Below are 60,531 nucleotides of genomic sequence, written 5' to 3' on the forward strand. Positions count from 1 at the left end.
AGGATCCTGGTTCGAGCCCCCGACTCCCCACCTGCAGGGGGGTCGCTTCACAGGTGGTGAAGCTGGTCTGCAGGTGTCTTATCTTTCTCTCCGTCTTCCCCTCTATTTCTCTCTGTCCTATCCAACAACAACGACATCAACAACAATAAAAAGGGCAACCAAAAAAAATAATTAAAAAAAAAAAAAGAAAGCCTAAGGCAGTCGCAGCAGTGAGATGCCAAAACACTTGCCTATGGGGCTGGTGAGGTAACTCCGCACGCTCCAAAGCACTGTGCCTTTGCAAATTGCTCAGATGTGTGCATGCTCCCCCCCCCCATCTGAGCCACCCTCCCCATAACGCCAAAGCCTCTTGGGGGCTTCTGCTCTGCCCTCCAAGTGTAGCTATCCCTGTGGACTCACTACTCCCTCCTCCATGTCCCACCAGTGCCCTTCCTGGCCTGTGGCCCTGAATTCCTCCTGATCTGTTAGCCACACCTGAACTTCATGGGGGCAGACATGGTGTCTGGTTTATCTGGGGTCTGAAACCGTGAGGCAGTAATATTTGTGGATGAATATATGCTGTGTGAAGCCTTATGATGCCCCCCACACACACACACATACACTCGCCTGCTTCAGCTCACTGCTGTTGAGGAAGAGGTGCTGCAGCGAGTTGCTCACGGGTCGGAAGGCCCCAGCTTGCAGGGCCCCCAGCGGGTTTCCTGAGAGTTGCAGTTCCAGGAGGACAGACAGCCCCTCCAGGGCCCGTGTGGGCACCTCTCGGAGCTGGTTCCTGTCAAGGTGCAGCTTCTCCAGCTCCCAAGCTGGGCCCCATGCCCGGGGGGACACATGAGTGATGCGATTCCCGCTCAGGTAGAGCCAGCGCAACGCCTTCACCCCCACTAGATCGCCAGGGGCCAGGCGCTCCACTGCATTGTCCTGCAGGTGCAGGGAAAAGAGGCCCGGCAGGGCGCACAGCGCTGCCCCTGGCACCTGCATGAAACGGTTGCGCTCCAGGTACAGGTAGGCCAGACGGGGAGCTCCTTCCAGGGCAGCAGCACTGAGGCCCGAGAGCTGATTGTCAGAGAGGTAGAGATAGAGCAAGCTGCCCAACCCGGCCAGCGCCCCAGCCTCCAGCTCGCCGATGGCGCAGTGCTGCAGGTGCAGCGACACCAGGCCACTCAGGCCTGGGAAGGCCTCCCGGGACACGGAGGGGAAGTGGTTCCTGCGCAGATCCAGGAGCTGGGTGCCATTGGGGAAGCCGCGGGGCACGGCCTGCAGGCTGCGGTTCTCACAGCTGCTGTGCTGGGACTCGGAGACGCACAGGCAGGCGCGCGGGCAGGGCCGGTTCGCCCCGTCTGGGGCTCTGGGGATGGCCGGGGCGCGGGGCCGCGCCGCAGCGACTTCCTCCTGCTCCTCTTCGGCCTCCGGGCAGCGCAGGTCTGCCGGCCGCAGGGCGTCCAGGGCCTCGCCCCGCAGGCGCCGGGGCCCCCAGCACGCGCCGTCGGAACGCACGCGCGCCCGCGCCAACCACTGCAGCAGAGGCCGGGCCCCGCAGCCGCACCACAGCGGGTTCCCGCGCAGGCTCAGGCGCCGCAGGCGGCTCAGGCCGTGCAGGGGCGGCGGGCCGCGCAGTTGGTTCCCGCGCAGGTCCAGCGTGTGCAGGCGCGGGCAGCCGGCGAAGGCGCGGGCGCCCAGGGCCTGTAGGGCGCCACGCTCCAGCCGCAGCTCCCGCAGGCTGGGCAGCGCCAGCCCATCCTCCTCGCCCGCGGAGGTGAAGGGGTTGTAGCCCAGCTCCAGGAGGCTCAGGCCCCGCGCCTGGGACAGGGCCAGGCCGGGCAGGGCCTGCAGCTCGTTGTGCTGGAGGCTGAGGCGGCGCAGGGCGGGCAGGCCGGCCAGGGCCTCGGGCGCCAGCACGCTGAGCGCGTTGTGGGACAGCCGCAGCCAGTGCGCACGCAGCAGCCCCTGGAAGGCCATGGCGGGCAGGTAGACCAGGGCGTTGTGCGCCAGGTTCAGCGTGGCCAGTGCCCCCAGCGCCGCGAACGCGCCGGGCCGCAGCTCCTCCAGCTGGTTGCCCTCCAGCTCCAGCCGCTGCAGCGAGCCCAGCCCGTCCAGGGCCTCCTGTGGCAGCACACGCAGGCGGTTGTTGGCCAGGTTGAGAAGGAGCAGGCGGCCCAGGCCGCGGAAGGCGCCCTCGGCCACCAGCTCCACCTGGCAGTGGCGCAGGTCCAGGTGCGTCAGGTAGGGCAGGTCCTGGAAGGCTGCTCGAGGGATCACCTTCAGCGCGTTGCCCTGGAGGTCCAGCCGCTGGGTTAGCTGGGGGTGGGGTGAGGGTGAGCTGCACGGGTCTCAGCCTGTGCGCCTTGCTAACACTGGCCTTCGCACATGCGATACCCTTACTTGGAACACACTCCTCCCACTCATCTTTCCCTCCTTTTCATCCTGCTCCCTGACACCTCCTCCGGGAAGCCTTCTTCCCCAGCCACCTGGGCTGTCTTCATTGAATTATCACTTGCCTACTCACATTTCTTTTCTTCCTTTTTTTTTTTTTTTTAAATATTTTATTTACTTACTGGATAGAGAAGAAAAGAGAAATTGAGAAGGAAGGGGAGAGAAGGAGGGAGGGAGAGTGAGAGAGAGAGACAGACAGAGATCAGCAACACTGCTTTATTATTTGTGAAGTTTTCCCCTGCAGGTGGGAGCTGGGGTTCCTTGCATGCTGTAACGTGCACTCAGCCATGTGTCGATGCCTGCCCTGATTTTATTTATTTATTTATTTAGCCTTTTTTTTTTTTTACCGCCATTGTTGCTACTGGATAGGACAGAGAGAAATCAAGAAGGAAGAGAGGGGAAGAGAAAGATAAGACCCCTGCAGACCTGCTTCACCTCCCATGAGGCGACCCCTCTGCAGGTGGAGAGCTGGTGGCTCAACCAGGGATTTTTACACTAGTCCTTGCTGCACTTCCTGCCACGTGTGCTTAACCCACTATGCTACCATCCACTCACCCACTTTTTTTTTTTTTTACCAGAGCACTCCTCAGATCTGGCTTGTGATGGTGTCAGGAGTTGGAACCTGGGACTTTGGAGTCTCAGGCACAAAAGTTTTTGTTTTTGTTTTGTTTTTTTGTTTTGTTTTCATAACCACTATGCTATCCTCTAGACCCCTGCCCACTCACTTTCTCTGCCTTCTTCACCAGTTCTTACTACTTAGGACAAAAACCACATCTTTTTAATGTTGTCTTCAGGACTTCAAAGCTGCAGGCTGATTTTTTTTTCAGAGACAGAGAAACAAAGGGAAAGACCCCACAACACCAAAAACTTCCCCAAATACCAACAGGGCTGGGCTGGAACTTGAGTCAAGCACATAGCAAATGAGGCAACCTACTAGGTGAGCTACCTTGCCAACCCCAAAATTCACATTTTATACAGGGATCTCTCCAGTTCTTTGCCACAGGGCCTATAGTTAGTTCATAAGGTACTGACTAGATTGTCTCCCTGATGGTGGTTATTATTTTTTTAAATTTTTTATATTTATTTTCCCTTTCGTTCCTCTTGTTTTTGTTGTTGTAATTGTTATTGTTGTTATTGATGTCGTCATTGTTAGATAGGACAGAGAGAAATAGAGAGAGGAGGTCAAGACAGAGAGGGGAAGAGAAAGACACCTGCAAACCTGCTTCACCACCTGTGAAGCAACTCCCCTGCAGGTGGGAAGCCAGGGGCTCGAACTGGGATCCTTACTCTGGTCCTTGCGCTTTGCACCATGTGTGCTTAACCCGTTATACTACCGCCCGACTCCCGATGGTGGTTATTATTATCCCCGTGTTACAAATGTGAAGACTGAGGCTCAGAGGGAAGAGATTTCCCTACTGTACCACCCCACTCACCTCAGGAACGGCATTTGGCACCTCCGTGAGGTTCTGGTGCCGGCAGGCAGCGTGCTGCTGGGAGCTGTCGCAGATGCAGACCTTTGGGCATCGCCGGGCAGTTGTATGCCAGGCTGGGCCCAGCAGCAGCAGCAACAGTAGTGGAAGAAACAGCTGCACAAAGATGGGAGTGGGGCTTTGAGACCTGGGAGAAGGAAACAGCGACAGTCAGGGTGGCAAGCGCCCTATGCTGTCCACTTCTGGAGCCCCAGCCAGTGCAGCAACTGGCACCAGAGACCCTCAGGGGAGGAGTCAGGGCCCTGAGCCTCACAGCCCTCCCCCACTCCCTCCGTGCTACTAGGACTCTGTTGGTAGCCGTCTTACACTGGAGGAAACAGGCGGAGAGAAGCAGCCCTTTGGGCCTCTTCCACTGCCTCCCTTATGCTAAATTCCAGTGACTCCAGGATCCAGGTGGTGGTGAGAATCCAGGTCTTGGGGGGGGGGGTTGGACAGCTCACTGTGAGGTGGGTAGAGAGCTGCTGGGTGTCCTCACAGAGTGGTGGCAGCGATCTGAAGACAGCTTGACAGATGGAGGGGAGGACCCGCCAGGTTATTGTGAAGCAAGACTAGGGGGAGAGCCTGGTATAGTGGAGTCTGGGAGCCTTGAGGGGCCTTCATGCCTGGTCAGAGGCCACACCAGCCATGGGCTGGTGGCCTAGACCTCTTCTCTGGTTATTCCCAGCTGTCCTTTCATCTTAATCTCTTAGTGCTATACTGCATGGGTGCGGGGGGTGGGGGGGGGAAGCCGAGGACTTGGACTGGGCTGTGCTTCCAGCAAGGTCTGTCCACTCCCCCACTGCCCATCCCTGGCCCCCACTTCTCCCTCCACCTGCTACCCAGTCAACCCCTTTACCCCACAGCCCCTGCCTGTGGCTTCTTAAGGTGACTGCAGCCATGGTGGCTCTCCTCCAGACTTTCCCATAGCCCTGCTTCACCAAAGGGGACTCCACAAAATACAGATGGACCTCACCCAAACCGCCTCCACCACCTTTGGTGGAAGCCCCACCTCTCCAGCCGGACCTGCTCCAGCTCTCCACCACCACCCTGTGCTCCCCGCCATTACACTCCGGGCAGAGCTCCTTCCCACCACCCTGACAGCTCGGTACCCCACTCTCCCTTCTGTCCTCTGCTTAGGCCTCAGCCTCTGAATCCCTGTGCTGCCCACCCCCGCCCATCTGTCTCTTTTCCAGTTTCCTTTAGGGGTCCAGCCTTAGAGCTCTGGTCTCTGGGGCCTGCAATGATGCCGAGGCTCAGGGTGAGCCAAAGAGGAGGCCCCTTGTGGACAGACCCCTGGAGGGACAAGTCCGGCTCAGAGGCTGCTGAGGCCTGAAGCAAGCCTCCAAAGGATTAGCTCACAGACCGCAACCGGTCTTCACCACCTTCCCAGAAACTGCCTCTGTAGAAACCTGGAGTGTCTCAGGCCTAGGCAGAGTCCAGTGCCCCCACCCCCAAATTCTCAAAGGCCCAGAGGGCCAGGGGTTTTCTTGTGGCCACTGAACTTCAGTGATCCCCACTTACATTACCAGAGACCCAAAGACTCACCCCTTCATGCCTCCTCGCACTCCCAGTCCAGCCTGGAGCCTCCGCACAAGGGAAGGACTGGTCTCTGCATAGATGCCTGTGGGAGCTCCCCTCCCCAGAGAAGCGGGGCAGGGCTGAATGGGAGGCATTGTAGGAAGCCCAGCCTGAGATGAGGTGAGGGGGGGCTGGGCAGACATGGGAGCAGTGGCTGGAGTTACAGGGCCTCCTGCTAGGCAGAGGTTCAGGATTGTAGCTCAGGCCTCACAGCCTGGCTGAGACGGTGGAATTCAGGGGCTGCCAGGCAGGAAGAGGCTGTGGTGACTGGCCTGTGGACCCCACATCTGGGCTTCTTCCTGGCATTTGGACCCTGAGAGGGAGGCCCCCACTGAGCCTTAGTTTCCTTCATAGGGTACCTAGTTCATAGGGTTGCTGTGGGGCTATTTTGTGATTGTATTTAAAGTTTAATACTGCACATAAATATTCTATAAATTTGTTCTTCACACACATCAGATGACTGGAAGCTATCCAACACTAACTTTTCTTTGTTATGTTGATTCATTGTGGCTGTTGCACTCTGGGTTCAAACCTCTGCTCTCCACCTGCAGGGAGAAGCTTCAGGAGAGGTGAAGCAGGTCTGCAGGAGTCTACACCGCAGATTCATGCATGAGAGTTGGAGGTTCTAGGTTCAGTCACTGGAATCACATAAGCCAGAGCTGAACACTGCTGTGATTAAAAAAGAAACTAAACTGACCAGGGGAGGGCCAGGCAGTTGTGCACCCAGCAGAACACATATTACCATGCACAAGGACCCAGGTTAAAGCCCCTCCCTGGTCTCCACCTGCAGGGGCTGGAGGATAGGTGGCAGCTTCATGAACAGTGGAGCAATGGCGAAGCTGTCTCTCCTCTACCACCTCTCCCTCGATCTTCTTCCGTCTCACCCTCTAGCAATAGAAAAATTAAAGGGAAAAAAAATAAAAGGCTGCCAGGAGCATTCATCTTGAAAACAGAGTTCCAGTGATAATTCTGGTGGACAACAGAAGTAAACAAACCAGGGGAAATGGCTCAACTGGTAGACCATCAGACTTGCATGCATGGGGCCTCCCAGTTCTATCCCCAGGGCCAGATGTACTGTAGCTTTGCTCTAGCTTCTTATATGGACTCTTTTTTTAAAAAAAAATATTTTTGTTTATTCCTTTTGTCGCCCTTTTTTTATTGCTATAGTTATTATTGATATCATTGTTGTTGTATAGGACAGAGAGAAATGGAGAGAGGAGGGGAAGGCAGAGTGGGGGAGAGACAGACATCTGCAGACCTGCTTCACCGCTTGTGAAGCGACTCCCCTGCAAGTGGGGATCCAGGGCTTGAACCGGGACCTTCCACCGGTCCTTACACTTTGCACCACGTGCACTTAACCCACTGCGCTACCTCCCGACTCCCCAATATACATTTTATAATTCTAATTTTTTTTTTAAAATAAATTTATTTCTTTATTGGGGAATTAATGCTTTACATTCAAGAGTAAATACAATAGTTTGTACATGCATAACATTCCCCAGATTCCCATTTAACAATACAACCCCCACTATTTCATACATCATTTTTCATGGACCTGTATTCTCCCCACCCACCCACCCACCCCAGAGTCTTTTACTTTGGTGTAATACTCCAATTCCATTTCAGGTTCGACTTGTGTTTTCTTTTCTAATCTTGTTTTTCAACTTTGGCCTGAGAGTGAGATCATCCCATATTCATCCTTCACTTTCTGACTTATTTCACTCAACATGATTTTTTCAAGGTCCATCCAAGATTGGCTGAAAACGGTGAAGTCACCATTTTTTACAGCTGAGTAGTATTCCATTGTGTATATATACCACAACTTGCTCAGCCACTCATCTGTTGTTGGACACCTGGGTTGCTTCCAGGTTTTGGCTATTACAAATTGTGCTGCCAAGAACATATGTGTATACAGATCTTTTTGGATGGATGTGTTGGGTTCCTTAGGATATATCCCCAGGAGGGGAATTGCAGGGTCATAGGGTAGGTCCATTTAATATATTGCTGTAGCTCTTTCAGTAGAAGTTTGATGTATTTAGATGGCTTCTCATTGGGTGCATAGATATTAATAATTGTTAAGTCCTCTTGATTGACTGATCCTCTGAGCATTAAGTAGTGTCCATTCCTATCTTTTTTAATCTTATCTATTTTAAAGTCTATCATGTCAGATATGAGAATAGCTGTTCCTGCCCTTTTTTGTGGGCCATTGGCTTGTATGATAGTTTTCCATCCTTTCACTTTAAGTCTGTGTTTGTCTTGTTGAGTTAGGTGAGTTTCCTGTAGACAACATATTGTTGGGTTGTGTTTTCTGATCTATCTTCCTACTCTGTGTCTTTTAATAGGTGAATTCAGGCCATTGACATTTATTGATATCAAAGATTGAAGATATTTTAACGCCATTCTTGTAGAGTTTTAGAGTGTTTTGATATATGTCCTATTTGTGGTGGTCTGGTTGTTTATAGAAGACCTTTCAGAACTTCTTTCAGGGCAGACTTGGTGATGGTTGCTTCCTTCAACTGTTGCTTGTCTGAGAAGGTTTTGATGCTTCCATCTAGTCTGAATGACAGTCTAGCAGGATATAGTATTCTTGGCTGAAAGCCTTTCTCATTGAGCACTCGATAGATATCTTGCCATTCTCTTCTGGCCCTGTAGTGTTTGTATGGAGAAGTCTGCTGCTAATCTTATGGGTTTTCCTTTGTAGGTGAGTCTTCGTTTTTCTCTTGCAGCCTTGAGGATCCTTTCTTTATCCTTATTCCTTTCCAATCTAAGTATGACATGTCTTGGTGTCTTTAGGTCTGGGTTAATTCTGTTTGGGACTCTCTGGGCTTCTTGAATCTTTATGTCTTTTGGTGTTGTCTAGACTAGAGAAATTTTCAGCTATTATGGCCTGGAGAATGCTTTCTTCCTCCCCTTCTCTTTCTTCCTCTGGTAAGCCAATAATGCGTATATTGTTTCTTTTGAAGTCATCCCATAGGATTCTGTTGTTTTCAGCATCTCTTAATCTCTTTTTGAGATCTCTTACTTCTTTTTTAGTTGTCTCTAATTCATCCTCAATCTTGCTAATTCTGTTTTCAGCCTCATAGATTCTATTCTCTCTGCCCTCTACTGCTTTCTGGAGTTCATCTATTTTGTTGCCTTGCTCTGATACTGTTTTAGCTTGTTCAGCTAGTTGCCTTCTTAGCTCAGCAATTTCAGCTTTCAGCTCTCTAATAACCATGATAATTAGAATTTTCTTCCATTTTCTCATTTGTTGTTCCTGCATTTCTGATTACAATTTTTTCAAATTCTTTACTCACTCCTATTATTATTTCCTTAGCTAATGTTTGGATGTTGAACTCGTTGTTTTGTGCTTCACCCTCTGGAGGAGTTTTAGCTGGACTCTTGTCCTGGTTCGAGTCTCCAATATTTTTTCTTGTTGTTTTAACCATTTTATATATGTTAACAGTTTTTTCAATCCCTGAGTTGGAGCTCAGTGGTGTAAAAGCCTCTTTTTTTTTCTTCCCTGTAGGCTATGGGAGCCTGAGGGCTTTTAAACTATCAATAGGCTTCTTAGCTTAATCACTCACTCCTGACCAAGAGATAAAGCAGGGTGTGGCAGAGATAATCTAGTGGTTATGCAAAGAGACTTTCACAGACCCTCAGCTATGCCACTGAGGTATAGGTCTTCTCCTGAGTTTCCCGGTTAGATCTCTGTCCCCTGGTGTCCCTCCCTGTTGCTGCTCCAGATTCTGAGGGCAGTAGCAATGGAGACTCAGAGTTGCACTTAGTGAGTCTCTGGGGAGTCCTTTCCTCCCTTCAGCTGTCCCCTTGTTGTGGAGCAGACTGGAGGTGGTGTCTCCACTGATAAACTGTTGAACTGTTAGGAGCCACTTAATCTCTCCTTAGGCCCCTCTCTCCTCTCTGTCACCAGTTTGTACTCACGGGTGATTTACTGGGTTCCTGTGGTCATTCTAGTCCTGTCTTGTTTCGGTCTGGGTGGTCTCCTTTGGTATTCCTAGTTGATCCGGGAGAGGAGAGGAGAGGAGAGGAGAGGAGAGGAGAGGAGAGGAGAGGAGAGGAAAGGAGAGGAGAGAAAGCGATCTGCTGCTCGTAGCTCCGCCTCAGGAAGTCTAATCCTAATTTTTTTTTTTTTTAAACCAGAGCACTGCTCAGCTTTGGTTTATGGTGGTGCAGGGGATTGGAGCCTCAGGCATGGGAGTCTGTTTGCATAACCATTGATATCTACCCCTGCCCAACTTTTTTTTTTTTTTTTTTTTACCAGAGCACTGATCAGCTCTGGCTTATGGTGGTGCTGGGGATTGAACCTGAGACTACTCAGCAAGTCTTTCCTATGTGGGATCCCAGGATATCCATCAAGATATCTACAATTTTCTAGAACCCAAATCTTGGTGCTCAGGTGCCCCAGAGACCTGTACAATCTCAGAACTGAAATATATATATATGCATATATAAGAAGTTGGGTGAGGGGCAGAGGGAGACAGCATAATGGTTATGCAAACAGACTCTCAAGCCTGAGGCTCCTAAGTCCCAGGTTCAATCCCCCGCACCACCATAAGCCTGAGCTGAGCAGTGCTGTGGTGTTTCTCTCTCTCTCTCTCTCTGCATCTCTCTCAAAAATAAAATTAATAAAAAAAAATTAAAAAAAAAAAAAAGAAGTTGGGTGAGGAGCCGGGGGGCTCGAACCAGGATCCTTGTGCCAGTCCTTGCACGTCACACTCTGTGTGCTTAGCACAGTAAGTTACCGCCTGGCCACTTAAAAATTTTTTTAAATTTATTTCCTCTTGTTGCCCTTGTTGTTTTACTGTTGTAGTTATTGTTGTTTTTCTTGATTTTGTCATTGTTGGATAGGACAGAGAGAAATGGAGAGAGTAGGGGAGACAGATATGGGGAGAGATAGACACCTGCAGACCTGCTTCACCTCCTGTGAAGCAACTCCCCTGCAGGTGGGGAGCCGGGGGCTTGAACCAGAATACTTCGCCAGTCCTTGCACTTTGTGCCATGTGTGCTTAACCCGCTGTGCTACCACCCGATTCCCTAATTTTTTTTTAAACTGAAAACTTTTTTTAATCTTGTGTTTATTTATTGGATAGACACAGTCAGAAATTGACAGGGAAGGGGGTGATAGATAGAGAGAGAGAGACTGAGAGACACCTGCAGCACTGCTTCACCACTTGTGAAGCTTTCCCCCTGTAGGTGGGGACCAAGGACTTGAACCTGGGTCCTTGCGCATTGTAACATGTATGCTTAACCAGGTACGCCATCACCCAGCCCCAATTCCCTAATTAAAAAAAAAAAATTTAAATACTTATTTATATATCCCCTTTAGTTGCCCTTGTCTTGTTGTAGTTACTGATGTCGTTGTTGTTGGATAGGATAGAAATGGAAAGAGGAGGGGAAGACAGAGAGGGGGAGGGAAAGATAGACAACTGCAGACCTGCTTCACCTCCTGTGAATCGATCACCTGCAGGTCGAGATGGCTGGGGAGATAGATAGCATAATGGTTATGCAGTATTCTGCAGTGGAATAGCATAATGCCAGAGATGATGATCGTAGTGTGGAAGCGCTCGCACCCCATGAGGAGCTGGCCAGTCTTGCAATGATGTTATTCCTCGCGCCCACCTTTGCTGCAGTTTTTATGAGATGTTCATGAAATGACAGAGTGCGATCGAGAGTAACGCCAAAATAGACTGGCTGGGCTTCATGCCGGATTCTCGTATCGCCAAGCTGCACATTAAGCTCACAGGAGGCCGAGGCATGGTGTAGATGGAAAACAGATGATACCATTTTTGCAGTGCTAGGGATTAGTCGCCATTTTTTACAGTAATCAGATATCAGAGACATGTCTTTCGTGAGTGTTTCCTCCAGGATGTCGAACTTGGATGCCTGAGTTGCACAGCAGATGTCATTGGCGTAGATGAACTTCCTTGAAGAAGTTTCTGGGAGGTCATTGATGTAAATATTAAATAGTGTAGGAGCCAGAACAGAGCCCTGGGGGAGGCCACTTGAGACAAGTCTCCATCTGCTAGACTTGTCACCCAGATGCACCCGGAATCTTCTGTTTTGGAGAAGAAACGATATAGTGTTGGCCACCCATGGAGGCAGGCATCTTGAGATCTTGACTAGGAGTCCACGGTGCCAGACCGTGTCATAGGCTGCTGTGAGATCAACAAAGACAGCACCCGTCTTTAAATTCTTCTGGAATCCATTTTCAATGTAAGTTGAGAGGGCCAGGGCTTGTTCGCAGGTAGAATCTTCCTGGGCGGAAACCAGCTTGGGCGGGTGATAGGAATTTCTCTGTAAGAGGAGAAATACGTGACAGAAGCAGCCTCTCAAGGAGTTTGTAACACACGGAGAGGAGAGAAATTGGTCTATAGCTGGCGGCCAGTGTTGGGTCTTCCTTTGGTTTCAAAACTACTATCTTCGCACGACGCCAAATTTTGGGCATAGATTCAGATTCCAAGATGTGGGACAGGAATGTAGTGAGCCACTTCTTTGCCGCAGGGCCCAAGTTAAGAATGAGTTCTGGGGTGATGTTATCATAGCCAGCAGCCGTTCCCGGTTTAACCCTCTTCAAAGTGTCTTCCAGTTCAGACAGTGTAAAGGGAGAGAGTTTTGGAGATGGACAAGATAAACGGAAGTGGGATGACGACTCATGGGAAATTTCTCTTTTCCAGACTGGGTCGATCTTAGCACGTCCAACTTGAGTTAGGTGACTGGCCACTGAGTTTGGAGATACGGGAGGATGGGAGACGGGAGAGGGTTGGCTACTGGCACCCAGACTATGAAGAAGCTTCCAGGCCTTCCTACTTGAGTGGGTGAAGTTCAACTTTGAGTTGTTGCCAGTGGGCTTGGCGTGCTGCATCCAGGGAGGCAATGAGATGGTCAGCCACATCTGGGTCGCCCGACTCATCATACTGCTTTAGTAGTTGCTCGCATTCAGCATCAAGACAAGGCGTATAGTTAGCACGTCTCCCACGAGGAATGGCTTGGGAAGCTGCTTTGAAGATGGCTTGGCGGAAGCGCCTGTAGGAATATTCAGAGGGGATAGAGTTAATTGGAATTGCAGGAATAGATTTGTTGGTAAGATCACTGAACAGACGCCAGTTTGCTTTCCAAAAGTTCCATCTTAGTTTCTCCAAGCACAGAATCAGTGGGAGCTGGAGACCAATGTGGATGATAGCTGGGCGGTGATGACTGTGCGGGAAGATCTTGAGAACTTGTAGTGGGAAAGGCTTGGCCGTTGATTGTGCTAATCCAGCACAGGTTGGGTTGATGAGTCTTTATTCCATCTAGCACTGTGAAAAGAGCCTGGTTGTTTGGGATCGTATAATAGGGAGAGGTCATTCGCTGAAGCCCAGTCGGCTAAGATAGAGCCATCAGCACGAGTGGAGGAATATCCCCAGTCTCGGTGATGACTATTAAAGTCTCCAAAGTAAATGGCTGGGTGATTCGGGCTAGGCAGGACCTCATTATCCCATGAGGCACTGGGAGGCTTATATATGTTGACGAGCTGAATAGTTCCAATAGTAATGGAGTCGTAGAAGGTCGAAGAGGCCGTATGGTAAACGTCCGCAAGACACGATTTGGCGTAGATGGCTCGGCTATGTTTAGGATGGAGATTATAGCATATTAAATCGAATCCACTGATGGTGAATCGAGCAGCTTCATCGACTGCTATATGTGTTTCTTGTAGGCAGATAACATCTGCCTGATGCTGTATCGCCAGTTGACCAATAAGAACGCGTTTGGCAAAGGACAGCCCCTCAACATTAAGTTGGAGGACTCGAAGAGCAGGACCAACAGCTTGAAAGCTGTCAGGAGCTGCTTGTTGCTGGCTTTGAAAGTGACTGGGATCCATGTGGATTCAGTCGGCTAGGAAGGATCATCAGTTTCCCCAATGAATGGGTACTCATGAGATGCACCACAGGAAGGTCGATCCAATGCATCCCAGTATGGTTCCGTAGCCCCCATGTCCACTTGGTCGATTCCAAATTATATTCCTCCATGAGGATAATTTCTGGAACCATCCGTTCCACCCCGGTTCCATGGCTGCCAGTTCTTAGCAACATCGCCCCACCAGATATTAGTCGGGATGCGGCATCATCTAAGTTCATTTCCCACATCTACGCTTGAGCAGACCTGCCAATATACGCGATACGCGATATCTTCGCCCACCCTGTCCAACGCTTGACGTCTCATCACCCAATCTGGTCCCCTACGCCTACACTGAACTTCTCTGTTCCAGTCTCTTGGAAACAGAGTTGGCAGTCAGCTGAGGTAAAGAACAAACACCTCATCACAAACCCCTGCAAGCGTCAACCCGGCTTTGACCTAGCACGTTATGATTGGGCCCTCCTCAATCGCTATCGAACAGGCCATGGCCGGTGCGCCGCTATGTTCCATCGCTGGGGAGCCAGAGACGACCCGAACTGCCCCTGCGGCTCCAGACAGACTATGACCCACATAGTCAACAACTGCCACCTCTCCAGATTCAAAGGAGGTCTCGAAACTTTACATCAGGCTCAACCTGACTCTGTTGACTGGCTACGGAAGAAGGGCAAACGCTAGAAGAAGAATGGTTATGCAAAAAAGACTCTCATGCCTGAGGCTCCAAGGTCCCAGGTTCAATCCCCAGCACCACCATAAGCCAGAGCCTAGTAGTTCTCTGGTAAAACAAAAACAAACATTATTGATTAGAAAGTCAGAAACTGTCAGGAAGGGGAGATGGAGATAGGAAGAGAGAACAACAATAACTACATAACAATAAAATAACAATAAAAAACAAGGGCAACAAAAGGGAAAATTAATTTTTAAAAAAAGGAAGAGTCGGGTGGTAGCGCAGCAGGGTTAAGCGCATATCCTTTTCTCCCTGTCTTCCCCTCCTTTCTCCATTTCTCTCTTTCCTATCTAACAACGATATCAATGAAAACAATAACCACAACAATGAGAAAACAAGGGCAACAAAAGGGGGAAAATAGCCTCCAGGAGCAATGGATTTGTGGTGCAGGCACCAAGCCCCAGCACTAACCCTGGAGACAAAAAAAAAAAAAGTAAAAAGGTAAGACATCTGAAGCACTGTTTCATCACTCACAAAGCTTTCCCCATGCAGGTAGACTGGGGGCTCGAACCTGGATCCTTCTGTATTGTATAACGTGCACTCAACCAGGTGTATATATATATAATTTTGCCTCCAGGTTTATTGCTGGGGCTTGGTGCCTGTACTGTGAATCCACTGCTCCTGGTGGACAGTTTTCTATTTTATTGGATAGAACAGGGAAGGGGGAGATAAGAGAGGGAGGGGAAGACAGAGGGGGAGAGAAAGATAGACCTGCAGACCTCCTTTTCCGCTTGTGAAGCTACTCCCCTGCAGGTGGGGAGCTGGAGGCTTGAACCGATTTTTTTTTGCCTCCAGGGTTATTTCTGGGGCTCAGTTTCTGCACCACGAATCCACTGCTCCACTGCTCGTGGAGGCTATTTTTCATTTTTATTGGGTAGGACAGAAAGGGATGGGGGAGAGAAAGAAGCACTGCTTTACCATCACAAAGCTCTCCTCCTGTAGTAACTGGAGCTTTGCACCTGGGTCCCTGTGCATGGTAGCATGTGCGCTCAACCAGATGAGCCACCACAGCCCCCACACAGAACTTTAATTTATTGTATTATCTTTATTTATTGGATAGCCAGCCAGAAATCAAGAGGGAAAGGGGGGGACAGAAAGAGACACCTGCAGCACTGCTTCACCACTTGTGAACAATGACATCAATAACAACAATAAAAAACAAGGGCAACAAAAGGGAAAATAAATATTTAAAAAAGTTATCAAATGAGTGTGTCTGTGTGTGTGCGTGTATGTGTGTGTGTGCGTGCATATGGTGGTGGGGGTTCAGGTACAGGCACATGATGGTGGAAGAAGCCCTAGGTAGGGGATTAGTGTTTTGCAGAAAACAGAAATTTTATACATGTACCGACAACTATACTTTCATTATCTTTATTTATTAGAGACAGCCAAAAATTGAGAGGGAAGGGGGTGGTAGGGAGAGAGAGAGACATCTGCAATGCTGCTTCACCATTTGTAAAGCTTTCTTCCTGCAGGTGGGGACTCAGGGCTCAAACCCGTTCCTTGTGCATTGTAACGTGTTCTCAACCAGGTGTGCCATCAGCCAGCCCAATAACTGTATTTACTGTTGACTATAAACCATTAATCTCCCCAATAAAAAATAAGTTCTATTTGAACTCCAAAACTCATTTCTTGCCTGATTTCCTGAAGGTTTTCCTGACTTGGTATCCACAAGTCTACACTGGATCACTCTGGTTCCTTGCACCAGACTGATAGTACCCGTAGCTCAGAACAGAGCCTGGCCAGGGGATGTGGAGTCAGTGGACCTCCACCTGCTTCCCTTCACATCACCTCATAGAGGAAGGCAAGACATCTCTGCCACCTGGCCATGAAAGAAGCCACCTGGGTGGTCCACAGCCAATGAGAACCAGTGCCTGAAGAGATCCCAACCCTGAACCCCCACAAGTTGCTGCCCCCTTCCGGACATTATCCACTCAGATGTTAGAGGGGAAGTGGCATGCCAGGTCTGGGGACAAGGCCTACCCCAGGTGATAACACAAGGTTGGCACATGGGGCTCTTCTGCAGATAGATAACCCGTCAGATAAGCGAGGCCACTCCACTGTGCCTGCATGTGGCAGGCCCCAAGAAAGAAGCACATTAGGCAAAAGGTTTGTTGGTCTCACTACTGCCACATAGGACTTTTATTTATGAAGCCTTGGGCACAGCCCAGACACAGAGAGAACACAAAGGGAAAGCACAGGGCATTTCAGGGCTGCTAAGGTCGTCCCAGGGCAACTCCAGCCCAGTCCAGTCCCCACCCCACCCCTTTCCCAGGTCCTTTAAATGTGCCTGAAATGCAGCTCAGGCATGCGTGGGCTCTGCCCCTGACCCCAAGGCTGGAGGACAGGTTTGGCCCTGCCAAGGTGCCTCCTCCAGCTCAGCCCCCAAGCCTGTCAGGCATCTCAGCAGCCAGGAGAGGCCCCACTGGGCCTAAAGTCAGCACAGTTCAGCCAACTCCAGCTTCAAGACTCTTCAGTGTCCACGGGCTTCCTGTCTGCACAGGCCGGGCACCAGGATCTCACCCTCTGCTGACCATCCCGCTGAGCCCACCTGTGACAGTCTCTGTTCCTCAGGCAAGAGGTCGGTAGAGAAGGGATGGACAGCAGAGGCCACAGTGGCTGCAGGACAAGGGCTTGGCAACAGGAAAACAGAGGCTCAGGCAGAACATGAAAACACAAGTCAGCCACAACGTGGAGGGAGCGCAGTGCATGTGGACACAAGTCCCCAGACTTTGGTGCAGCCCAGGAGGGTAAGGAAGGCCAGGTGGGCGGGGAGAGCCATGTCGTCAAGCCTGAGGCACAGATGAGGAGCGCCCTTAGATGGTGTTATGTTTAATGGCAGAGCAGCTCACAGCCCTTTGGCCTGGGGCCAGGCTCCCTTCCTGGGCTAGTCTGACAGGGAGACATTAAAAACCCAAATCCAAGAGGAAGTACACACCTGCACACGCACCACACGGACACACACTCGGGACCAACTCGACACATTTGACACAGACCCTCCCTGCCTCTGACCAGTCTTTCCCCTGGGTCCCTTCCCAAGTCACTGGTCCAGGCAGAGGGGTGGGTACAGGCTGCTTCCAGTCTAGACCTTGTAAAGTGTCTGCAGCAGGTTGTGGCGGGCAAAAGAGCAGGACTCCAGGGCACCGTTGGGCCTGTGGGAAAGATGGTCCAGGGAAGCGTCAGCACACACTGGTGTACAAGTAAAGGCGGGGCCACTGGAGCCCTACCCGGGTCCTCAGAGACTGGATGGGTATCCACTACCACCAAGCAGGGACTGCCTCTGCCTGCCACACTTCATCTGAAGACACCAGAAGTGTATCTAGTCAGAAGCCAACCAGGGCACTACACAGGGTGTCAGTGAGGACATGCCCCATGACATTCCTGAAGGGACCTACAGGACAAAGCTCAGGTTTCTGGATCTCTGGGTATGACACCTCCAGGCGAGGGCCCGTGGCTATGGAAGACCACTGTGATCATAGACAAAGAATTGGTTTCAGATCACCAAGCACAGGGCTTTCTTTGGTTAGCACGGCAAGCAACCTCCTTAACTGATGCCAGTGCTCATTTCTTCTTCCAGAAAATGGGCTGCTATATTCCCTCTACCTCTCTCAGGGGAAGACACAGTCCTACAGTACTGTCCCTGGCTGAGCACAGAGGGAAAGGCCTCACAGGGACAGTGAAACTCAAACACTGATGCTAAGGGCTCTCGAATACTCACTTGGTCACAAATGCCAGTAGCAGTGGTGCAAGAGCCTTGGGGAAGTAGTCCTGCTGTACCATGTGGTTCAGCGCCATCAGGGGTCCATACAGGCTGGTAATCGCCTTGATCTTATCTTCACTCTGCCAAGGAGAACACAGTGGAAGGCAGGGTGAGTATCAAGGTCACCAGTGAGGCCCTTGGATGTCAAGGTCAATCCCATCATGTAGACCAGGCTTCTTAAGCAGATTCAGGCTTGAGGGCAGATAAGGACTTGGGGTGCACTCTGGTGCACTGCCTCTCCACTCCTCCTGGGCCCCCCACACCTTCCAGCCGCACCTTAAGCAGACCCATGTGGATGAGAAGCCTGGTGAGGAAAGCGTTGGAGTTGAAGGAAGAGGAGCTGAAGGCCTTCTTCATCAAGGCATCTGCAAGACACAAGCAGCAGTGGGGTAAGGTGCTTGTTGTGGAAAGAGCTGGCCACAGGCAAAGGGATACATTCCGCCCTCAACCCTGAAAAACATACACACGAGCTGAATCTTGCTTCCCTGTCCTAATCAGGAAGTGGGCACTGGAGGTAGGATGTGGACAGCAGTTCCAGACCGAGGAGAAAGGTAGCACTGAAGGAAGGATTTTTGACATCCGTACTCTTCCCTGTCTTGACCTCTCAGTAAAGCAGACTTAGGGACCATAGGAGAATCATCTGAGGAGGTTTTACTCACATATTTTTTTATTGCTACTGGGGTTATTGATGGAGGTCGGTGCTGGCACTAAAAACCCATAACTCCCGGTGGACATTTTTTCCTTTCTATTTTTTTTTATTTGATAGGACAGATAAAAATTGAGAAGGGAGGAGGAAATAGAAAAGACAGAGAGAGACCTGTAGACTTGATTCACCACTCATGACCTGCAGGTGGGTAACAGGGGCTCAAACCTGGGTCCTTGTACATAGTAACGAGCATTTAAGCAGATGCACCACTGCCTGGCCCTTGGTTTTAGTCATGTTACAGAGATGAGGGGGAATGGACAAGAAAAGGGAGAGGAATGGCTGGGGTCTTGTGGGCTCCGCACCTAAGGTACTGGCTTCTGTGCTAGGCTGTTTCAGGAAACAAATCAAGTAACTGGTTACTAAAAATGTCCAAAGAGTTGGGCTCTTAGGAAGCAGACTTAAGAGATTGCCATTGGCCTGTGCATTCTCACTTCCCACTGATTCTCAATGCTGTCCAGAGAGCACTGATTTTAAAGAAAGTATCAGGCTTCCAGTCTTTTCTACCCCTTTAAAATTTTTTTTTTCTATATTTGTTTTTCCTTTTTGTTGCCCTGGTTGCTTTTCATTGTTGTAATTATTGTTGTTATTGATGTCATCGTTAGATAGAACAGAGAGAAACGGAGAGAGGAGGGGAAGTAGAAAGACACCTGCAGACCTGTTTCACCACTTGTGAAGAAGTGACTTCCCTGCAGGTGGGGAGCTGGGACTCGAACTGGGATTCTTATGCTGGTCCTTGTGCTTTGCGCAACCTGTGTCTTAACCTGCTGTGCTACCGCCCAGTTTCCCTTTTTACCCCTTCCTATGTGCTGTACCTCCCCTTGTAGGGCCTTTCCTCCCTTCTTTACTTAGCTTGGAGGCTCAGACAGCTGTGGACAAGGTGGAAGGTCATGGTACTATTGACAGATCTGAGAAACTAGGGGCCAGGCAGTGGCACACCTGGCTGAGCACATGACAGTGCACAAGGATTGGGGTTCAAGCCCCTGGCTCCTACCTGCAGGAGGAAAGCTTCATAAGTGGTGGAGTAGGGCTGCAGGTGTCTCTCTCAATCTCTATCTCCTCCTTCTCAATTTCTCTGTCTCTATCTAATAAAAGAGAGAGTGAGAGAGAGAGTGTGTGTGAGAGAGAGAGAAGAGAGACTTGAGAAACTGAGGGCTGGGCAGTGGCACAGTTGGATGAGTGCACACATTACAATGTGCAAAAACCCAGGTTCAAGCTGCCATCCTTACCTGCAGGGAGGAAGCTTCACTAGTGGTGAAGCAGTGCTGCAGGCCTCTTTCTCCCTGTCTCTCCACCCCCAATATCTCTGTTTTATCAAATAAATAAATGTAATAAAGAGAGAGAGAATTGAGGAAAACTGATAGGTCAGGGTGGGGGCAGCAATATATATATATATCATACATACATACATACATAAATGTAAAAGAAGAGAGAGAGAAAGATTAGGTGGGGACAGCGGACCAGAGATCCAAGGCAGGTTCATGAAGGATGTGGGGAAAGCAGGCATCTTTCCTACAGGGGGGACATCAAATGCTGAGTTTCACAGGGAAGGCAGAGGCTTAGTTCATCATCTGCCTCCTCAAGGAGGTCTTTCTGTACCAGATGGCACCCGGGCTGAGTGCTAACTATAGTGCAGCATGATTCTGGGGACGATCTCAGTTTCCCCAGCTATAGAAAGGAGAGCAGAGGGCTGGGGAGATAGCATGGTGGTTATGTAAATAGACTTTCATGCTGGAGGCTTCAAAGTCTCAGGGTCAATCTCCAGCCCCACTACAAGCAGCGCTAAACAGTGCTCTGGTAAAATAAAATGAATAAATAAAGAGGAGGTTGGGGTAGGAGAGTCTATTATGACTGGAGCAGAGAGGTTGCAGGAAGCACATGTCACTTGAGCCTTGAATCAGACTCAGTCAAGCACCCCACCACCTCGCATTACCTACTGCATCATGCACTGCTGTCCTCACTGTGGCTTCGTCCTTGAACACAGATGAAATCTTCAAGAAGGTGGAGACCACCATCTCTGGGTCAGAGGTGTCGGTCTGGGGATATGAGACAACATTTGGTCACGAGGGGCTTGGCAACACAGTAGAGATGTTCCTGGGCTCTGCTCGAAGGCAAGGTCAGTCCTGCCTTCCTTCATGCTGCTCCCTTGGAGCCTGCTATGCACTTGGTGGCAGATGGGTAAGTGTGTACGCTACCTCTGCTGATTGGGATATAGGGCAAGAATGATCTCACTAATACAGCAGAATAGTCAGCAGCAGTAAGTAGAAGGGTGGGATAAAATAAGGCTCATGCTACATAATCACATCTGTCAAGAAAACAAAATGGGGGGCCAGGCAGTAGCGCACTGGGTTAAGCACACATAGTACGAAGTCAAGGACTGGCATAAGGATCCCGGTTCAAGCCCCGGCTCCCCACCTGCAGAATGGAGTTGCTTCACAAGCGGTGAGGCAGGTCTATAGGTGCCTACCTTTCTGTCCCTCTCTCAACTTTTCTGTCCTATCCAATATCCAAAAAAAAAAAAGAAAAGCCACAGGAGCAGTGGATTCATAGTGTAGGCAGCGAGCCCCAGTAATAACCCTGAGGCAAAAAAAAAGAGAGAGAGAACAAAATGTACAAGACATAAAAGGGGAGTGGTCTGGGAGGTGAAGCAGTGGATAATGCACTGGATTCTGAACCATGAGGTCCTGAGTTGGATCCCCGGCGGTACATGTGCCAAAGTGATGTCTGGTTCTTTATCTCTCTCTCTCCTCCTGTCTTTCTCATAAATAAATAAATTCTTTAAAAAAAAAAAAGACATAAAAAGGGAAGCACAATAGTAAGCCTCTGATAGTAGTGCTGCAGTTTCTCTGTATTTGTCACATAACCTTTCTAAGCCGCAGTGTTTTCATTTGTAAAATAGTGACAGGTTCTCCATTCTGGCTTGTTGAGTGGGTTAAACGAAGTCATAGCCAACACAGACAGGTGGTGCTCAGAACTTATCTCAGAATGAAGGAGTGAGTGAACAAACCAGCTAGCTATCAAACAAGAGGTGAGTCAGGGCAGCTGCCTTGCAGTGAGCTATGATCTCCACAGGGTCTAGGGTGGGAGAATGGCTCTTTGCAGAGGGAAGCCTAGATGTGCCGTACACTTGAGAGTTCTGGGAAACTGCCCTAACCCAGTGAGCCTGCCAGGCCTAGTTCCCAGAGGCCAGTCTCCAATCACCAGACTCAATCACAATAGTCACAATTATTTACACATGCACGGATTAAAAATAAATAAATCACACCAGCAGTCCCAGCTCCCCAGCAGTGTTCCTTACACTCCCCTGTCCTGTCCCTTTTCTCTGTGGGCTGGTACCTGTTGGGTGATCAGCACAGAGCTCTTGGGTCCAAGGCGCAGCAGCTTCTCAGAGGACGGAAAAGCCAGGAAGGTGGAGACATCTGCAGGCATCGGGGAGGACAGCACAGGAGCTGGTTCCTATAGAAAAAAGAGGTGACTCTGGAGAGATCTGAACCTAGATTCCTCACCCTCACTCTCTTCAATCACAGCTCAGTGTATAATTCTTCCTTACAATCATGAGCAGTTCCACAGAGGGTGGGGAACCCAGAAGCTGAGTAGAGGAGCCTCTGGGGAGAGACAAGGACCTCCTTAGGTCTGATCAAAGGGATCTGTACTATGACATGCAAAGTTCCAGAAATGACTCAGTGGACATGAACCCTAGCAGGAATGGGAATCCAGCCCAGCCCAGTACTGCTGGTGAGAACCAGATCTTAGTCTCAATCAACAGAAGTTCAATATCAAGAAATATCTGGCCATAGCTTGAACTGCTGCTACCTAGATCCTGGACTGCTCTCTGTTGTGTGTGAGCAACCCTGGTTGGAGCCGAACTCCAAATACTGGAGGGAGCAACAGTGCTGTGGTATCTGTCCCTTTTCTGTCTTTCTATCTGAAAAAGTCAGACTGAAGCAATGAAGCTCCAATGATGACAAAGAAAAAGCAACTAGGCAAGCAGCTTGTTCAACACAGGGCAAGTAGTCCAGACTTATCTGGACCTGGCAGTCTGGACGCCAACCAGAGGGGAACCTGGTGGGGGAGTGTTCCTACAGATCACCAAGTCCAAGAAAATCCACTGATGGACAGGAAGAAAAATTATTTGTGCTTTTTTTTATCCTATTTCAGAAATACATGTTACAGGACACACATAGTATACAGCATAGCAAATATTAAGAATGTTACAATTCGAGAATTGGTGGTTTTGGTGGTCAAGTCGTAAGCATTATCACGGTGCTTGCTCTCCAGCCTGCCCACTGTGCTCGAGTGGTTTCCATCCCTGCCACTCCTGTGAAGATAGCTCAGGATTTTACATGCATTCTGATCCAAGCAAACAATGGGGGACTCACCCCACTATTGGGGTCCAGAATTGTCCTTGATGGTGTCTTTATCTCTTCTCCTTGCCCTTGCTGCTGTGACTCCTCTTCTTCCTCTTCATCCTCCTCCTCCTCCTCATCTTCTTCTTCTTCCTCCTCCTCTTCTTCCTCTTCCTCATCCTCTTCATCATCCTCACCCTCATCATCACTGCAGAGGGGACTTGGCTAAAGCAGACCCTCCCTGCCCAGTGGCCCACATTGACTCTGAAGTCTGCCTCCATGAACCCAGGTAGGAGGAGCAGCTGCTCCCTGGGACAGGAAACATGGGACAGAGGGGAGCCTATCATTCATTTCCCACCACCCAGGGAAGCTCGTGATACAGATACAGAAGGATTAAGTCCTTTCTCTGTCCCAAAAGCATTCAACATGGCAGAGAAAGGGAGGAAACTGTTCACCAGAGACAGGGCCCTACAGTCACTTCCTGAAACGAACCTACACGGGCTCCACAGAGCCAAGAATCCTTACTCGCTGGCATCACTTTCTTCCTTGTCAGACTCAGCCTCTCACTTAAGAACAATCCTGAGCCTACCCCACTGCAGTTCCACAAGTCGCAAACTATCTTAGTCTTGTATTTCTTTGTCTGCACTGACTGCACTACTCCCGGCAGTCTTTTTTTCTCTCAGAGATCAGAGAGTGAGAAGGAGGGACACTGAAGCACTGCTCATAAAACTGCAAAAAAAAAAAAAATCCCCTGCAGGCACTCCCGTTCGGTAGCCAAATTCAAGTCTTTGCTCACTGCGATTTATACGCTCCATGGCGTGAACCACCTTTCAGGCACTAGTAGTCTTATGTCCCTTTCTATTGATTTATTGACAGAGACAGAGAAAATGAGAGGGAAAGGGAAAGAGAGAAAGGAGAGACACCTGCAACACTGTCTCACTGCTAATGAAGATTCTTTCCCCCTGCAGATGGGAACCAGGGGTATGAACTCCAGTCCTTGCCTATGATCACATGTATGCTCTATTAGATGCACCACCACCACCAAGCCCCTTCTTTTGCACAAATAACAGAAAAAATGAGGGAATGGCCCTGCCTATGGTCTCTCGACCCCACACCGTCCAGTGGTTACTAACCTGAGGGACGCCAGCACCTTGGCCATATTGCAGCCTTCTAGCACCTCTTTCAGCTGCTCACAACATTCTTCTCCCAGAGTGTTGCCTATTCGGGGCAAGGGTGAGAAGGTCAAGGCAGGCTGCAGAGCTTGTTGGCAGGGTTATGCCAAAACTATACCCCAGCCCACTACCATTGAGGTCCAGCTTCTCCAGCTCAGCCTTGTCCACCACAGCCTCAGCAACAGACAGAGCAGCATCTTTTTTGATTTCACAGAATGACAAGTTCAGCTCCTAAAAATGACAGGTAGGAGTAGGTGGAGGCAACAAGACCAGATTCTTTTTTTAAAAAATATTTATTTATTCCCTGTCGTTGCCCTTGTTGTTATCAATGTCATCATTGTTAGATAGGACAGAGAGAAATGGAGAGAGGAGGGGAAGACAGAGAGGGGGAGAGAAAGACAGACACCTGCAGACCTGCTTCACCACCTGTGAAGTGACTCCCCTAAAGGTGGGGAGCCAGAGGCTTGAACCGGGATCCTTACGCTGGCTGGTCTTTGCACTTTGTGCCACCTGCGCTTAACCCGCTGCGTTACCGCCCGACTCCCAAAAACAGATTCTTTTTTTTTTTTTTTTTCCCTCCAGGGTTATTGCTGGGCTCGGTGCCTGCACCATGAATCCACCGCTCCTGGAGGCCATTTTTCCCCCTTTTTGTTGCCCTAGTTGTTGCAGCCTCATTGCGGTTATTATTGCCATTGCTTTGTTGTTGGATAGGACAGAGAGAAATGGAGAGAGGAGGGGAAGACAGAGAGAGAGGGGAGAGAAAGATAGACACCTGCAGACCTGCTTCACCGCCTGTGAAGCGACTCCCCTGCAGGTGGGGAGCCGGGGGCTTGAACCGGGATCCTTACGCTGGTCCCTGCGCTTTGCGCCACGTGCGCTTAACCCACTGCGCCACCGCCCGACTCCCCCAAAAACAGATTCTTAATTTGAAGCCTCAGCTTCCCCAAGGTTATTCTCCAGCTGGACAGAATAATAATAACTGGTCACCAGAAATGTATCTCATGGGGCAGAGCAAGTGCCTTGTCATGTACGTGGCCCAGGTTTAATTCCTGTACCACTCAGTAGTGCCATCCCACTGGGAAGGGAGCAGGGAGGCAGGAGGAGGTCATTGTCTTTAAAGTCCCAGGCTCAATTACTAATGACTAACATGACATTACCCCTCACTCCCATTTTTTTTTTTTTTAAGATTGTGAGAAAGAGAAGCCAGATCACCACTCTATACACGCAGTACCAGAAACTAAACCAGAGGCTCAGAGATGCAAATCCTGCATTCTACCAGCTGAGCTACTTCTCTGGATACCTCCTCCCATTTAAGGAAAAACAAAACAAAAGCAAAAATAGAAGAAAAAAAAAGATTTTTAAAGAAAAACAAAAGTGAAAAAAAAGTTTGTTTTTTTTTTTAAAAAGATTTGCTCTAGAGCATCAGGGTGATCTGAAATTGATCAACTGGGTCCACAAAACACAGTTATCTTTTTTTAAAAAAATATTTTATTTTATTTATTTATTCCCTTTTGTTGCCCTTGTTGTTTTATTGTTGTAGTTATTATTGTTGTTGTCGTTGTTGTTGGATAGGACAGAGAGAAACGGAGAGAGGAGGGGAAGACAGAGAGGGGGAGAGAAAGATAGACACCTGCAGACCTGCTTCACCGCCTGTGAAGCGACTCCCCTGCAGGTGGGGAGCCGGGGTTCAAACCAGGATCTTTATGCGGGTCCTTGTGCTTTGCGCCACCTGCGCTTAACCCGCTGCGCTACAGCCCGACTCCCAAAACACAGTTATTTTAACTCTTAGCAGTCTATTTGCAGGAACTGCTTTCCAATAAACAGTTACTATGTTAAAACTGAATTTGCAAAAGTAAGATTACCAATCAGAAACTCATAACCCCAGTCTACTTCTTTGGTTCCTTCCGAACAACTGGAAGACACTTAGGTTTAGTGCGGACACTCCTAAAGCACAGGAACCCCATCTGCCACACATGAAGAGGGTATGGTAAAGACACCGGGACTTGGTGTACCAGGAACTTGGAGCTGGTGGAAATGGCCGAGCAATCCCCACACTATTCTCCCAGCACATTCATCACATAGCACGGGACACGGACCAGATAGCAGGATGTCTCCTAGTTGCACCAATATCTCCACCTTTCATCGGGTTTGAGGCCACTGAATGTGGATATGTGTCCCTCAGCACAATGACTATAGGTCCAAGAAATCACGGTGCCTCAGCATCTATTTGAGCTCTTTACAGTAACTAGCTCCACCCATTATAAAATTAGGAAGTCTGGGAAACCAGGGACTTCACATCCTCAAGGGCCTACAAGTGTCTCTGTGTGTGTCTATCTTCTTCCTATTTGTACTTGTTTCAATAAATGCTTTTGTGGGGGAAAAAGAAAGAGAGAAGGGAAGAAAAACAAAACAGAACAAAAAAATCATTTCATGAGTGGTCCAGGAGGTGGCACAGTGGATAAAGCATTGGACTCTCAAGCATGAGGTCTCAAATTCAATCCTAAATTCAATGGCAGCATATGTGTCATAGTAATGTCTGGCTCTTTCTCTCTCTCCTCCTATCTTTCTTGTTAATAAATGAATAAAATCTTCAAAAAATTTTCATTAGAGAGGAACAGAGAGGCCAGAGCAATGCTTCTACATCTGTAGTGCCCGGAGCAAACCAGGGCTCAGGCATGTGAGGATCATGAATCACCAGCTTCCCTCTCATTTTTTTTTTCTTCACCCCCCCCTCATTTTAAAAATAAAGTGTGACTGTATTTCTAAAATAATAAAGGGAGGTAAAGAATCTTACCCTAAGGGGGCCGGGCAGTAGTGCAGTGGGGTAAGTGCAGGTGGTGCAAAGCACAAAGACTGGCGGAAGGATCCCGGTTCAAGCCCCCGGCTCCCCACCTGCAGGGGAGTTGCTTCACAGGTGGTGAAGCAGGTCTGCAGGTGTGTCTATCTTTCTATCGATGTGTTTCTATTGAGAGGGGAGCCCTCTCGATTTCTCTCTATCAACAACAACGACAACAAGAATAGTAACAACAATGACAACAATAATAGCAACAACACTACCAATAATCAAGGGCAACAAAAGGGAAAAAATGGCCTCCAAGAGCAGTGGATTCGTAGTGCAGGCACCGAGCCCCAGCAATAACTCTGGAGGCAAAAAAAAAAAAAAAAAAGTCTTACCCTAAATAGGAAGAACCAGAAACCAGGCCCCAGAACCCCCTGCCTCTGAAGATCAGAGCCCCTGTCACCTCCCTGCACAGTGGTATCTCCCGACCCCACCCTGCCCATGTAGGGGTGACAGGATACCTTCAGCTTGGGCAGGCCCTGGCGGACAGCTTCTGCAATGGCAACAGCGCCCTTGGAGCGCACCAGGCAGTCCCCAAAGTTGATCACTTCCACTTGCCGCAAGGCCTTCAGGGTCTGTAAAGGGGAAGTGAGGACTGAGGTGAGGGTTCAGGTCAACTCCCAAGGAGTCTCAAAGGAGAATATTAGCAAGGCAGTAAGGGTGTGCTTCTCTTTTCATCTCCTCCACTGTTCAAATCCTGGTCATTTCAAACCAGAACTAATCGAGTAAAGATCCAGTATGTCTCTAGGCTTTCCCATATGCAGCTGATTCTTTGCCTGAAAGATCCCTCGTACCCTCTTTGTTCAAAGAAAAGTCTACCTGCCCTGTGATAGGCTGAAATGTGGCCTCTTTCCAGGAAAGCAGGTCAACATCTTACCTGAACTCCGTATGTGCCACCCAGCACAGGCATACATCTCTAACACCCCATAGCAGTAGGCCCAGCCTCTGGTAGGGCCATAGAGACTCAGGAGGTTGATGGGGTCTGGGTTGCCGTCCATACAGTGGCCCTCACACCCAGCCAGTAACAGTGTTCATGCACTGTCACTCTTGTTTTTTTAATATTTTGTTTATTTTTTATTTATTGGATAGAGACAGAAATTGAGAGGGGAGAGGGAGATAGAGAGGGAAAGCAACAGAGAGACACCTGCAGACCTGCTTCACTACTTGCAAACTTTCCCCCGCAGGTGGGGACCAGGAGCTTGAACCTGAGTCCTTGCACACTGTAGTGTGTGTACTCAACCAGGTGTCAACCACTGCCTGGCCCCCAATTAGCCACTCTTCTTCTTCTTGAACTAGGGACTCCCTAAAGGATGAGACTGACTTAACTCTTGGTAAAAAGCTGGGACTGGAGATAGGGGCTCAATAAAGAGCTGGTGAAAGAACTAACGAGGAAAAGTCAGGCTGGAGGGACTCTGCAAACTGTGAACAGATGCAGTCCCAACAGTCCAACAATGGCAGTAGAGATACTCAGAACTAGAACTGCCCGGGCAGGCACACATAGCTCAGGACACATGCCCTTTCCTGGACACCTCCACAGGGGCGGGTCCTGGGGGTGGGGGGAGGAGGGAGCAGCTCCTTGCCATTCACTTTCTTGCAGCGGCAACAGCTAGGCCATGTACTAGGTCAATCAGGCCCTGTTGAACCCATCTCACCTTGGCCATGGCCACAGCGCCCTTCTCGGTGAAGGTGTTGTCATTCAGATTGATGACCCGCAGCAGAGGGTTGATGGCGAAGGCCTGGGCAAGCGCAGTGATGCCAGGGTGGTTGATGCCATTTTGTGGCATATGAACCTCCTCCAGAGTCCCAATGATCTGCACAGGGCAGGAAGGAGAGAGGAGGCATGGGTCCCCAAGTGTCAGTGCAGCTAGCAGGCAGGGGAGCAGCACCTCATACCAGACCTGGCAGGGGCTGCCATCAGTACTAGCAGAGCTTGTCAGCTTTGAACACAGAACTCAAATTTTTGGGCACAGCTGCCTTTGATCCTCTCTATAATCTCACGAGCGAACCCTGCTCTAAAAGTACATGGGCTCCCACAGGAGGATCAGTACCTCTAGTTAGGTACAGTCACCTTTAACATATGATCTCAGAGGATGGTTAACTAGGCCCCTCCAACTCCAGAGAGGGTGGCAGAAGTATCCCTGCAGACGGGGATACGGGTGGGTAGGAAGACACTTCTCTGTGATAACCGCTTCCTATCAGAAGCAGGGGGACTGCTTGAAAGGCAGGACTATGGGGGACAATGCTCAGGCATGAGTACAATTAATGTGGGTAGAATACTGCTTGTTGAAGAAAATGCTTACACTGAAAGGGACAGTTTCCAAAGTTGCCAGTCTTTTGGGGTAAGTGCAACCCTCTGGAGAGCTCACCATCATGAGCGCAGCAGTGTGGGGTGTGTGTGTGTGTTGTGTATGTGTGTGTGTGTGTAGGGGTAGGTAAAGACATCTGTCTTGGGGGTAGATAGCATAATGGTTATGCAAACAGACTCTCATGTCTGAGGCTTTGTCAAGTTCCAGGTTCAATGCCCCACACCACCATAAGCCAGAGCTGAGTAGTGCTCTGGTAAAAAATAATAATAAATAAATAGAAAAAAAACAAAACAAAGAAAGTATAAGCACGTTCTCTGGTAAAAAAAAAAAAATCACAAAGACATCTGTCTTTATCTAGCCTCTGGGTTACTATTCCTGCCTACTTCCCAACCTCAAGGGCAAGTCTTATTTTGTTATTGTGTGGGGAATCCAACCCAGTGCTTCCTATTTATGAAGAGTGTGCTGTCACTGAGCTACTTCCCAGGCCTCCAGGACTAGTCTGATATCTCCATCTTGTGTCTGCTCACTAGAGGCCAGAGACAGGGTCCCAGCATGCTTAGGCTAACTGCCATGCTCCAGCACCACCACTCCCATTCTCAAACTTGGCAGATGTCACTCACTGTTAGGAATAGTCTTGTGACCTCAAACAGAGCTCTAATGAGCGACTGCCAATTCATAGCTGGTAGCAGGTAGCACAAGACAGGAATCCTGCCTCCTCATATGGTGAGAGGGCAGGCAGTTCACTTGGCATCTCTCAGCTGATCTCAGGTTGGATGCATACCCAGGAACGTAGTCCTGCTAACTCTAACTCACCTCAGTTGGTAGGGGGGCAGGATGAGCTGGAGCCACTCACCCCGAAAGCATCTGCCAAGGCAGTAGCTCCATCATTTTCCAGACGGTTTCTGCCAGCTACAAAAACCTTCAGGGCCAGTGGCTTGCCTTGGGCACTGGACTTCCGGTAACACTCAGTCAGAGCTGCTGCCAGGATCTGTAGAGTAAAAGACAAGGAGTCTAGGGACCAGGTGGTGGCGCACCTGGTTGAGTACACATGTTACAATGTACAAGGACCCAGGTTTGAGCCCCTGGTCCCCACCTGCAGGGGGAAAGCTTTGCAAGTGGTAAAGCAGGACTACAGGTGTCTCTCTTTTCTCTCTCTATCTCCCCCTACCCTCTTGATTTCTGACTATCTCTATCTAATAAATAAAGATTAAAAAAAAAAAAAGGAGTCTAGATGAGAGGCGGGGTCTTCAACATCTCACATCACCCACGGGGGGTGGACAAGGGGAAACAACCACACAAAAGCACAATGATGTCACAAACCACGTGGATCCAGCCCCATATAGATTAATTGCAAAGGGCTTTTATTTTTTATTTTATTTTTAAAATATTTTATTTTCCCTTTTATTGCCCTTGTTTTTTATTGTTGTTGTTATTGATGTGGTTATTGTTGGATAGGACAGAGAGAAATGGAGAGAGGAGGGGAAGGCAAAGAGGGGGAGGGAAAGACAGACACCTGCAGACCTGCTTACTGCCTGTGAAATGACTCCCCTGCAGGTGGGGAGCCGGGGGCTCAAACTGGGATCCTTACACCGGTCCTTGTGCTTCATGCCACATGCACTTAACCCGCTGTGCTACTGCCCAACTCCTGCAAAGGGTTTTTATATCCATGCCTTTATATGTGTGCCCCACCACCCTGTGGGACAGAGAAGACTGAGGTCCAGAGGTAAAGGTGAGACTAACAGAGACAGTGACTAAGCCAAGTACTGGGGAAGTAGCTCCCTAGTCAGCTACCTTTACTATCACACATCCTGCCAAGATTCTAGACCACCAAGATTCCAATTTTGGGGCTGGGAAGTGGTACACTTGGTAGAGCACACATGTCACCATGCACAAGGACTCAGGTTCAAATCCCTAGTCCCCACCTATGGGGGGTCGGAGGGGAGAAGCTTCATGAGTGATGAGGCAGGGCTGCAGGTGTCTTGTCTCTGTCTCCCGCTTTCCTCTCCATTTCTTTCTCTCCTATCAAAAGTAAATAATAGGGAGTCAGGTGGTAGTGCAGCAGGTTAAGCGCACATGGTGCAAAGCTCAAGGACAAGTGTAAGGATCCCAGTTCAAGCCCCTGGATTCCCATTTGCAGGGGAGTCACTTCACAGGTGGTGAAGCAGGTCTGTAGGTATCTATCTTTCTCTCCCCCTCTGTCTTCCCCTCCTTTCCCCATTTCTCTCTGTCCTATCTAACAACGATGACATCAATAACAAGGGCAACAAAAGGGAAAATAAATAAATAAAAGATCTACTCCCATTCTAAAAAGAAACAAGAGTAAATAATAATAATAAATAAAATTAAAAACAAAAAGATTTTCATTTTCCAATTGAAGAGGCTCAGGCTGAGCAAAGAATGGAAACTCTCCTATGGCTGCTAAGCAACTGACAGACTCAACCAGAATGCAAAGCTCCTGGCGGCTCCTCTGAGCTCACAACAGCTCAAGCGAGTCAGCTGAGGTGGCCCTGCTCTTGCAGCACTAGCTCATGTATACTCAGCCCAGATCGCATTGTGTCTGTCTCAGCTGCTATGTAGAAAACCCAAAACCCCATTTGCCTTGTCCTGGTGTAATGCCTGGAGGCAGCTTCCCCCACAGGGATGTCAGCAAAGTAAGCACTCCAAAACAGGCCAGGTGGTGGCACACCTGGTTGAGCTCATACATGATAGTGCATGAGGACTTTGGTTCAAGCCTCTAGTCCTAACCTGTAGGACTTTATAAGTGGTGATGCAGTGTTACAGGTCTCTCTGTCCCTTTCGACTTCTGTCTGTCTCTATCCAAAATAAATAACAAGTAAAATAAAATTTAAAAAAACCTCCAAAATGTTAGTGATGAGAACTGGAGACACAAAGATCAAAACACAAGAGAGTCATAGGGGATTGATGAGACAGCATAATGGTTATGAAAATAACTTTCATGCCAGAAACTCTGAGGTCCCAGGTTCAACTCAGGCACTACCATAAGCCAGACTGAGTAGTGTCATGGCGTGGGGGAAAAACAGTTACAGAAAATGTGATAAGCAAGATTACAGAGCAAGTATATATGAGGCCCTAAACACATTCAGCAAAGAAACTCCCCTACTTTGTTTCAACCTCAAAAATTGCCTGGGAGGCAGATGGTAGTGGCTTCATGTCACCGAGGAAGCAGAGGTTCAGCTAAGGTAATGCAAGCACACACTCAATAGTCAGTCTGACCCTTTGGTCCTGACTGCACAGGGATGTGTAAAGACATCCATCACAGGTCAGACTCCAGATGCCTGCTATGCATGCTCCCCACTCTCCCTGCTTCCCTTCTGGGACCACTACCAGAGACCTTGCCTGCTATAGGAGGCCAACTTGGAGACATACCCAACTCTGGGTTTGGAAAGCTGTCAGCGCAGAATCACAGGTCAGATATTGGCTAAATATCCAGACCTTAGTGCCTGCAGGAGAGGAATATGAAAAAGCCCAGTAGCCAAAGGCTTCACTGTGCAGCAAGTGGCGTGGAAGGTGAAGGGAGACAAGTTCAAGTCAAAGTCCAGAGTGGAGTCTGTCTGCTGGGAGGACCCCAGCCCTAGAGTTCAAAGCTCTCCTTTCCCAACCATCCTGTGCACTCCTAGGTTGGGCTTAGAACAAGAGAGTGTGGGCCAGTGGGAGGAACTCAGAGTCCCCTCAGTGCTGGGGACAGCCACAACAGAATGGAGTCCTCCATTCACTGATGACTGAAAAGCAGGCATTTGACAAGCTGTCTCTGGCTCCTCAGTACACACCTATGCAGGTTGGGCCGGACCTGTTTTTTTTTTTTTTAAGACTTAAAAAAAATGTATTTATTTCCTTTTATTACCTTTGTTTTAAAAAAATATTTTATTTATTTATCTTCCCTTTTGTTGCCCTTGTTGGTTTTTATTGTTGTTGTAGTCATTGTTATTATTGATGTCGTCGTTGTTAGCTACCTGTGCTTAACCCGCTGCACTATCGCCAGACTCTCTGCCCTTATTGTTTTATTGTTGTAGTTATTGATGTCGTCGTTGTTGGATAGGACAGGGAGAAATGGAGAGAAGAGGGGAAGGCAGAGAGGGGGAGAGAAAGACAGATACCTGCAGACCTGCTTCACTGCTTGGGAAGTGTCTCCCCTGCAGGTGGGGAGCCGGGGGCTCCAACCGGGATCCTTATACCAGTCCATGTGCGCTTAACCCACTGCGCTACTGCCCGACTCCCTGTGCTGATGCAAACCTACCTGTATGTTAGCGCACACACAGTTTATTACCCAGTTAGACTTAAGGGCGGGGAGGAGCTGGCTGAGGTGGGTGCAAGAGTGTCTCTGCTACCCCAGCTCCACAGGGCTGTAGGAAATGGCACCTGCTCCCAGAGCCTATAGACGTGGGTTCAAATCCCACATCAGCTCTACACCAATCATGTCAGTTCAGGGTCTTATCTCAAGAGCTCTGAGCCAAATACAGTGATCTGAAACGCTTTCAGTGTGGCTGGGAATCATTGTCCCCATCAGTTACATCCTATGTTCTAGTCCTTTCTCTTATCTTTGCTGGTTGCAAAGGAATACAGTAGACACTCAGCATTTCTAAAATCCAAGTTTATGGGAGCCAGGATGGATCTAGAAGAGAATGAGCAGGGATAGTCTTCCAGTGCAGATTATGGGAGCAGAGGAGACATCTAACACTGAACAGTCTGACTTGCTGGCAGGACAGAAAGGTACTCCAGGCAGGGCCCCATCCAGGAGCAAATATGAGCTGTGACCAAATCTCCTGGGCATATGCTAGGGCTCACGTGGCTCTGCCAGCTGTTCTGAGGATATGGCAGGTCTTGGGATGCCCCAGGCTCCGTGAATTGCAGAGCCAGCAGGTCAGCACATGGATGCAACACTGCCTCCATGTTGCCAAGGCAACATGGGTATGGTTGCTTGGCAACCCCACCCTAATAGACTCCACTGGCCACAAAGGTCATCCTTCTTAGAAGAGAAAAACAACAGGCTAACCATTCTAGACGGTAGGTGGCCAAAGGCACATTTTTCAAGGAGAGGAAATGTAGCAGAGGACTATAAGGGAAGGGCAATGAGGGTTTGGAGGAGGGGCCGCACCTACCTTGCCACCACCAATGCCCATGCCACAGTTGTTGAGCTTAAGTTCATGCAGGGTGAAGCAGGCAGGACTCTTGAGCAGGGCCTCAAATCCTTGCACGCCATCAGGCCCAAATGCGTTGTCACTCAGATCCAACTCTACCAGCTGGGCTCCAGCTGTAATGAGTCCCTTCCCTAGTGAGATCTGGACACAGAAGGAGCTCCCATCAGTTCCACCAACACCTAGCAAAATGCTGCTTCTGTGTCTTCCCACCTGCACCCACGATGCCCCCAGACTGGTGGGGAACTGGCAGAGACACAGACCATTTCAGTACAGAGCAGTTCATACTAGATACGCAGCAGGAGGAAAGCCTGAAGGAGGATTCTTATTCAGCTGGGGCATAAGACTAGGGGTGTGAGGCCGTCAGGGAAGGCTTCTTGTAGAAAAGGGCATTTGAGGCTCAGTATGGTTGAGAATCAGTCAACAAAACATGAGATTCTTATCACAGAAAAAAAAAACATAAATGAAGCAGCATGCTCTGCGCTTGGGGACAAGGAGTTGAAAGACTCCAGAAAGGGGCCGGGCAGTAGCAAAGCAGGTTAAGTGCTCATGGAGCAAAGTGCAAGGACTGGCATAAGGATCCCGGTTCAAGCCCCCGGCTTCCCACCTGCAGGGGGTTGCCTCACAAACATTGAAGTAGGTCTGCAGATGTCTATCTTTCCCCCCCCAATCTGTTTTCCACTCCTCTCTTCATTTCTCTGTCCTATCCAACAACAATGACATCAAGAACAGCAATAATAGTCACAACAATGATAAAACAACAAGGGCAACAAAAGGGAAAAAAAAACAGCCTTGGGGCAAGGTGGTGGCGCACCTGGTTGAGTGCACATGTTACAATGTGCAAGGACCAGGTTCCAGTCCCCAGTCCCCACCTGCAGGGGGAAAGCTTCATGAGTGGTGAAGCAGTGCTGCAGATGTCTCTCTTCCTCTCTACCCCCTTTCCCTCTTGATTTCTGGCTGTCTCTATCGAATAAATAAATAAAAATAATGAAAAAAATTTTAAAGAATACAAAAAAAAAAAAGACTCTAGAAGAGGCTGAAGCATGAGGCTTGGCTAGAATGGAGTGGGCGGGTAAAATAGGCATGAGCTGTGAACCTGAGCCAAAAAGCAATAGGTTTTGAGAAAAAGAAATGCTAAGCTTTAGGATGTGAGTGCGATCTGGTTGATTTTGTGCCAGGGTTGATTCGGCTGATCAGGCTGGCTAGGCAGGTGTCCCCTTCCCCCCTCACTGCTCCATGTGCTTCCCTCCAGAAGTTTTGTGTTCGGTCGAAGAGGACGGTCTTCCCTGAATAGAGATAGAAGTCTTTGATCGAGGGCATATGAGTAGCTAAGCTCCCCTGCTAGAACCTCCAAACAAGCTCTCAAGAAATGCTAAACCTCCGAGCCCCCGGCTCCCCACCTGCAGGGGGGTTGTCTCTTCACAAGCGGTGAAGCAGGTCTGCAGGTGTCTGTCTTCCTCTCCTCCTTTCTGTCTTCCCCTCCTCTCTCCATTTCTCTCTGTCCTATCCAACAACATCAATAACAACAACAATAAAAACAACAAGGGCAACAACAACAACAACAACAAATATATATATATATAAATTTTAAAAAATGCTAAACTTTAGGTAAGACAAATGGTGCAATGAAAAGCCCATTGTGAGTTTCCAATAGTTGAAATTGTTTTACCTGCAGCCCCGGAGATAGTACAGTGGATTAAATATTGAACCTTCTTTTTTTAAGAATTTATTTATTTATTCATGAGAAAGATAGGAGGAGAGAATGAACTAGGCATCACTCTGGTACATTTGCTGCCGGGGATCAAACTCGGGACTCCAAAGCTTTTATCAATGCGCCACCTCCCGGACCACACATTTCTTGTTTCCACATAACAATTTAACCTCCTCTAGGTCCTCCTCTGCCATCATATTCTAGGACCATAACCTTCCCCCTTTTCCTGCTCATTTTTTTTTTTTTAATGAAAGGTATCTAGTGAAGTTTCCCCTCCCTCCCAAATAGAGGAAATGACCTTGATGATCAGTAGAATTGTTTGCTCCTATGGAAGGAAGGGTTCAGATGAACTTGACCATCTAGATTCAGAAGGCACCACTCAAGAAATAAGGATGGGTTCTACGTGTCTAGCTCAGGTGTCTGACTCAGAGTACTAACAAGGATTGCTAATATAGGATCAATTAATTTTCAGTTTTGAACAATTACTCACTTAAATGTATGTAGTCCCCTACATAGCAATTATATCTCACAGGTGAGAAAGGAAGGATGTATCAAAATGTTTGATTGACTAGCAATAAAACCCACCATTTAATTAAATAAATTTATTTATTTATGTCATCTCTGGGGCTCCAACACCCAGGCAGAGTTTTCTTTTTTTTTTCTGTTTGCAAATCAAGATAAAAATGAGATAGCACTTCACTCCTGTGAGAATGTCACACATCAGAAAAGGTAACAGCAGCAAATGCTGGAGAGGGTGTGGGGTCAAAGGAACCCTCCTGCACTGCTGGTGGGAATGTCAATTGGTCCAGCCTCTGTGGAGAACAGTCTGGAGAACTCTCAGAAGGCTAGAAATGGACCTACCCTATGACCCTGCAATTCCCCTCCTGGGGATATATCCTAAGGAACCCAACACATCCATCCAAAAAGATCTGTGTACACATATGTTCTTGGCAGCACAATTTGTAATAGCCAAAACCTGGAAGCAACCCAGGTGTCCAACAACAGATGAGTGGCTGAGCAAGTTGTGGTATATATACACAATGGAATACTACTCAGCTGTAAAAAATGGTTACTTCACCGTTTTCAGCCGATCTTGGATGGACCTTAAAAAACTCATGTTGAGTGAAATAAGTCGGAAACAGAAGGATGAATACGAGATGATATCACTCTCAGGCCGAAGTTGAAAAACAAGATTAGAAAAGAAAACACAAGTCAAACCTGAAATGGAATTGGAGTATTACACCAAAGTAAAAGACTCTGGGGTGGGTGGGTGGGTGGGGAGAATACAGGTCCATGAAAAATGATGAATGAAATAGTGGGGGTTGTATTGTTAAATGGGAATCTGGGGAATGTTATGCATGTAAAAAAAAAAAAGAAGTAGAAACGCAAAGCAGAAATTGACTGAGTTTGGAGTATGGCACCAAAGTAAGAAAGCAGAAGTATACTAGAGTTTGCAGTGAGTACCTCCCTAACACTTCCTCTACACTATTCCAAGCTTTGGGTCCATGATTGCTCAACAATTTGTTTGGCTTTGTATATTAACTCTCTTTTCAGTCACCAGGTTCCAGATGCCATCAGGATGCTAGCCAGGATTTGACTTCCAGAGGCGGAGCTACGAGCAGCAGATCGCTTTCTCTCCTCTCCTCTCCTCTCCCGGATCAACTAGGAATACCAAAGGAGACCACCCGGACCGAAACAAGACAGGACTAGAATGACCACAGAAACCCAGTGAATCACCCGTGAGTACAAACACGCGTGGCTGGTAACAGAGAGGAGAGAGGGGCCTAAGGAGAGATTAAGTGACTGCTAACAGTTCGACAGTTTGTCAGTGGAGACACCACCTCCAGTCTGCTCCACCAACAAGGGGACAGCTGAAGGGAGGAAAGGACTCCCCAGAGACTCACCAAGTACAACTCTGAGTCTCCATTGCTACTACCCTCAGAATCTGGAGCAGCAACAGGGAGGGACACCAGGGCACAGAGATCTAACGGGGAAACTCAGGAGAAGACCTATACCTCGGTGGCATAGCTGAAGGGCTGTGAAAGTCTCTTTGCATAACCACTGGATTATCTCTGCCACACCCTGCTTTATCTCTTGGTCAGGAGTCATTGATTAAGCCAAGAAGCCTATTGATAGTTTAAAAGCCCTCAGGCTACCATAGCCTACAGGGGAAAAAAAAAGGCTTTTACACCACTGAACTCCAACTCAGGGATTGAAAAAACTGTTAACTTATATAAAATGGTTAAAACAACAAGAAAAAATATTGGAGACTCGAACCAGGACAAGAGTCCAGCTAAAAGTCCTCCAGAGGGCGAAGCACAAAACAACGAGTTCAACATCCAAACATTAGCTAAGGAAATAATAACAGGAGTGAGTAAAGAATTTGAAAAAATTGTAATCAGAACTGCAGGAACAACAAATGAGAATATGGAAGAAAATTCTAATAATCTCATGGTTATTAATGAGCTGAAAGCTGAAATTGCTGAGCTAAGAAGGCAACTAGCTGAACAAGCTAAAACAGTATCAGAGCAGGACAACAAAATAGATGAACTCCAGAAAGCAGTAGAGGGCAGAGAGAATAGAATCAATGAGGCTGAAGACAGAATTAGCAAGATTGAGGATGAATTAGAGACAACTAAAGAAGAAGTAAGAGATCTCAAAAAGAGATTAAGAGATGCTGAAAACAACAACAGAGTCCTATGGGATGACTTCAAAAGAAACAATATACGCATTATTGGCTTACCAGAGGAAGAAAGAGAAGGGGAGGAAGAAAGCGTTCTCCAGGCCATAATAGCTGAAAATTTCTCTAGTCTAGACAACACCAAAGACATAAAGATTCAAGAAGCCCAGAGGGTCCCAAACAGAATTAACCCAGACCTAAAGACACCAAGACATGTCATACTTAGATTGGAAAGGAATAAGGATAAAGAAAGGATCCTCAAGGCTGCAAGAGAAAAACAAAGAGTCACCTACAAAGGAAAACCCATAAGATTAGCAGCAGACTTCTCCATACAAACACTACAGGATGCTAGCCAGGCTTCCCTGGATTGAAGACCCCACCAATGTGTCCTGGAGCTCAGCTTCCCCAGAGACCCACCCTACTAGGGAAAGAGAGAGGCAGACTGGGAGTATGGACCGACCAGTCAACGCCCATGTTCAGTGGGGAAGCAGTTACAGAAGCCAGACCTACCTTCTGCAACCCTTAATGACCCTGGGTCCATGCTCCCAGAGGGATAGAGAATGGGAAAGCTACTGGGGAGGGGGTGGGATATGGAGATTGGGCGGTGGGAATTGTGTGGATTTGTACCCCTCCTACCCTATGGTTTTGTTAATTAATCCTTTCTTAAATAAAAAAAAAAAATCAATAAGTAAAAGGGTAGGGACTGGCAAGATAGCTCACATAGGTGCTTGCTTTGCTATGTGAGAGACTAAGGTTCAAACCCGACCAGTCTCCACCATTCTTTTTTTTTTATTCAATCACAGGAATGAATTTACTTAATTTGTACATGGTTGTTTTTTTTTGCCTCCTGGGTTATTGTTGGGGCTCGGTGCCTGCACTATGAATCCACTGTTCCTGGAGGCTATTTTTCCCCTTTTGTTGCCCATCATCGTTATTATTATTGTTGTCATTGCTGTGTCATTGTTGTTGGATAGGACACAGAGAAATCAAGAAAGGAAGGGAAGACAGAGAGGGGGAGAGAAAGATAGACACCTGCAGACCTCTTCTTCTACTAATGAAGCCACCCCCCGCAGGTGGGGGCCGGAGGCTCGAACAGGGATCCTTACGCTTCACGCTATGTGCTCTTAACCCACTGCGCTACTGCCTAGCCCCAATTTGTACTCTTAAATCTCAGTTTTGCCTGGTTCCTGTTCATCCTTCAAGGCTGGTAACTAACTTCACCAACTCTCCAAGGGCTTCCTCAATCCCCTACCCAGGTAGTCTCCTGAGGACTCCCTATGACTACTAAGGCAACGAACAAACACTAGATTACCCCTAGTTATTTGCTGTACTGGGATGTTACCAAATGAGGTTGGTGTGTGGGCATCAAAGGAATCCTAGTGTTGGCTAAGTGAATGAAGACCTGAGAAAGCAGCCCCAGAGTGACGGGGGAGGGCCTCTTAACGCACATGACCATGCACTAACTGATCAAGAGCATGGGTCAGGTCTTGTGCTTTAAGCTGTCTGCCAATTCTGTCTTCTTCCCTTGAGCGCCAAGCAGGCCACAGTTTTATGCCCATCTACACTGAGAAACTGGGAACCTGACCTAAGCCAAACAGAGCCTTAGGAATGGGGAGGAGGAAAACTGAGGTAGAGGGAAGCTACTCATGATAAGGTGCAAAGCAAAGGATGTGGTGTGAAGAAACAGAGGGGCTGGAGGGAGTAGCAGCAGGAAAAAGACTTCAAGGTACAGAGGAGGGAGGTGCCAGAAAAAGAGGAGTGGGAGAGCAAAGAGTGAGAGACACAGCTCATTCATGCAGCCCATGAGTGAACCCCAGGAATCCGCGGTCTCAGCTCTGTCTCATGCAACCCCTATGTTCCCATCCTCTGCTTCCCTATTATCACTCCCATTCGCCCATCAGGATACCAGGGAGACGCCATGCTTGCCCAAATTCCACTTCAGCATCTCAGTGATTGACAGGTGGACAATGTGTCCTGGGACAAGCAGAGGGCTCTCTATGCCCGGGGAGAGGAGTTAATCACTTACCAGAGCTGGTGGGATCTCCGACCGCAGCCTCCCTGTGAACATGTCGCTCCAGTGGCATCGCTTTGGAAGGAGGAAGAAAAGGAGTTAGCAGACCCCCAGAGAAGAAGGCTATAGGCAGCATTTACACAACAGACTTGGACAACTGAGTATTATAACATTTTTGTTGTTTGAGCTTTGTCGTTACAAAGCTAAACCAAGGGCCAAGGTGGTGGTACAGCAGTGGTCCTGCAGATGCAGACATGAGGGACTAGCTTCTGGCACCAAGTACTCTGGTCTCTCTTTGTTCTGAAGAATAAACTAAAAAAGCAAAAACAAACAGACCAACTCTAACCAAAGCTGACAGAATTTGGAGGCCTCCAAGGGTTGTGAGGACTCATTAATAAGGAAAAACCCTGGTCTATCTAACCTGCTTTTCCAAGCGTGGAGAATCAAGTTGGGCTACTAGTTGAGGCAGGAGGATAGCCAGAACCAAGATGCCAATCTCCTGACCCACCAGTGCTCATTTCCAATCCCAGGTCTCCACAGTGTGGGCTGCAGTAGCATGTGACACAATTAGGGCTGGAAGAGGAGTAGAGAGAAAATATGGGACTGAGCAGCAAGAAAAGCTACTTGGTTCTTTTTCTTTCTTTCCAGACTTTATTTTATTAATGAGAAAAGTCGGAGGAGAGAAAGAACTAGACATCACTCTGGTGGTACATGTGCTGCCAGGGATTGAACTCAGGACCTCATGCTTCCCACTTGCCTCCAGGGTTATTGCTGGGGCTCAGTGCCTACTACAAACCCACCTGCTGCTAGAGGCTATTTTCCCCTTTTGTTGCCCTTGTTATCACTGTTATTATTATTATTGCTGTCATTGTTGTTGGATAGGACAGAGAGAAATTGAGAGAGGAAGGGAAGACAGAGAGGGGGAGAGACAGGTAGGCACTTCCCCGTTTCTTCTTTCTTTTTAAAGATTTTACTTATTTATTAATGAGAGAGAAAGAAGCAGAAAACACTCTGGTACACGTGCTGCTGGGGACTGAACTCGGGGCCTCATGCTTGTGAGTCCAATGCCTTATCCACTGCACCACCTCCTGGACTGTACTTAGTTTTTATTTTGTGTGTGCGTGTGTGTTTTTAAGATATATATTATAAATTTTTTATATTTATTTATTTTCCCTTTTGTTGCCCTTGTTTTTCATTGTTGTTGTAGTTATTGTTGTTATTGATGTCATCATTATTGGATAGGACAGAGAGAAACGGAGAGAGGAGGGGAAAACAGAGAAGGGGAAAGAAAGACACCTGCAGACCTGCTTCACCGCCTGTGAAGCGACTCCCCTGCAGGTGGGGAGCCGGGGTTCGAACCGGGATCCTTAGGCCGGTCTTTGTGCTTCTCCCTTGATTTTTTTATTGTTGTTGTAGTAATTATTGTTGTTATTGATGTCATCATTGTTAGGACAGAGAGAAATGCAGAGAGGAGGGGAAGACAGAGAAGGGGAGAGAAAGATAGACACCTGCAGACCTGCTTTCACTGCCTATGAAGCAACACAGCGACCCCTCTGCAGGTGGGGAGCTGGGGGCTAGAACTGGGATCCTTATGCCAGTCCTTGCATTTTGTGCCACATGTGCTTAAGCTGCTGCACTAGCACCTGACTCCCCTGTACTTAGTTTTTCTTAATGCTACAAGTATACAGGGCCTTGTGCATGTGTGACCCCACTGCTGAACATCCTCCTTAGGCCATTTTCTTTCATTTTTTTAAAGTAGATATTTGTGTGTTTTTAAAACTTTTTAAAAATTTTATTATCGGATAGAGACAGAGAAATTGAGAGGGGAGGGGGAAGATAAGAGAGGGAGAGAGACAAAGAGACACCTGCAGCTCAATTTCACCACTCATGAAGCATTCCCCTTGTAGGTGGGGATGAGGGGCTTGAACCTGTGTCCTTGTGCACTGTAGTGTGTGCACTTAACCAGATGTGCAACCACCTGGCCCCTACTATTTTCTTTAATTTATTTTAGAAGGAGAAACACCACAACACCACTTTGGCTGTGATGCCAAGGTTTGAAAAGGCTTCATGCACTACAGTGTATGTGTTCTATCAAATGAGCTGTCTCTTCGCTCTACGTCCTTGAAGTCTGTGTTCAGCCCCTCTGTTCACCTTCAAATCCTGGGCTGCACTGTTCCCACCTATCAAGATTAATGCGTTGTAACAGGAGAGATGACATCTTACACCAGTAATATGCCTAGAACACTCCCACATTGGGTTTCTTCCTGTATAACAGCAAGCTGGAGACCTTGGGGGAGAGAGTAATTCCAAGTGCTGAATCCACTCATACATCAACATTCCCACTGGCTAAGCTCTTTCATGATGTGAGTCTTATCTAGCAAACACAGCAACTGGTCAGGGAGGAAAAAGTCCCAATTTGTACAAGGCCACATAATAAAAACAAGGTAGTGGTTCTGAGGCATAAACCTGGGCCCCTAAGGTCAAAGCTCCGGTTCAGCAGTCTCCAAGTCTAGATCATTTCTCTCTCTCTCTCTCTCTTTTTTTGCCTCCAGGGTTATTGCTATCAATCCACTGTTCCTGGAGAATATTTTTCCCATTTTGTTGCTTTTGTTGTGTATCATTGTAGTTGTTATTATTATTGTTGTCATAGTTGTTGGATAAAACAGAGAGAAATCAAGAGAGGAGAGGAAGAAGAGAGGAGAGGAAGAGAGAGAGGGGAAAGACAGACACCTGCAGACCTATTTTACTGCCTGTGAAGCGACTCCCCTGCAGGTGGGGAGCCGAGGTCTCAAATAGGGATCCCTGCGCCGGTCCTTGCACTTTGTGCCATGTGTGCTTAACCCACTGAGTTACCTTCTGGTCCCCCATTTCTCTTTTTAATCTTTATTTATTTTGAAATAGAAACAGAAATTGAGAGAGGAGGGGGAAATTAAGAGGAAGAAAGACAAAGAAAGAGACACCTGCAGGCCTACTTCACCACTCATGAAGCTTAACCCTGTAGGTGGGAACGGGGGCTTGAACCTGGGTCTTTGTGTACGTAATGTGTGCACTTAACCAGGTACATCATCATCTGGCCCTGATCATTTCTCCATTCTTGTTCACCACAGGCCACTGGGAACAGCACTTTCCTGGGGTTCTGTGTCTGCATGATTGCACTGCTCCCAGCAAGTTTTTTTTTTTCTCTTTTAGAGAAGGGTGAGAGACAGAGCAGTACTCTGGTAAAAAATAAAAAGAAACAGAGAGGCAGTGGCTTGATAGATGGCACAATGGTAAAGCATTGGAATCTTACAGATGAAGTTGCAAGTTCAATTCGCAGCATTGAATATTCCAAAGTGATGCTCTGGTTCTCTCTACAGAGTGCAATTAGCTGGAACTTCTCAACCCAACATAGCAGTTGAGCTGAAGCCTGATGAGCAGAAGATTGTTCTGAGGAGGCTAGACAAAGAGGAGCTGCCTGCAGTGACTGCCAACAAGGGAACGTATGGACACGCAAAGGGCTGTGGCAATGGGAGCAGTAGCTCATCCCCAAATCCAGTATGAACCCAGGACATCTCACCTTCAACTCTGGCTTCTTCTCCAACGCTTTAGCGATGACCCTGGCTGCTTCCACACCTACTGTGTTGCCTTCTAGTCGTAGAGCCTCTAAGCCATCAAAGTCTTCTATCTCTTTAATCACCTCTTTGGCTGTTCAAAAACAAAGAACAGAACCTTAGCCTTCGATTTCTGAAAAAACATAGCTAAGAGAGTCTACCTACTATCTCATCATCTATTGCGTGCCAGATGCTGGCTCACCAAGGGGCATGAGTCAGGCTTAATCTACCAAAGGAATTGAGAAACACACACACGCACACAAGCACGAACGCACACAGAATACAACCGGTTAAATGGGGTAATGGCATCTAACTCAGAGTCAGCAGTACATCAGCATGAAGACCTTCAGTGTAGACTGTTTTGCATATGGGTATACTCTGCACTGCTTTTATTATGGGGAAAGGTTCCAAGCAACCCAATGCTCATCAACAGAGAGTAGGATGGTAGTTCAACTCAACAGTGAAATCATTATGAAATACTGACAGAAGGATTTGAATTGAAAAATATGCATGTATTATGGGCCAGAGAGGTGACTCAGCAGTACAGCTCATGGTACACATAGGTGAAGCCCTCAGTTTGATTCTAATACCATTTTAAAAAATGTGGTCTGGGAGGTGGCATAGTGGATAAAGCATTGGACTTTCAAGCATGAGGTCCCAAGTTCAATCCCTGGCAGCACATGTACCAGAGTGCTGTCTGGTTCTTTCTCTCCCCTCCTATCATTCTAATGAGTAAATAAATTCTTTTTTTATCTTTTAAAAACTTACTTTTTTCCCCTATTTATTTATTCCTTTTTGTTGCCCTTGTTTTATTGTACTTGTTGTTGGATAGGACGGAGAGAAATGAAGATAGGAGGGGACGACAGAGAAGGGGAGAGAAAGAAAGACACCTGCAGACTTGCTTCACCGTTTGTGAAGCGACTCCCCTGAGGGGGGGACGGGCCTTGAACTGGGATGCTTATGCCAGTCATTGCACGTTGTGCCATGTGCGCTTAACCCCCTGTGCTACCACCCAACTCCCAATAAATACATTCTTAAAAAAAAAAAAAAAAGGCAATGGGTTAAGTGTGGCCCGAAGCAAGGACTGGCACAAGGATCCCGGTTTGAGTCCTCAGCTCCCCACTTGCAGGGGGGTCGCTACACAGGCGGTGACGCAGGTCTGCATGTGTCTTAAAAAAAAAAAAAGAGAGGGAGTCAGGTGGTAGCGCAGCGAGTTACAAAGCACAAGGACCGGCGTAAGGATCCCGGTTCGAGCCCCTGGCTCCCCACCTACAGGGGAGTCTCTTCACAGGTAGTGAAGCAGGTCTGCACGTGTCTGTCTTTCTCTCCCCCCTCTGTCTTCCCATCTCTCTCCATTTCTCTCTGTCCTATGCAACAACGACATCAATAACAATAATAACTACAACAATAAAAACAAGGGCAACAAATGGGAATAAATAAATATTTTTAAAAATTAATGGGAGTTGGGCGGTAGCGCAGTGGTTAAGCACAGGTGGCGCAAAGCACAAGGACTGGCGTAAGGATCCCAATTCAAGCCCCCAGCTCCCCACCTACAGTGGTGTTGCTTCACAAGCGGTGAAGCAGGTCTGCAGGTGTCTATATCTTTCCCCCTCCTCTCTCCATTTCTCTCTGTCCTATCCAACAACGACGACATCAATAACAACAACAATAATAACTACAACAATAAAACAACAAGGGCAATAAAAAGGGAAAATGAATAAATATTTTTAAAAATTTTAAAAATAAAGAAAAGAAACCTTGGTGCTGTGGTCTCTTTTACTGTATTTCTTCTCTCCCTCTCTACATCTTCGTCCCTATCTTAAAAAAAAAAAAAAAAGACGAAAAAATGTGTGTGTACACACACATACACACACACATGAAGCGTAAATCAAATGTTGGGGAGATAGCATTACAGTTATGCAAAAGACTTTAATACCTGAGACTCTTGAGATCCCAGGTTCAACCCCCAGCACCACCATAAGCCAGAACTGAGCACTGCTACGGTCTCATTTATTTATTTATTTATTTTACTTCCATGGTTATCGCTGGGGCTCAGTGACAGCTCTACAAATTCGCTGCTCCCAGAGGACATTTTTTTCTATTTTATTAGGTAGGACATAGAGAAATTGGGGGGGGGGGGTAGAGGGGAAGAGAAAGACAGACACCTGCAGACCTACTTCACCACTAGTAAAGTGACTTCTCTGTAGGTAGGGGACCAGGGCTCGAACCAGGTTCCTTGCACTTCGTACTATGTGCATCACTGCCCGCCCCCCCATCTCTGTTTCTTTCTGCTATCTCTCTCTCATTAAAAAAGGAATAAATAAATAGGGAGTCAGATGGTAGCGCAGTGGGTTAAGCACACATGGCGCAAAGTGCAAGGACCAGCAGAAGGATCCTGGTTTGAGCCCCAGCTCCCCACCTGCAGGGGTGTCACTTCACAATCGGTGAAGCAGGTATCTATCTGGTCTGCAGGTCTGCAGGTATCTATCTTTCTCTCCCCCCTCTGTCTTCCCCTCCTCTCTCCATTTCTTTCTGTCCTATCCAACAACAACATCAATAACAACAATACACGTGGCGCAAAGTGCAGGGACCAGTGTAAGGATCGCGATTCGAGCCCTGACTGCCTAACCGCAGGGGAGTCACTTCACAGGTGATCAAGCAGGTCTGCAGGTGTCTTTCTCTCCCCGTCTTCCCCATCTCGCTGGATTTCTCTATGTCCTATCCAACAACGAACGACATCAACATCAACAACAATGTTGATCACAACAAGGCCACAGAAACAAGGGCAACAAAAGGGGAAAAGAAAAAAATGGCCTCTAGGAGCAGTGGATTCATGGTGCAGGCACTGAGCCCAGGCAAAAACCAAGGAAGGCAAATAATAATAATAATAATAATAATAAATAAATAACAACAATTACAACAACAAACAAGGGCAACAAAAGGGAATAAATATTTTTTAAAAGTATATCACAACTTTTTTTCTTTAAAAAATTTTTTTTTAATTATCTTCATTTATTTATTAGATAGAAACAACCAGAAATTGACAGGCTAGGAGAAGATAGAGAGGGAGAGCGACAGATACACACACCTGCAACACTGCTTCACCACTCGCAAAGCTTTCCCCTTACAGGTGGGGAGTAGGGGCTCGAACATGGGTCCTTGCACACTGGAACATGTGCACTCAGCCAGGTGGGCTAGCACCCAGCCCCCTGATCACAACTTTCTAAATATTACACATATTCTTCACACACACACACACACACACACACACACACACACACACACACACACACACACACGTTACATGAGACAAAATAAAGTCTAGTTTGGCAGACACAGGATGCTGACAAACACACGGTGAAGTAATGACGATGTAAATAGGAGAATAAGGTAGAACTTGACCTTCCAGGTTACAAGAAGCAAAGAAGGGTCTTAAAGTTGTGACTCCTAACCTGTCAGGTAACCTAAGTTGTCTGGGCAGGAAGCCTTTATACATGCCTCATATCTGCCCCTGAGCTATAGCAGCTCTTCCTCAGAAACCCTCACCTATACTATAAGCAGGTCAAATCTCCTCTCCACAGTCTTAGTTTCTGCTACAGTTCTACACTGACTGCAATGACTACACAATCATGCATGACACGGTAATTTCACTGATGTCAGCTTCCTCACTAGACCATGAGCTCAGTGAGAAGGGGCATACCACACCCCCTAAAGATGAGCACTTAATATTCCTTGCCACATCTAAAAGCTATTTACTCTTACATTTACTTACAGTTGAGTAAATTGAGAAACAAACAGGGTAAGCAGTTACCTCATTCACTTTCTAGTTCTTATTTCATAGCAAATAAGGCTGAACAGGTATGAACTTCCCATTTCCTAAAGGGGAAGCTGAACTTTTAAGGCATGAAGTAATTGTGCCCTAGTTTCAGGCTAGTTTTCTAAAACTGAGTCTAGGTGTTCCACCCTTGGCCCTTGCTTCTGTGTATAAACATAAACCTTATGCAGCCCCTGGTTCTAAAGTCCCTCAATTGTTCAAGAGTTTTTAATACCTTACCAGGGAGAGAAAAGGTCCTTCTACGTTTCTCCTCATGATACTCATAAGTACTTGCCCTTCTCCACTACACTGGCTACACTGGCTCAATCCCAGCTGAAATGAACCTCCTCCTGGATCCACAATCAGGCTACCTCAACACAGCACTCAAGGGCTTTGTCCTGTGCTCCCTATGAGTTTATTTCCTTTCTCCCACCCAACCCATGTATTGGCTCTTATGCTAAATTCACAGGGTCTCCCTGTCTATAGGGCCTTTTCTTCAAGTCCTTCAGGACAATGCAAATACCACCTTGTCCACAGACTTCCTGGGTCCTCCTAAGCTAAAAGTCCTCAGTCTTGCTTCAAGAATCTTCTGTTCATGTGTTTTGGAGTATGTTTCATCTTTTGATTCTATTACCTATTTGAGGGAAATTCATTCCTGTTCCAGGTATAATCTGTGTCTAGTTGGGCATCCCAGGTGACATACAAAAGTGGGAGGTGGCTCAGGAGGATAAAGTGCTGGACTCTCAAACATAAGGTCCTAAGTTTGATCTCTAACATCACATGTACTGGAGTGGTGCTCTGGTTCTCTTTCAATAAGTAAGTAAACAAATCTTGGGGTCAGGGAGAGAAGTGAGGGTGTAGAGGGAAAATGTGCTCATTCCCTGCTGGCAAAGTGGTTATCTGCATGGATTTTAAAGGCAGACAAACTTGAGTTGTAAAACCAGCTCTACTACTTGTAGCTATTCCCTTCAGCTCCCTAAGGTTCAATTTTCTTTTTCTTTTTATCTATTTATTTTATTTATAAAATAGAAAATATCGACAAAACCGTAGAATGAAAAGGGTACAATTCCACACATTTCCCACCACCAGAACTCTACTGGAAGCTTTCCTACTCTTTCTCTCTCTGGAAGCGTGGACCCAGGGTCATTATGGGGTGCAGAAGGTGGAAGGTCTGGCTTACATAATTGCTTTTCCACTGAACATGGATGTTGGCAGGTTGATCCATACTCCCAGTCTGTCCCTACCTTTCCCTAGTGAGGCAGGGCTCTGGGGAGGTGGGGTTCCAGGGTAGACTGGTGAGACTGCCTGTCTGGGGGGGTCAGGCTGACATCATGGTAGCATCTGCAACTTGGTGTTTAGAACTTTGCTTCCTCCTTTTTTTTTTTTTTTAAGATTTTATTTATTCATGAAGATAGAAGAGAGAAAGAACCAGACATCACTCTGGTACATGTGCTGCTGGGGATTAAACTCAGGACCTCATGCTTGAGAATCCAACGCTTTATCCACTGTGCCACCTCCTGGACCACTGCTTCCTCCTTTCTTGTGGGTTCAGTAGTTCTTGTAAAGTGGGGTTGATTGTGCCAAATTCCTTTAGTTCTTGAATATTTGAGAAAACCTTTATTTTCCCCTCATATTTGAAGGATAATTTTGCAGGATACAATATTCATAGCTGGAATGCCCTCTCCTTTAGTACTTTGAATATGTCACTCCACTCTCTCCTTGCCTCTAGAGTTTGTGAAATCTGATGAGAGACTTATAGCTCTGCCTTTGTATGTAACTTCTTTCCTTTCCCTAGCAGCCAGCAAAATTTTTTCCTTGTTGTTGACTTTTGATAGTTTTACAGTAATGTGCCTTGGCGTTGGTCTTTTTGTATTTATAAATCTGGGTGATCATTTTGCCTCTTGAATGAGAATGTTCTGAGAGTTTCCCAAGTGAGGGAAGTTCTCAGCTAAAATTGCTCTGAAAATGGACTCTGGGCCTTTGGCTTTGTCCTCCTGCTCAGATATTCCTGTCACTCTTATATTCGATCTTCTGATGGAGTCTGCAATTTCACAGAGAGTTGCTTCAGTCTTTCTGAACCATTCCTCTCCCTCGTCTTTGAATTGAAAGAGTGGGCTGGCCATATCTTCTAGATTGGAGATTATTTCTTCTGAATGTGTGAGTCTCCTTCCTAAGCCTTCTGCCTGGGCATGGACTGCAGTTAGTGTCTCTTGTACTCTCTGGAGTTGTTTGTATTTTTTTCTTTCATGCTTTGTAACTGCTTAGTGAGTTCTGACTAAGTTCTTTTTTCAAGACTTGGAAGATTCTTAGTGATCTCTGTTATAAGTTCCTCTCTTGTGTGTTTTAATTCCATAGTAAAATACTCTTTCAATTCTTGCTTAAGTTCTTGGAGAGTCCTCATAATGAGTTTTCTGTAATCTGTCTCTGAGAATCTCTCTAAATCTGTAATTCCTTGGATTTCATTTTTCATTTCTGTCTGGCATGGTTGGCTGTTTAGTTCTGTTTCTCTGTGCATTATTTATTTATTTTCCCTTTTGTTGCCTTGTTTTATTGTTGTCATAGTTATTATTGTTGTTATTGGACAGGTCAGAGAGAAATGGAAAGAGGAGGGGAAGACAGAGAGGGGGAAAGAAAGACACCGGCAGACTTGCCTCATTGCCCGTGAAGCAACCCCTCTGCAGGTGGGGAGGAAGAGTCTCGAACTGGGATCCTCACAGCGGTCCTTGCACTTCGCGCCACATGAGCTTAACCAGCTGCATGCAAACTGCTCAAGTCTGTGGCGCATTTTTGTGCTGGTTATTGATGGCCAACAGGTGGTGCTATCGTGATCTCTAGGTTTCTCTTGTTTGTATGATCTGAGGGGGATTGAATGGGGGTAGGGGTGGGGGTGTTTGCTCTGGGCTATCTTGTGGTCACAAATGCCCTGTTTTATGTTGTGTCCTTGCCTTAAATTCAGAAGGCTAAACCCCCGAGTCAAAGACTGAGAGGTTTTAAGCCCCTGTCTCTTTTCTTTTGGCACTAGAAACAATGTTACTTGCTTGCTGCTATTAATGTGAAATGCCAAAACGGCCCAGCCCTGCTCCACCCAGAGCTCTGCTGTGACTTTGCTGTTCTTCAACCCGCGCCCCTTCTCATCCCAACCGCATGTGAGCACCCACCTGAGGCTGCAGAACTTTCAGCTGTAGGTTATGACTTTAGTTGGGTCTCTTGTATTTATTTATCGTTTTGGGATAAGAGGCGATTCGATCCCTGTTATTCCATGGCCACACCTCCTGGAAGTGTAGGCTCAATTTTCCAATATGGAAAATGGGCGTAAACCTACCTGAAGGGCTTCTGCAAGGATAAGCTGAAATGTTATTTGTATGGCACTTAATCTGCCTGATAGTGCTCAATGAATACCAATTAAATAGTAAACCTTTGGTTACTGATTAAGTTTCAGTCGACCCTCCTAAAATCCTGGCTCTACTATCCACCAAGCTATATGACCTTGGACAAGTGACTAAGTCACCCTAGTGTTTATTGCTTGTTTATAAAACTGCAACACTTGTACCTCTCTCCCTCAGGGATGATGGAGCATCAAAACACAGGGAACTCTTTGTAAATTGTAAGGAGATGTTGGAGGCATATCACTACACCCTCAGACTCAAGCAATCTCTAACTCAGTGGAGGGAGGAGAAGCTGTGGACACACCACAGCAATCAGGCCAGTCAAAACCAGTTTTCCGGGTTGGGCCCAAACTTTACAAGTGCTAATGTAGGTATTGTCTTTACAAGTGCTAATGTAGGTATTGTCGCAAGAGATGCAGAATTAGTCATTGTCATTTGGGTTTGGCCAGGGATGAGAAGCTACAGTATGTATTCTCATTCCTAGTTCTTTCCAGTGCTGGGACATGTATATAGACAGGAGCATCTATCCCTCCCCCCAGGGACATCTGATTATACAGACTTGAATTTGTCCTTTTAGGACACCTCTCTGGGGAGAATGGTTAATTGTAGTCCTTCATAACCTACATTCAGCTCGTCAACGTATATAAGCCTCCCAGTGCCTCATGGGATAATGAGGTCCTGCCTAGCCCGAATCACCCAGCCGTTTACGTTGGAGACTTTAATAGTCATCACCAAGACTGGGGATATTCCTCCACTCGTGCTGACGGCTCTATCTTAGCCGACTGGGCTTCAGCGAATGACCTCTCCCTATTATATTATTATCTTTTCACAGTGCTAGATGGAATAAAGACTCGTCACCCGGCCTGTGCTGGATTAGCACAATCAACGGCCAAGCCTTTCCTGCTACGAGACAAGTTCTCAAGATCTTCCCGCACAGTTATCACCGCCCAGCTATCATCCACATTGGTCTCCAGCTCCCACTGATTCTGTGCTTGGAGAAACTAAGATGGAACTTTTGGAAAGCAAACTGGCGTCTGTTCAGTGATCTTACCAACAAATCTATTCCTGCAATTCCAATTAACTCTATCCCCTCTGAAGATTCCTACAGGCACTTCCGCCAAGCCATCTTCAAAGCAGCTTCCCAAGCCATTCCTCGTGGGAGACGTGCTAACTATACGCCTTGTCTTGATGCTGAATGCGAGCAACTACTAAAGCAGTATGATGAGTCGGGCGACCCAGATGTGGCTGACCATCTCATTGCCTCCCTGGATGCAGCACGCCAAGCCCACTGGCAACAACTCAAAGTTGAACTTCACCCACTCAAGTAGGAAGGCCTGGAAGCTTCTTCATAGTCTGGGTGCCGGTAGCCAACCCTCTCCCGTCTCCCATCCTCCCGTATCTCCAAACTCAGTGGCCAGTCACCTAACTCAAGTTGGACGTGCTAAGATCGACCCAGTCTGGAAAAGAGAAATTTCCCATGAGTCGTCATCCCACTTCCGTTTATCTTGTCCATCTCCAAAACTCTCTCCCTTTACACTGTCTGAACTGGAAGACGCTTTGAAGAGGGTTAAACCGGGAACGGCTGCTGGCTATGATAACATCACCCCAGAACTCATTCTTAACTTGGGCCCTGCGGCAAAGAAGTGGCTCACTACATTCCTGTCCCACATCTTGGAATCTGAATCTATGCCCAAAATTTGGCGTCGTGCGAAGATAGTAGTTTTGAAACCAAAGAAAGACCCAACACTGGCCGCCAGCTATAGACCAATTTCTCTCCTCTCCGTGTGTTACAAACTCCTTGAGAGGCTGATTCTGTCACGTATTTCTCCTCTTATAGAGAAATTCCTATCACCCGCCCAAGCTGGTTTCCACCCAGGAAGATCTACCTGCGAACAAGTCCTGGCCCTCTCAACTTACATTGAAAATGGATTCCAGAAGAATTTAAAGACGGGTGCTGTCTTTGTTGATCTCACAGCAGCCTACGACACGGTCTGGCACCGTGGTCTCCTAGTCAAGATCTCAAGATGCCTTCCTCCATGGGTGGCCAACACTATATCGTTTCTTCTCCAAAACAGAAGATTCCGGGTGCATCTGGGTGACAAGTCTAGCAGATGGAGACTTGTCTCAAGTGGCCTCCCCCAGGGCTCTGTTCTGGCTCCTACGCTATTTAATATTTACATCAATGACCTCCCAGAAACTTCTTCAAGGAAGTTCATCTATGCCGATGACATCTGCTGTGCAACTCAGGCATCCAAGTTCGACATCCTCGAGGAAACACTCACGAAAGACATGTCTCTGATATCTGATTACTGTAAAAAATGGCGACTAATCCCTAGCACTGCAAAAACGGTATCATCTGTTTTCCATCTACACCATGCCTCGGCCTTGCGTGAGCTTAATGTGCAGCTTGATGATACGAGAATCCGGCATGAAGCCCAGCCAGTCTATCTTGGCATTACTCTCGATCGCACTCTGTCATTTCACGAACATCTCATAAAAACTGCAGCAAAGGTGGGTGCGAGGAATAACATCATTGCAAGACTGGCCAGCTCCTCATGGGGCATGAGCGCTTCCACACTACGATCATCATCTCTGGCATTATGCTATTCCACTGCAGAATACTGCGCCCCAGTATGGTTCCGTAGCCCCCATGTCCACTTGGTCAATTCCAAATTATATTCCTCCATGAGGATAATTTCTGGAACCATCCGTTCCACCCCGGTTCCATGGCTGCCAGTTCTTAGCAACATCGCCCCGCCAGATATTCGTCAGGATGCGGCATCATCTAAGTTCATTTCCCACGTCTACGTTCAACCGGACCTGCCAATATACACGGATATCTTCGCCCACCCTGTTCAACGCTTGATGTCTCGTCACCCAATCTGGTCTCCTACGCCTACACTGAACTTCTCTATTCCAGACTCTTGGAAACAGAGTTGGCAGTCAGCTGAGGTAAAGAACAAACACCTCATCACAGACCCCTGCAAGCGTCAACCCGGCTTTGACCTAGCACATTATGATTGGGCCCTCCTCAATCGCTATCAAACAGGCCATGGCCGGTGCGCCGCTATGATCCATCGCTGGGGAGCCAGAGACAACCCAAACTGCCCCTGCGGCTACAGACAGACTATGACCCACATAGTTAACGACTGCCACCTCTCCAGATTCAAAGGAGGTCTCGAAACTTTACATCAGGCTCAACCTGATGCTGTTGACTGGCTACGGAAGAAGGGCAAACGCTAGAAGAAGAATAGCCTACATTCCCTCTTAAGAGATAAAGGGGCTCTTTCTGCGTACCAGCCTGGGCTGTCACTGGCAGGGATACCTAACACAAAACATGAAAGGAGGTTTGTGGGTACCCATGAGCCAATCATCTGTGAGCCTCACGACTGGATGAGCCAGCTAGACCAGTTTTGATAGCAGCAATGGTGATAATGTAACCTAAAGAGTATGACAACCAATAAGTAGTCCTGTCTTCCTCTCCTCCCCTGGGCCAGTCACACACTCACCATCTTCTGCAGTGTTGAGTTTGAGGCTTTTGCCCTTGAAACTCAGCTGTCCTCCTGCCACCTGGGTTTTGGCCAGTGTCTCTGCCAGCTTGGCGATGTCTTCAGAAGCCATGCTGGCCACGCTGGTGGGCTCCCTTGGAGATCTACAAACTGAGGAAGTTAACATTTCATTAGAGAGGAGTCTGCTGGGGTCCCTTGTTAGGGATGGCAGGATAAGACATCAGTCATCCTGGAGGTCTGATCCCTCTCCCATCATCCTGTAGAAACCCCAAGAGCTAAATTATTCATTAAAAAATGAAAATAGGGGACCAGACAGTGGCATACCTGGTTAAATACATGCATTATAGTGCAAGAAGACCTGGGTTCAAGCCCCTGGTTCCCACCTATAGAGGGAAAGCTTCATAAGTGGTAAAGTAGGGCTGCAGGTGTCTCTCTGTCTCTTTCCATCTCCCTCCCCTCTCAATTTTTCTGTCTCTATAAAAAAAAAAAAAAAATGAAAACAGCATTAGGGAAGAACAGTTCCAGAAAGGTCAAGGAGGTGGCAAGAGAGCAGAAGAAACATGTTTTAGTCGTGGAAGAGTCACTATTCTACTACAAGTTCACCTCTGCCTGACCATCCCAGCTAGGACTTCTAGCAAAGTCACATGAGCTGCCATTTCCTGGGTCCCCAGTGAATGACGGTTGAGTCTCAGACCAATGACTACAAAGAATCTGCCTCAAGCACACACCTGCCTGATCATCTTGGTTATTCTCTGTTTGAGGGTCCCACTCCTCATACAGAACAGAGATGGGTATGGGATTCAGGTCATCCATCCCAGGGAATGCCCCACCACCCAGGCTGGCATGACTCTGGGATTGGGGTACAGGGGTCAGCCCACTGTGGGCCACTTTGAACCCTGGTCAGGAGACTGAGCGCCCATGGTAGCCAGACATTAGGGGTTTCTAGGAGACCAGAGGTTTCTACATCACAACAGCCATCATCACAATAGATCAGAGACAGAGTAACTGTATAAAAGGAGCTTCCAGCCTAGAGATCAGCCAAAAAAAAGGAACACTATTTCTCCAGAAAGGAGATGACAGGTGGCAGGACCAAGGAAGACTGCTAAAGGGACCGAAGTAGAAGGTGCCCACAGAGTCTTTTATCCAGATGCCTCCTCCACTCAGCTCAGAGGCAGTGTGGTAGCTCCCCACCCTCCCACTCCTCCAGGCTTCTTATGGGCTCAAATAGCTTCCCAACTTCTTCTCCCTATCGTAATCATTATCATACTGGTATGTGTATCTTTATCAATAAGCATAAGTCATTCTTCTGGACTAGGAGTTATCCATTCATTAACTCCACATTTATTGTGTATTACTGTGTGCTAAACATTATTTCCAGTACCAGATATTTAGTATCTTAGTGACAAGAAAAAGGAATAGGAAAGGAGATAAGCAGTTTTTCAAGGGGTTGTAATTTAAAGTAGAATGAGTAAAGTTACTATTAGGACAGAAAGACTTGGAGGCTATTAGGGGTTAGGGAATGATATTTGGAGGAGAGAATTCCTACAAAAAGAACAGAAAAGGTAAAGCTGGGGTGTGGGGGGGAGGAGAGTAAGAGAAGCTCAAGGAGTTTCCTGGGCCGGAGCACACAGTGAGGGAGCATGAAAGGAAGTAAGAGATGCAAATAGCAGGGGAAGGGGGGGGGCTTGGGATGATAGCACATTGTGCAAAAGACTTTCATGCTTGAGCCTCCAAGGTACCAGGTTCAATTCACAGTACCACCATAAGCCAGAGCTGAACACTGTTGGGGGGGGGGGAGTCATAATCACAAAGGTTTTAATAAAACCTATGGCTTTCACTCTGAGTGATAACACCTCTGGAGGGCTTCTGGCAGAGAGCCCTGGTGTAACATGTTTGACAGGATCATTCCATCTGACCATAGGCTCTAGTACCAAGAAGTGATCTCAAGAATGATAGAAGGGACTGGGTGGTGGCGCACCTGGCTGAGCACACGTGACAATGTGCAAGGACCCAGGTTTGAGCCCCCACTCCCCACAAGGGGAAAATTTTGCAAGCGATGAAGCAATGTTGGCAGGTGTCTCTCTCTCCCTATTTTATTTTTTATATTTTTATTTGTTTTCCCTATTGTTGCCCTAGCTGTCTTTTTTGTTGTTGTTATTGATGTCGTCATTGTTGGATAGGATAGAGAGAAATGGAGAGAGGAGGGGAAGACAGAGAGGGGGAGAGAAAGACAGACACCTGCAGACCTGCTTCACTGCCTGTGAAGCGACTCCCCTGAAAGTGGGGAGCCTGGGGCTCGAACCAGGATCCTTACGCAGGTTCTTGCACTTAGCACCACATGCGCTTAACCCACTGCACTACCACTCAACTCCCTCTTTTTTTTTTTCTCCTTACCAGAGCACTGCTCAGCTCTGGCTTATGGGGGCGTGGGGGACTGAACCTGGGACTTGAGAGCCTCAGGCATGAAAGTCTCTTTGCATAACCATTATGCTATATCCCCACCCTGTCTCTCCCTCTCTCTCACCCCCTTCCCTCTAGATTCCTGGCTGTCTCTATCCAATAAATAAAATAAAGATAATAAAACAATAACAAAAGAATGATAGGAGAAATGGAATAAAAACTAGCTTGGGGCCAGGGAGATAGCAGGGTAAAATGCCTCAGCTACCAATAGACAGAGCTACGTGAAGCTCTGGTCAAAAAGATCTAACTTAAAATGCCACCAACTGCTGCAGTTCTGGAACATGATGAAAGAACATTATGCTATTCAGGTACACTTTATTCTTCCTGGTAACCCTAAAAGTATAAAACAGCGGCAGTCAAAACAGCTCACTGGGGTAGTATGCCTGCGTAGCCAAGCACGGCAATTCAAGCCCAATCCTCCCCACTTAACCAGAGGAAGCTTCCATGCTGTGGTGTCTTTCCCTGTCTTTGTCTCTAAGTCAGTCAGAAGCAGGGAAGCTCTGGCTAAGGAAAAAAAGGGGGGGCATGGCAAGGAGTTGAGGGGGTGTTAAAGACCAGTGCACCATGGTGGAGCTAAGTTGGTGGTAAGAGGTATGCTGGAACCTATCACTGGAGATAAGAAATTGTATTCACGTAACAACTGCTTGAAAAGAAAAAGAAAAAAATAAAAGGAAAAAACTTAACAGCCCATCCCCCCCAAGTCAAATTAACCCCACTGCATTCTTTTCCCTTAACCAATTACACTTCTTGTGAGCACAACCCAACCCAAGCAATCTATCTTGCAACAGGATGTGACTTAATATTTAGTATCAGAAATCTCATCTTTATCAAAGGAACAAAACCAAATTCATGCTGTCAACTGGGTAGCCACAGCTATTTGGAGGATCACCTCAAACCAGGGTTAGTGCTACAGTGACCACTTTCAAAGTCCTCCTTTACGGCCTTGCAGTCACAGAGAAGTCATTTCCGAGTTTTTAACTCCAGGGTTCCCCCCTGCAGGTGCCTCCAGAAATAAACTATCAGACAGCGGAAAAGCTCCTCACAGTCAGTGTCTAATTCTCCGTGCACCCAGCAACAGCCGGTTTGTTGGTAACAATGGGGCAATTTCAAGCTAGGAGAAGGGTGGTGGGTGTCTCCAGATGGCGTATGAACCCAGAACTTTTCCACACACACCCCCACACAAAAGGCTAAGAAATCGTAGTTAGCACAAAGAGGTGAGCCGCGCTGACCGGTGGGCGAAGGCGCAGGGCGCAGCGCGCGGGCGAGGAGCACAGCATCCTGCAGCCGGCCACGCTGTGACTCAGGCCGATTCCCCGGGCTGCGGCGCCGGCCAGGCCCTCGGGGACCGTGGGGCGACTGGAAGGCGGCGGCGGATGACAGACTCCAGAGCCCCACCGGGATCCCTGGAGGACGTGCACCGCCTCCCGCGGAAACCGAAGCCAGAGAGACGCTGAGCGGCTCGGCGGGCCCCCAGCCCGCGGCTCGGCAGTGAAAGGGGCCAGCATCCCCAGGCCCAAGGGGAGAAGGCGCCCGGGGCGCCACACCTCCCTCCCCATAGGCTGGGCTATGCTGCTCCTGCCCCAACCCACGTAGGTGACGGGAAAAGCAAAGGCGACCCCGACCTACAGTAAAGCAGGCGGCGCCGCCGCGTGGGGCGACCCGAGAGCACGCGATCGCCCGGCGGGCGGGATCGGATTTAGGGTCCGGGTCAGGTCAGGTCGGGCGCTCGCCACCTCCGAGTGCAGCGGTCCCAGAGCCCACTCTGTCAGTCTGTCAGAGCTCGGGGTGCTTCTTCGTACTCACGTCCCAGCACCACCTGCTCCGCGCACCTCGGCGGATGATGGCGGAGGAGGAGGATTTTGAAAGCCGGCAGTTTCTTTCCTTCAATTTGATTTGTTCGAGGCCCAGGCTGGCTTCCCTGTCCGATGCGCGCGTGGCCTACCGGGTATGGTAGTCTAATTCTCCGGCGCGGGGCGCGGTGGACGTTTCAGGAGGGCTCTCGCGAACTACCAATCCCTTGGTGCACCGCGTCTGATAGCACCGGCGTCGAGTCGTTCTTCGCGGTCTATTTCCGGCTTTCTGGCTCTTGTTCTGGAGACCACAGGGCGGGTTTATCCACTAGCTCCCAAGGAGACTACAATTCCCATAAGGCCGCGCGACACAACCCTCTCAGTGCTTCCGGAAAGATTCACGTTCATGTAACTTTATTGGTGCTGACGAAGGTTTGCTTGCTGGCTTCTCCAGCAATAAATAGGTATTCATTTCCTGGAAGGAAAGCTTTGCTTTGCTTTGTTTGCTTTGGTCCCATGAAATTGGAAGGGCATTGGAAGGTTTCCACATAACTAGCCACAAGTTACTAAATAGCTAAAAAGAGGAAATAGTAAACTTGTTACTAAACCTTACACCTGTGTGTGCATTAACCAAGTGTTCTGCGTTAATATCAGTGATATCATTAATATGAATAATACAACTAACGTCCACCTGCCACCTCGGGTTAGGGTGCAGGAGGACACAGTATTACCATCTAGTCAATAAAGGATTACATTTAATCAAATAAAACTTCAGAAGAACCCAAATTGTGGGATATGCTTCTAAAAAGTGTGTCATGAAATACAAGAGAAAACAGAGACTGTTGCACATTAAAGGAGACTGATTTCATGCCTGGTTCAACCCTAGCACTACCGTAAACTGGAACTAAGCAGTGGTCTTGACTTTAAAAAAAGAAAACGAAAACATAACCGGTTCGAGCCCCCAGCTCCCCACCTGCAGGGGAGTCGCTTCACAGGCGGTGAAGCAGGTCTGCAGGTGTCTGTCTTTCTCTCCCCCTCTCTGTCTTCCCCTCCTCTCTCCATTTTTCTCTGTCCTATCTAACAACGACGGCATCAATAGCAACAACAATAATAACTACATCAACAATAAAAAACAAGGGCAACAAAAGGGAAACTAAATAAATTTAAAAAATAAAAGAAAAAATAAAAGGGAGGGTAGGTGGAGCGGAGCTGA

General features: G+C 47.8%; 2 protein-coding genes across 6 annotated transcripts in view; both read right to left on the reverse strand.

The window, feature by feature from the left end:
* Nucleotides 1–5,517, reverse strand: part of CHADL (chondroadherin like) — a 10,270-nt gene extending 4,753 nt beyond the window's left edge. For all 3 annotated transcript variants that reach the window (XR_009549415.1, XM_060189029.1, XM_016188321.2), the window contains exons 1-3: nt 5,442–5,517; nt 3,861–4,044; nt 607–2,292 (exon numbers count right to left, since the gene is read on the reverse strand). Coding sequence is in view for 2 of the 3 variants with exons in the window: in XM_060189029.1 (XP_060045012.1) it covers nt 607–2,292; nt 3,861–4,044; nt 5,442–5,449 (1,878 nt within the window). In the remaining variant the exon portion in view is untranslated. The remainder of the gene's footprint in view (nt 1–606; nt 2,293–3,860; nt 4,045–5,441) is intronic.
* Nucleotides 5,518–16,198: 10,681 nt separating this feature from the next.
* On the reverse strand, nt 16,199–59,521 carry RANGAP1 (Ran GTPase activating protein 1). Of its 3 annotated transcripts, none has more exons than XM_060189035.1 (16): nt 59,151–59,521; nt 55,069–55,218; nt 44,326–44,453; nt 40,785–40,844; nt 34,332–34,511; nt 30,068–30,202; nt 28,561–28,719; nt 27,370–27,483; nt 24,201–24,300; nt 24,031–24,115; nt 22,931–23,105; nt 21,888–22,007; nt 20,485–20,587; nt 18,125–18,213; nt 17,807–17,928; nt 16,199–17,240 (listed from the first exon to the last, which is right to left on the reverse strand). In XM_060189035.1, exons 2-16 carry the CDS (start codon nt 55,178–55,180, stop codon nt 17,171–17,173), a joined length of 1,752 nt encoding a protein of 583 aa, XP_060045018.1. In that variant the 5' UTR covers nt 55,181–55,218; nt 59,151–59,521; the 3' UTR covers nt 16,199–17,170. The 3 variants fall into 3 exon arrangements, with proteins under 3 accessions (XP_060045018.1, XP_007523476.1, XP_060045017.1); XM_007523414.3 differs by having other exon boundaries at nt 59,155–59,519; XM_060189034.1 differs by lacking the exon at nt 59,151–59,521 and adding an exon at nt 55,797–55,903.
* Between the last annotated feature and the right edge of the window lie 1,010 nt (nt 59,522–60,531).

Source organism: Erinaceus europaeus, chromosome 4 (genome assembly GCF_950295315.1).
Source record: "Erinaceus europaeus chromosome 4, mEriEur2.1, whole genome shotgun sequence".
Classification (NCBI taxonomy): domain Eukaryota; kingdom Metazoa; phylum Chordata; class Mammalia; order Eulipotyphla; family Erinaceidae; genus Erinaceus; species Erinaceus europaeus.

Coding starts and splice junctions, on each gene's coding strand:
- RANGAP1 (XM_060189034.1), bottom strand. CDS start 55,881: ATGGATGACCTGAATCCCATACCCATCTCTGTTCTGTATGAGGAGTGG. Junction 30,203..34,331: donor TGGGCATTGGTGGTGGCAAG/GTAGGTGCGGCC, acceptor TTTACTCTACAG/ATCCTGGCAGCAGCTCTGAC. Junction 18,214..20,484: donor AGCAGTGCATGATGCAGTAG/GTAATGCGAGGT, acceptor TGTGTCTTGCAG/ATGCCTTGATGAAGAAGGCC.